This window comes from Hyla sarda, chromosome 3 (assembly GCF_029499605.1).
Source record: "Hyla sarda isolate aHylSar1 chromosome 3, aHylSar1.hap1, whole genome shotgun sequence".
In the NCBI taxonomy this organism is placed as follows: Eukaryota; Metazoa; Chordata; class Amphibia; order Anura; family Hylidae; genus Hyla; species Hyla sarda.
The window spans coordinates 62,904,706-62,976,794 of NC_079191.1; the positions used below are offsets into that span (position 1 = coordinate 62,904,706).

The following is a 72,089-nucleotide window of genomic DNA, read 5'->3' on the forward strand; positions in this document are numbered from 1 at the left end:
CCAGTAGGGCATAAATGCTCACTGCACCCCTTATTACATTCCATGAGGGGTGTAGTTTCCAAAATGGGGTCACATGTTGGAGGGGGTTCCGCTGTTCTGGCACCATAGGGGCTTTGTAAACGCACATGGCCTTCAATTTTAGCCAAATTCTCTCTCCAAAAGTCCAATAGCGCTCCTTCTCTTCTGAGCCCTGTAGTGAGCCAGCAGAGCACTTTATGTCCACACATGGGGTATTTATATATTCAGAAGAAATGGTGATACAAATTATGGGGGGCTTTTTCTCAATTACCCCTTGTGAAAATGAAAAATTTGGGATAACATTAGAAATTAGAAATATTAGCAATAAATTCATCATAAAATATACTTACTGTTAAATACTTTAACTCAATATAAAATAAAAATAAAAACAATAAAAATTAATAAAATTTAAAAATATATATATATAAAAAATATGTATAGAAAAATCTAAAATCACTAACTAAAAAATAAAATACACAAAATACATAAAAAAATACAAATAATAACATAAATTAATATAACAAAAATAAAATATAGCACCAATCACTAATAATAAATAAAGATTATACAAGCAAGTACTTTCTGAATAAGATAGTTTTTTCACTTCCATCTACTGTATATATATATATATATATATATATATATATATATATATATATATATATATATATATAATTCCCTCTGCTTCCCTTCTCCCTTCCTTATTACCCCACCCCTCCCTTGCAACTTACATGCTACTCAAGAAATCCATATCTTAGGACATCATATATCCCAGACTACCATAGCTTATTACATAACAAACAGAATAAATAGCAGTCTATACCGATTCACAGAATATAAATAAATAAAATATTTTTTTCTCCTATAAAATTGCATGAGTTACAAGATCATTTACATGAGAATATAATTACTCATGTTAATAACACACTTTTACATACTCCATGGTCTGCACTATGGATAATTTGGAACATACCCTACACAGTCTAAGTCCCATAACATGTGCAGTAGTACTCTAGAAGTGAAATACAGACAAAGTCCGAAGTCATGCGCACAGGTCCAGCAATATGTAGATATCGCGAAAAGTGAATCATCCATCATGAGGCTTGCGCATTGATTACCAATGCGCGGACATGCGTACCTACTGTGACATCACATGTAAACAAAGGTGGTGATAGGCGCAGACGCTAAACACATGCCAGACCATAACAAGCTGTATGATTAGTTGCGACTTTTCGCAGGATTGGTACACAACTATTGCGGGACACAAGATTGTGATGTGCGGCCATCTGATTGGCGATAGCACGTCACAGGAAATGAACGCAATGTGAGATTATATAAAGCCTACCTAGCGTCCGGGGCACCATTAGCCTCAAAGCCCTTGACCAAGCTGGTTTATTGAGCGAAACGTCGAGGAGGCTAGCCATGTTTTAATACAGCGTGTGTTCACTGTTAGTAATGTTAATGCAGCATGCATACTCACCTACTAGTGCACAGATCATAGTGCACAATATATATTAATTGTTGAGCACTAACAGAAACTTAGTAGCTAGGAGAGGTTTTCCTTTCCCATAAAAAATTCTGTGACACCGCCGATAATTTTAAACCGTGTGTTTCATAAGGGTAGCTTTTTAGTTTGTGAATTGAATAAAGTTTAAAAGTTTTAGGGGGGCTTCTAGTAAGGGTTTTCCCCAGAAGGGGTAGCCCCTTTAAGGTTGATATTGCACTATTACCCTGGAACCTTCAGGGATCCTTTTTTGTTTAATTCACTGACCATAGAAGGAAAGTAAACATTGCTGGTTAGCTCAATGGTGCTGATCGGAACCTCCGCGATAAAATCGTGGCGTCCCGAACAGCTTGCAGGACGCGAGGAGGATCCCTACCTGCCTCCTCGTTGTCCGATCGCCAAATGACTGCTCCATGCCTGAGATCCAGGCAGGAGCAGTTGAGTGGCAATAACACTGATCAATGCCATGCTAAAAGAAACAAAAAATAACACATACCCCAAACATTGCAAACACAAAACCCCCAAAAACCTAACAATAGTGTCTGTCAACATCATCCTGGGAGGGATAATACACTGCACAAAATAGAAATAAAAATCCCTATCATCTATATCTCAATGGGTTCCATCTTTTCTTTTGTTCTTTTTTCTAATGCGGTTTTATAATCCCTGAGACAAGTAAATCTGGCCCTAGAGTGTTATATATATTAGCGTCTGTAGCATGTATAAGGGACATGTTATCATACCTGTGTCTTTTTATAGGTGATTAATGCCCGGTGAGAGGGTGAAAGGGACCTATACCCCCATCAGCTGCAGGAAAGGAACAAAGAGACAGGTAATTAATATTTATATTAATTACTGATAACAATCAGGCTAGATATAACATCTAGACCTGCAGAGATGTCATAGTCTCTACCTTATACATGAAGATATATGTGTTTTTAATAAGTATATCGTCTATAGACAGCTTCTTATATAACACAACTGTGTCTCAGGTACAGAGATTGGGAACATTTATGATTTCTAATATCTGTTTTTTATTTGTAGTAATCCCTTTTTCAATAGACAGACAGCAGATTTAAGACATAACTGTACTGTAAAGAAAAATCTATAAGTTAATGTAATAAATCACATACTATAACTGATTATTGCCATTTAAAACTATGAAAAATACATTCTGTTGATTATAAAACAGAAATACAGAATGGAGACAACCGTCTGTGGCTCAAGCTTGACTGCCCCTTTCTTTGAGTGGCCCCTCAATGTTGTGGAAACGGGTGGAGGACATTGTCTCCATTAGAATGGGTCCCCCTACGATGCTTCGGCTGTTGATCTGAAGTGCATTCTGTGCTTTGGAACCTCGGGGGCAAACTGTATTTCTGTTATTAATTTATAGTTTAGCAATTCCCACTGCAACATGGTTAACCTCTATCCTAAATTTCTGCACAAAATTGATAAAAGACATTCCAAGAAATATTTTGCCAAATAAAAATATAGAAAATATTGATGAAATTGATGAATAAGAATAACAACAAAAATAACAGTTTTTGATTAAAAAAACAAAAAAACTAAAATAATTTATAAAATATTTTGCTCCTGCCCCCTTCCCCCAAAAATAAAAAAACATATATTACCCTTAAAATTTATGAATAAAGAAACAAAAAATAACACATACCCCAAACATTACAAACACAAAACCCCCAAAAACCTAACAATAGTCTCTGTCAACATCATCCTGGGAGGGATAATACACTGCACTGCAATAGAAATAAAAATCCCTATCATCTATATCTCAATGGGTTCCATCTTTTCTTTTGTTCTTTTTTCTAATGCGGTTTTATAATCCCTGAGACAAGTAGTTCTGGCCCTAGAGTGTTATATATATTAGTGTCTGTAGCATGTATAAGGGACATGTTATCATACCTGTGTCTTTTTATAGGTGATTGATGCCCGGTGAGAGGGTGAAAGGGACCTATACCCCCGTCAGCTGCAGGAAAGGAACAAAGAGACAGGTAATTAATATTTATATTAATTACTGATAACAATCAGGCTAGATACAACATCTAAACCTGCAAAGATGTCATAGTCTCTACCTTATACATGAAGATATATGTGTTTTTAATAAGTATATCGTCTATAGACAGCTTCTTATATAACACAACTGTGTCTCAGGTACAGAGATTGGGAACATTTATGATTTCTAATATCTGTTTTTAATTTGTAGTAATCCCTTTTTCAATAGACAGACCGCAGATTTAAGACATAACTGTACTGTAAAGAAAAATCTATAAGTTAATGTAATAAATCACATACTATAACTGATTATTGCCATTTAAAACTATGAAAAATACATTATGTTGATTATAAAACAGAAATACAGAATGGAGACAACCGTCTGTGGCTCAAGCTTGACTGCCCCTTTCTTTGAGTGGTCCCTCAATTTTGTGGAAACGGGTGGAGGACATTGTCTCCATTAGAATGGGTCCCCCTACGATGCTTCGGCTGTTGATCTGAAGTGCATTCTGTGCTTTGGAACCTCGGGGGCAAACTGTATTTCTGTTATTAATTTTTAGTTTAGCAATTCCCACTGCAACATGGTTAACCTCTATCCTAAATTTCTGCACAAAATTGATAAAAGACATTCCAAGAAATATTTTGCCAAATAAAAATATAGAAAATATTGATGAAATTGATGAATAAGAATAACAACAAAAATAACAGTTTTTGATTAAAAAAACAAAAAAACTAAAATAATTTATAAAATATTTTGCTCCTGCCCCCTTCCCCCAAAAATAAAAAAACATATATTACCCTTAAAATTTATGAATAAAGAAACAAAAAATAACACATACCCCAAACATTACAAACACAAAACCCCCAAAAACCTAACAATAGTCTCTGTCAACATCATCCTGGGAGGGATAATACACTGCACTGCAATAGAAATAAAAATCCCTATCATCTATATCTCAATGGGTTCCATCTTTTCTTTTGTTCTTTTTTCTAATGCGGTTTTATAATCCCTGAGACAAGTAGTTCTGGCCCTAGAGTGTTATATATATTAGTGTCTGTAGCATGTATAAGGGACATGTTATCATACCTGTGTCTTTTTATAGGTGATTGATGCCCGGTGAGAGGGTGAAAGGGACCTATACCCCCGTCAGCTGCAGGAAAGGAACAAAGAGACAGGTAATTAATATTTATATTAATTACTGATAACAATCAGGCTAGATACAACATCTAAACCTGCAAAGATGTCATAGTCTCTACCTTATACATGAAGATATATGTGTTTTTAATAAGTATATCGTCTATAGACAGCTTCTTATATAACACAACTGTGTCTCAGGTACAGAGATTGGGAACATTTATGATTTCTAATATCTGTTTTTAATTTGTAGTAATCCCTTTTTCAATAGACAGACCGCAGATTTAAGACATAACTGTACTGTAAAGAAAAATCTATAAGTTAATGTAATAAATCACATACTATAACTGATTATTGCCATTTAAAACTATGAAAAATACATTATGTTGATTATAAAACAGAAATACAGAATGGAGACAACCGTCTGTGGCTCAAGCTTGACTGCCCCTTTCTTTGAGTGGCCCCTCAATTTTGTGGAAACGGGTGGAGGACATTGTCTCCATTAGAATGGGTCCCCCTACGATGCTTCGGCTGTTGATCTGAAGTGCATTCTGTGCTTTGGAACCTCGGGGGCAAACTGTATTTCTGTTATTAATTTTTAGTTTAGCAATTCCCACTGCAACATGGTTAACCTCTATCCTAAATTTCTGCACAAAATTGATAAAAGACATTCCAAGAAATATTTTGCCAAATAAAAATATAGAAAATATTGATGAAATTGATGAATAATAATAACAACAAAAATAACAGTTTTTGATTAAAAAACAAAAAAACTAAAATAATTTATAAAATATTTTGCTCCTGCTCCCTTCCCCAAAAATAAAAAAACATATATTACCCTTAAAATTTATGAATAAAGAAACAAAAAATAACACATACCCCAAACATTGCAAACACAAAACCCTCAAAAACCTAACAATAGTGTCTGTCAACATCATCCTGGGAGGGATAATACACTGCACTACAATAGAAATACAAATCCCTATCATCTATATCTCAATGGGTTCCATCTTTTCTTTTGTTCTTTTTTCTAATGCGGTTTTATAATCCCTGAGACAAGTAAATCTGGCCCTAGAGTGTTATATATATTAGCGTCTGTAGCATGTATAAGGGACATGTTATCATACCTGTGTCTTTTTATAGGTGATTAATGCCCGGTGAGAGGGTGAAAGGGACCTATAACCCCGTCAGCTGCAGGAAAGGAACAAAGAGACAGGTAATTAATATTTATATTAATTACTGATAACAATCAGGCTAGATATAACATCTAGACCTGCAGAGATGTCATAATCTCTACCTTATACATGAAATATATGTGTTTTTAATAAGTATATCGTCTATAGACAGCTTCTTATATAACACAACTGTGTCTCAGGTACAGAGATTGGGAACATTTATGATTTCTAATATCTGTTTTTTATTTGTAGTAATCCCTTTTTCAATAGACAGACAGCAGATTTAAGACATAACTGTACTGTAAAGAAAAATCTCTAAGTTAATGTAATAAATCACATACTATAACTGATTATTGCCATTTAAAACTATGAAAAATACATTATGTTGATCATAAAACAGAAATACAGAATGGAGACAACCGTCTGTGGCTCAAGCTCGACTGCCCCTTTCTTTGAGTGGCCCCTCAATGTTGTGGATACCGGTGGAGGACATTGTCTCCATTAGAATGGGTCCCCCTACGATGCTTCGGCTGTTGATCTGAAGTGCATTCTGTGCTTTGGAACCTCGGGGGCAAACTGTATTTCTGTTATTAATTTTTAGTTTAGCAATTCCCACTGCAACATGGTTAACCTCTATCCTAAATTTCTGCACAAAATTGATAAAAGACATTCCAAGAAATATTTTGCCAAATAAAAATATAGAAAATATTGATAAAATTGATGAATAATAATGACAACAAAAATAACAGTTTTTGATTAAAAAACAAAAAAACTAAAATAATTTATAAAATATTTTGCTCCTGCCCCCTTCCCCAAAAATAAAAAAACATATATTACCCTTAAAATTTATGAATAAAGAAACAAAAAATAACACATACCCCAAACATTACAAACACAAAACCCCCAAAAACCTAACAATAGTCTCTGTCAACATCATCCTGGGAGGGATAATACACTGCACTGCAATAGAAATAAAAATCCCTATCATCTATATCTCAATGGGTTCCATCTTTTCTTTTGTTCTTTTTTCTAATGCGGTTTTATAATCCCTGAGACAAGTAGTTCTGGCCCTAGAGTGTTATATATATTAGCGTCTGTAGCATGTATAAGGGACATGTTATCATACCTGTGTCTTTTTATAGGTGATTAATGCCCGGTGAGAGGGTGAAAGGGACCTATACCCCCGTCAGATGCAGGAAAGGAACAAAGAGACAGGTAATTAATATTTATATTAATTACTGATAACAATCAGGCTAGATATAACATCTAGACCTGCAGAGATGTCATAGTCTCTACCTTATACATGAAGATATATGTGTTTTTAATAAGTATATCGTCTATAGACAGCTTCTTATATAACACAACTGTGTCTCAGGTACAGAGATTGGGAACATTTATGATTTCTAATATCTGTTTTTTTTTGTAGTAATCCCTTTTTCAATAGACAGACCGCAGATTTAAGACATAACTGTACTGTAAAGAAAAATCTCTAAGTTAATGTAATAAATCACATACTATAACTGATTATTGCCATTTAAAACTATGAAAAATACATTATGTTGATTATAAAACAGAAATACGGAATGGAGACAACCGTCTGTGGCTCAAGCTCGACTGCCCCTTTCTTTGAGTGGCCCCTCAATGTTGTGGAAACGGGTGGAGGACATTGTCTCCATTAGAATGGGTCCCCCTACGATGCTTCGGCTGTTGATCTGAAGTGCATTCTGTGCTTTGGAACCTCGGGGGCAAACTGTATTTCTGTTATTAATTTTTAGTTTAGCAATTCCCACTGCAACATGGTTAACCTCTATCCTAAATTTCTGCACAAAATTGATAAAAGACATTCCAAGAAATATTTTGCCAAATAAAAATATAGAAAATATTGATGAAGTTGATGAATAATAATAACAGCAAAAATAACAGTTTTTGATTAAAAAACAAATAAACAAAAATAATTTATAAAATATTTTGCTCCTGCCCCCTTCCCCAAAAATAAAAAAACATATATTACCCTTTAAATTTATGAATAAAGAAACAAAAAATAACACATACCCCAAACATTACAAACACAAAACCCCCAAAAACCTAACAATAGTCTCTGTCAACATCATCCTGGGAGGGATAATACACTGCACTACAATAGAAATAAAAATCCCTATCATCTATATCTCAAAGGGTTCCATCTTTTCTTTTGTTCTTTTTTCTAATGCGGTTTTATAATCCCTGAGACAAGTAGTTCTGGCCCTAGAGTGTTATATATATTAGCGTCTGTAGCATGTATAAGGGACATGTTATCATACCTGTGTCTTTTTATAGGTGATTGATGCCCGGTGAGAGGGTGAAAGGGACCTATACCCCCGTCAGCTGCAGGAAATGAACAAAGAGACAGGTAATTAATATTTATATTAATTACTGATAACAATCAGGCTAGATACAACATCTAAACCTGCAAAGATGTCATAGTCTCTACCTTATACATGAAGATATATGTGTTTTTAATAAGTATATCGTCTATAGACAGCTTCTTATATAACACAACCATGTCTCAGGTACAGAGATTAGGAACATTTATGATTTCTAATATCTGTTTTTTATTTGTAGTAATCCCTTTTTCAATAGACTGACCGCAGATTTAAGACATAACTGTACTGTAAAGAAAAATCTATAAGTTAATGTAATAAATCACATACTATAACTGATTGTTGCCATTTAAAACTATGAAAAATACATTATGTTGATTATAAAACAGAAATACAGAATGGAGACAAGCGTCTGTGGCTCAAGCTCGACTGCCCATTTCTTTGAGTGGCCCCTCAATGTTCTGGAAACGGGTGGAGGACATTGTCTCCATTAGAATGGGTCCCCCTACGATGCTTCGGCTGTTGATCTGAAGTGCATTCTGTGCTTTGGAATCTCGGGGGCAAACTGTATTTCTGTTATAAATTTTTAGTTTAGCAATTCCCACCGCAACATGGTTAACCTCTATCCTAAATTTCTGCACAAAATTGATAAAAGATATTCCAAGAAATATTTTGCCAAACAAAAATATATAAAATATTGATGAAGTTGATGAATAATAATAACAACAAAAATAACAGTTTTTGATTAAAAAACAAATAAACAATAATAATTTATAAAATATTTTGCTCCTGCCCCCTTCCCCAAAAACAAAAAAACATATATTACCCTTAAAATTTATGAATAAAGAAACAAAAAATAACACATACCCCAAACAATGCAAATACAAAACCCCCAAAAACCTAACAATAGTGTCTGTCAACATCATCCTGGGAGGGATAATACACTGCACTACAATAGAAATAAAAATCCCTATCATCTATATCTCAATGGGTTCCATCTTTTCTTTTGCTCTTTTTTCTAATGCGGTTTTATAATCCCTGAGACAAGTAGTTCTGGCCCTAGAGTGTTATATATATTAGCGTCTGTAGCATGTATAAGGGACATGTTATCATACCTGTGTCTTTTTATAGGTGATTAATGCCCGGTGAGAGGGTGAAAGGGACCTATACCCCCGTCAGCTGCAGGAAAGGAACAAAGAGACAGGTAATTAATATTTATATTAATTACTGATAACAATCAGGCTAGATACAACATCTAAACCTGCAAAGATGTCATAGTCTCTACCTTATACATGAAGATATATGTGTTTTTAATAAGTATATAGTCTATAGACAGCTTCTTATATAACACAACCATGTCTCAGGTACAGAGATTAGGAACATTTATGATTTCTAATATCTGTTTTTTATTTGTAGTATTCCCTTTTTCAATAGACTGACCGCAGATTTAAGACATAACTGTACTGTAAAGAAAAATCTATAAGTTAATGTAATAAATCACAAACTATAACTGATTATTGCCATTTAAAACTATGAAAAATACATTATGTTGATTATAAAACAGAAATACAGAATGGAGACAACCGTCTGTGGCTCAAGCTCGACTGCCCCTTTCTTTGAGTGGCCCCTCAATGTTGTGGAAACGGGTGGAGGACATTGTCTCCATTAGAATGGGTCCCCCTACGATGCTTCGGCTGTTGCTCTGAAGTGCATTCTATGCTTTGGAACCTCGGGGGCAAACTGTATTTCTGTTATTAATTTTTAGTTTAGCAATTCCCACTGCAACATGGTTAACCTCTATCCTAAATTTCTGCACAAAATTGATAAAAGACATTCCAAGAAATATTTTGCCAAATAAAAATATAGAAAATATTGATGAAATTGATGAATAATAATAACAACAAAAATAACAGTTTTTGATTAAAAAACAAAAAAAACAAAAATAATTTATAAAATATTTTGCTCCTGCCCCCTTCCCCCAAAAATAAAAAAACATATATTACCCTTTAAATTTATGAATAAAGAAACAAAAAATAACACATACCCCAAACATTACAAACACAAAACCCCCAAAAACCTAACAATAGTGTCTGTCAACATCATCCTGGGAGGGATAATACACTGCACTACAATAGAAATAAAAATCCCTATCATCTATATCTCAATGGGTTCCACCTTTTCTTTTGTTCTTTTTTCTAATGCGGTTTTATAATCCCTGAGACAAGTAGTTCTAGCCCTAGAGTGTTATATATATTAGCGTCTGTAGCATGTATAAGGGACATGTTATCATACCTGTGTCCTTTTATAGGTGATTGATGCCCGGTGAGAGGGTGAAAGGGACCTATACCCCCGTCAGCTGCAGGAAAGGAACAAAGAGACAGGTAATTAATATTTATATTAATTACTGATAACAATCAGGCTAGATACAACATCTAAACCTGCAAAGATGTCATAGTCTCTACCTTATACATGAAGATATATGTGTTTTTAATAAGTATATCGTCTATAGACAGCATCTTATATAACACAACCATGTCTCAGGTACAGAGATTAGGAACATTTATGATTTCTAATATCTGTTTTTTATTTGTAGTAATCCCTTTTTCAATAGACTGACCGCAGATTTAAGACATAACTGTACTGTAAAGAAAAATCTATAAGTTAATGTAATAAATCACATACTATAACTGATTATTGCCATTTAAAACTATGAAAAATACATTATGTTGATTATAAAACAGAAATACAGAATGGAGACAACCGTCTGTGGCTCAAGCTCGACTGCCCATTTCTTTGAGTGGCCCCTCAATGTTCTGGAAACGGGTGGAGGACATTGTCTCCATTAGAATGGGTCCCCCTACGATGCTTCGGCTGTTGATCTGAAGGGCATTCTGTGCTTTGGAATCTCGGGGGCAAACTGTATTTCTGTTATTAATTTTTAGTTTAGTAATTCCCACCGCAACATGGTTAACCTCTATCCTAAATTTCTGCACAAAATTGATAAAAGACATTCCAAGAAATGTTTTGCCAAATAAAAATATATAAAATATTGATGAAGTTGATGAATAATAATAGCAAAAATAACAGTTTTTGATTAAAAAACAAATAAACAATAATAATTTATAAAATATGTTGCTCCTGCCCCCTTCCCCAAAAATAAAAAAACATATATTACCCTTGAAATTTATGAATAAAGAAACAAAAAATAACACATACCCCAAACATTGCAAACACAAAACCCCTCAAAAATCTAACAATTGTGTCTGTCAACATCATCCTGGGAGGGATAATACACTGCACTACAATAGAAATAAAAATCCCTATCATCTATATCTCAATGGGTTCCATCTTTTCTTTGTTCTTTTTTCTAATGCGGTTTTATAATCCCTGAGACAAGTAGTTCTAGCCCTAGAGTGTTATATATATTAGCGTCTGTAGCATGTATAAGGGACATGTTATCATACCTGTGTCCTTTTATAGGTGATTGATGCCCGGTGAGAGGGTGAAAGGGACCTATACCCCCGTCAGCTGCAGGAAAGGAACAAAGAGACAGGTAATTAATATTTATATTAATTACTGATAACAATCAGGCTAGATACAACATCTAAACCTGCAAAGATGTCATAGTCTCTACCTTATACATGAAGATATATGTGTTTTTAATAAGTATATCGTCTATAGACAGCTTCTTATATAACACAACCATGTCTCAGGTACAGAGATTAGGAACATTTATGATTTCTAATATCTGTTTTTTATTTGTAGTAATCCCTTTTTCAATAGACTGACCGCAGATTTAAGACATAACTGTACTGTAAAGAAAAATCTATAAGTTAATGTAATAAATCACATACTATAACTGATTATTGCCATTTAAAACTATGAAAAATACATTATGTTGATTATAAAACAGAAATACAGAATGGAGACAACCGTCTGTGGCTCAAGCTCGACTGCCCATTTCTTTGAGTGGCCCCTCAATGTTCTGGAAACGGGTGGAGGACATTGTCTCCATTAGAATGGGTCCCCCTACGATGCTTCGGCTGTTGATCTGAAGGGCATTCTGTGCTTTGGAATCTCGGGGGCAAACTGTATTTCTGTTATTAATTTTTAGTTTAGTAATTCCCACCGCAACATGGTTAACCTCTATCCTAAATTTCTGCACAAAATTGATAAAAGACATTCCAAGAAATGTTTTGCCAAATAAAAATATATAAAATATTGATGAAGTTGATGAATAATAATAGCAAAAATAACAGTTTTTGATTAAAAAACAAATAAACAATAATAATTTATAAAATATGTTGCTCCTGCCCCCTTCCCCAAAAATAAAAAAACATATATTACCCTTGAAATTTATGAATAAAGAAACAAAAAATAACACATACCCCAAACATTGCAAACACAAAACCCCTCAAAAATCTAACAATTGTGTCTGTCAACATCATCCTGGGAGGGATAATACACTGCACTACAATAGAAATAAAAATCCCTATCATCTATATCTCAATGGGTTCCATCTTTTCTTTTGTTCTTTTTTCTAATGCGGTTTTATAATCCCTGAGACAAGTAGTTCTGGCCCTAGAGTGTTATATATATTAGCGTCTGTAGCATGTATAAGGGACATGTTATCATACCTGTGTCTTTTTATAGGTGATTAATGCCCGGTGAGAGGGTGAAAGGGACCTATACCCCCGTCAGCTGCAGGAAAGGAACAAAGAGACAGGTAATTAATATTTATATTAATTACTGATAACAATCAGGCTAGATATAACATCTAGACCTGCAGAGATGTCATAGTCTCTACCTTATACATGAAGATATATGTGTTTTTAATAAGTATATCGTCTATAGACAGCTTCTTATATAACACAACTGTGTCTCAGGTACAGAGATTGGGAACATTTATGATTTCTAATATCTGTTTTTTATTTGTAGTAATCCCTTTTTCAATAGACAGACCGCAGATTTAAGACATAACTGTACTGTAAAAAAACATATCTATAAGTTAATGTAATAAATCACATACTATAACTGATTATTGCCATTTAAAACTATGAAAAATACATTATGTTGATTATAAAACAGAAATACAGAATGGAGACAACCGTCTGTGGCTGAAGCTCGACTGCCCCTTTCTTTGAGTGGCCCCTCAATGTTGTGGAAACGGGTGGAGGACATTGTCTCCATTAGAATGGGTCCCCCTACGATGCTTCGGCTGTTGATCTGAAGTGCATTCTGTGCTTTGGAACCTCGGGGGCAAACTGTATTTCTGTTATTAATTTTTAGTTTAGCAATTCCCACTGCAATATGGTTAACCTCTATCCTAAATTTCTGCCCAAAATTGATAAAAGACATTCCAAGAAATATTTTGCCAAATAAAAATATATAAAATATTGATGAAATTGATGAATAATCATAACAACAAAAATAACAGTTTTTTATTAAAAAACAAATAAATAATAATAATTTATAAAATATTTTGCTCCTGCCCCCTTCCCCCAAAAATAAAAAAAACATATATTACCCTTAAAATTTATGAATAAAGAAACAAAAAATAACACATACCCCAAACATTACAAACACAAAACCCCCCAAAACCTAACAATAGTGTCTGTCAACATCATCCTGGGAGGGATAATACACTGCACTGCAATAGAAATAAAAATCCCTATCATCTATATCTCAATGGGTTCCATCTTTTCTTTTGTTCTTTTTTCTAATGCGGTTTTATAATCCCTGAGACAAGTAGTTCTGGCCCTAGAGTGTTAAATATATTAGCGTCTGTAGCATGTATAAGGGACATGTTATCATACCTATGTCTTTTTATAGGTGATTAATGCCCGGTGAGAGGGTGAAAGGGACCTATACCCCCGTCAGCTGCAGGAAAGGAACAAAGAGACAGGTAATTAATATTTATATTAATTACTGATAACAATCAGGCTAGATACAACATCTAGACCTGCAGAGATGTCATAGTCTCTACCTTATACATGAAGATATATGTGTTTTTAATAAGTATATCGTCTATAGACAGCTTCTTATATAACACAACTGTGTCTCAGGTACAGAGATTGGGAACATTTATGATTTCTAATATCTGTTTTTAATTTGTAGTAATCCCTTTTTCAATAGACAGACCGCAGATTTAAGACATAACTGTACTGTAAAGAAAAATCTATAAGTTAATGTAATAAATCACATACTATAACTGATTATTGCCATTTAAAACTATGAAAAATACATTATGTTGATTATAAAACAGAAATACAGAATGGAGACAACCGTCTGTGGCTCAAGCTCGACTGCCCATTTCTTTGAGTGGCCCCTCAATGTTCTGGAAACGGGTGGAGGACATTGTCTCCATTAGAATGGGTCCCCCTACGATGCTTCGGCTGTTGATCTGAAGTGCATTCTGTGCTTTGGAATCTCGGGGGCAAACTGTATTTCTGTTATTAATTTTTAGTTTAGCAATTCCCACCGCAACATGGTTAACCTCTATCCTAAATTTCTGCACAAAATTGATAAAAGACATTCCAAGAAATATTTTGCCAAACAAAAATATATAAAATATTGATGAAGTTGATGAATATTAATAACAACAAAAATAACAGTTTTTGATTAAAAAACAAATAAACAATAATAATTTATAAAATATTTTGCTCCTGCCCCCTTCCCCAAAAATAAAAAAACATATATTACCCTTAAAATTTATGAATAAAGAAACAAAAAATAACACATACCCCAAACAATGCAAATACAAAACCCCCAAAAACCTAACAATAGTGTCTGTCAACATCATCCTGGGAGGGATAATACACTGCACTACAATAGAAATAAAAATCCCTATCATCTATATCTCAATGGGTTCCATCTTTTCTTTTGCTCTTTTTTCTAATGCGGTTTTATAATCCCTGAGACAAGTAGTTCTGGCCCTAGAGTGTTATATATATTAGCGTCTGTAGCATGTATAAGGGACATGTTATCATACCTGTGTCTTTTTATAGGTGATTAATGCCCGGTGAGAGGGTGAAAGGGACCTATACCCCCGTCAGCTGCAGGAAAGGAACAAAGAGACAGGTAATTAATATTTATATTAATTACTGATAACAATCAGGCTAGATACAACATCTAAACCTGCAAAGATGTCATAGTCTCTACCTTATACATGAAGATATATGTGTTTTTAATAAGTATATCGTCTATAGACAGCTTCTTATATAACACAACCATGTCTCAGGTACAGAGATTAGGAACATTTATGATTTCTAATATCTGTTTTTTATTTGTAGTATTCCCTTTTTCAATAGACTGACCGCAGATTTAAGACATAACTGTACTGTAAAGAAAAATCTATAAGTTAATGTAATAAATCACAAACTATAACTGATTATTGCCATTTAAAACTATGAAAAATACATTATGTTGATTATAAAACAGAAATACAGAATGGAGACAACCGTCTGTGGCTCAAGCTCGACTGCCCCTTTCTTTGAGTGGCCCCTCAATGTTGTGGAAACGGGTGGAGGACATTGTCTCCATTAGAATGGGTCCCCCTACGATGCTTCGGCTGTTGCTCTGAAGTGCATTCTATGCTTTGGAACCTCGGGGGCAAACTGTATTTCTGTTATTAATTTTTAGTTTAGCAATTCCCACTGCAACATGGTTAACCTCTATCCTAAATTTTTGCACAAAATTGATAAAAGACATTCCAAGAAATATTTTGCCAAATAAAAATATAGAAAATATTGATGAAGTTGATGAATAATAATAACAGCAAAAATAACAGTTTTTGATTAAAAAACAAATAAACAAAAATAATTTATAAAATATTTTGCTCCTGCCCCCTTCCCCAAAAATAAAAAAACATATATTACCCTTTAAATTTATGAATAAAGAAACAAAAAATAACACATACCCCAAACATTACAAACACAAAACCCCCAAAAACCTAACAATAGTCTCTGTCAACATCATCCTGGGAGGGATAATACACTGCACTACAATAGAAATAAAAATCCCTATCATCTATATCTCAAAGGGTTCCATCTTTTCTTTTGTTCTTTTTTCTAATGCGGTTTTATAATCCCTGAGACAAGTAGTTCTGGCCCTAGAGTGTTATATATATTAGCGTCTGTAGCATGTATAAGGGACATGTTATCATACCTGTGTCTTTTTATAGGTGATTGATGCCCGGTGAGAGGGTGAAAGGGACCTATACCCCCGTCAGCTGCAGGAAATGAACAAAGAGACAGGTAATTAATATTTATATTAATTACTGATAACAATCAGGCTAGATACAACATCTAAACCTGCAAAGATGTCATAGTCTCTACCTTATACATGAAGATATATGTGTTTTTAATAAGTATATCGTCTATAGACAGCTTCTTATATAACACAACCATGTATCAGGTACAGAGATTAGGAACATTTATGATTTCTAATATCTGTTTTTTATTTGTAGTAATCCCTTTTTCAATAGACTGACCGCAGATTTAAGACATAACTGTACTGTAAAGAAAAATCTATAAGTTAATGTAATAAATCACATACTATAACTGATTATTGCCATTTAAAACTATGAAAAATACATTATGTTGATTATAAAACAGAAATACAGGATGGAGACAACCGTCTGTGGCTCAAGCTCGACTGCCCATTTCTTTGAGTGGCCCCTCAATGTTCTGGAAACGGGTGGAAGACATTGTCTCCATTAGAATGGGTCCCCCTACAATGCTTCGGCTGTTGATCTGAAGGGCATTCTGTGCTTTGGAATCTCGGGGGCAAACTGTATTTCTGTTATTAATTTTTAGTTTAGCAATTACCACCGCAACATGGTTAACCTCTATCCTAAATTTCTGCACAAAATTGATAAAAGACATTCCAAGAAATATTTTGCCAAATAAAAATATATAAAATATTGATGAAGTTGATGAATAATAACAGCAAAAATAACAGTTTTTGATTAAAAAACAAATAAACAATAATAATTTATAAAATATTTTGCTCCTGACCCCTTCCCCAAAAATAAAAAAACATATATTACCCTTAAAATGTATGAATAAAGAAACAAAAAATAACACATACCCCAAACATTGCAAACACAAAACCCCCAAAAACCTAACAATAGTGTCTGTCAACATCATCCTGGGAGGGATAATACACTGCACTACAATAGAAATAAAAATCCCTATCATCTATATCTCAATGGGTTCCATCTTTTCTTTTGTTCTTTTTTCTAATGCGGTTTTATAATCCCTGAGACAAGTAGTTCTGGCCCTAGAGTGTTATATATATTTGCGTCTGTAGCATGTATAAGGGACATGTTATCATACCTGTGTCTTTTTATAGGTGATTGATGCCCGGTGAGAGGGTGAAAGGGACCTATACCCCCGTCAGCTGCAGGAAAGGAGCAAAGAGACAGGTAATTAATATTTATATTAATTACTGATAACAATCAGGCTAGATACAACATCTAAACCTGCAAAGATGTCATAGTCTCTACCTTATACATGAAGATATATGTGTTTTTAATAAGTATATCGTCTATAGACAGCTTCTTATATAACACAACCATGTCTCAGGTACAGAGATTAGGAACATTTATGATTTCTAATATCTGTTTTTTATTTGTAGTAATCCCTTTTTCAATAGACTGACCGCAGATTTAAGACATAACTGTACTGTAAAGAAAAATCTATAAGTTAATGTAATAAATCACATACTATAACTGATTATTGCCATTTAAAACTATGAAAAATACATTATGTTGATTATAAAACAGAAATACAGGATGGAGACAACCGTCTGTGGCTCAAGCTCGACTGCCCATTTCTTTGAGTGGCCCCTCAATGTTCTGGAAACGGGTGGAAGACATTGTCTCCATTAGAATGGGTCCCCCTACGATGCTTCGGCTGTTGATCTGAAGGGCATTCTGTGCTTTGGAATCTCGGGGGCAAACTGTATTTCTGTTATTAATTTTTAGTTTAGCAATTCCCACCGCAACATGGTTAACCTCTATCCTAAATTTCTGCACAAAATTGATAAAAGACATTCCAAGAAATATTTTGCCAAATAAAAATATATAAAATATTGATGAAGTTGATGAATAATAACAGCAAAAATAACAGTTTTTGATTAAAAAACAAATAAACAATAATAATTTATAAAATATTTTGCTCCTGACCCCTTCCCCAAAAATAAAAAAACATATATTACCCTTAAAATGTATGAATAAAGAAACAAAAAATAACACATACCCCAAACATTGCAAACACAAAACCCCCAAAAACCTAACAATAGTGTCTGTCAACATCATCCTGGGAGGGATAATACACTGCACTACAATAGAAATAAAAATCCCTATCATCTATATCTCAATGGGTTCCATCTTTTCTTTTGTTCTTTTTTCTAATGCGGTTTTATAATCCCTGAGACAAGTAGTTCTGGCCCTAGAGTGTTATATATATTTGCGTCTGTAGCATGTATAAGGGACATGTTATCATACCTGTGTCTTTTTATAGGTGATTGATGCCCGGTGAGAGGGTGAAAGGGACCTATACCCCCGTCAGCTGCAGGAAAGGAGCAAAGAGACAGGTAATTAATATTTATATTAATTACTGATAACAATCAGGCTAGATACAACATCTAAACCTGCAAAGATGTCATAGTCTCTACCTTATACATGAAGATATATGTGTTTTTAATAAGTATATCGTCTATAGACAGCTTCTTATATAACACAACCATGTCTCAGGTACAGAGATTAGGAACATTTATGATTTCTAATATCTGTTTTTTATTTGTAGTAATCCCTTTTTCAATAGACTGACCGCAGATTTAAGACATAACTGTACTGTAAAGAAAAATCTATAAGTTAATGTAATAAATCACATACTATAACTGATTATTGCCATTTAAAACTATGAAAAATACATTATGTTGATTATAAAACAGAAATACAGAATGGAGACAACCGTCTGTGGCTCAAGCTCGACTGCCCATTTCTTTGAGTGGCCCCTCAATGTTCTGGAAACGGGTGGAGGACATTGTCTCCATTAGAATGGGTCCCCCTACGATGCTTCGGCTGTTGATCTGAAGGGCATTCTGTGCTTTGGAATCTCGGGGGCAAACTGTATTTCTGTTATTAATTTTTAGTTTAGTAATTCCCACCGCAACATGGTTAACCTCTATCCTAAATTTCTGCACAAAATTGATAAAAGACATTCCAAGAAATGTTTTGCCAAATAAAAATATATAAAATATTGATGAAGTTGATGAATAATAATAGCAAAAATAACAGTTTTTGATTAAAAAACAAATAAACAATAATAATTTATAAAATATGTTGCTCCTGCCCCCTTCCCCAAAAATAAAAAAACATATATTACCCTTGAAATTTATGAATAAAGAAACAAAAAATAACACATACCCCAAACATTGCAAACACAAAACCCCTCAAAAATCTAACAATTGTGTCTGTCAACATCATCCTGGGAGGGATAATACACTGCACTACAATAGAAATAAAAATCCCTATCATCTATATCTCAATGGGTTCCATCTTTTCTTTTGTTCTTTTTTCTAATGCGGTTTTATAATCCCTGAGACAAGTAGTTCTGGCCCTAGAGTGTTATATATATTAGCGTCTGTAGCATGTATAAGGGACATGTTATCATACCTGTGTCTTTTTATAGGTGATTAATGCCCGGTGAGAGGGTGAAAGGGACCTATACCCCCGTCAGCTGCAGGAAAGGAACAAAGAGACAGGTAATTAATATTTATATTAATTACTGATAACAATCAGGCTAGATATAACATCTAGACCTGCAGAGATGTCATAGTCTCTACCTTATACATGAAGATATATGTGTTTTTAATAAGTATATCGTCTATAGACAGCTTCTTATATAACACAACTGTGTCTCAGGTACAGAGATTGGGAACATTTATGATTTCTAATATCTGTTTTTTATTTGTAGTAATCCCTTTTTCAATAGACAGACCGCAGATTTAAGACATAACTGTACTGTAAAAAAACATATCTATAAGTTAATGTAATAAATCACATACTATAACTGATTATTGCCATTTAAAACTATGAAAAATACATTATGTTGATTATAAAACAGAAATACAGAATGGAGACAACCGTCTGTGGCTGAAGCTCGACTGCCCCTTTCTTTGAGTGGCCCCTCAATGTTGTGGAAACGGGTGGAGGACATTGTCTCCATTAGAATGGGTCCCCCTACGATGCTTCGGCTGTTGATCTGAAGTGCATTCTGTGCTTTGGAACCTCGGGGGCAAACTGTATTTCTGTTATTAATTTTTAGTTTAGCAATTCCCACTGCAATATGGTTAACCTCTATCCTAAATTTCTGCCCAAAATTGATAAAAGACATTCCAAGAAATATTTTGCCAAATAAAAATATATAAAATATTGATGAAATTGATGAATAATCATAACAACAAAAATAACAGTTTTTGATTAAAAAACAAATAAATAATAATAATTTATAAAATATTTTGCTCCTGCCCCCTTCCCCCAAAAATAAAAAAAACATATATTACCCTTAAAATTTATGAATAAAGAAACAAAAAATAACACATACCCAAAACATTACAAACACAAAACCCCCCAAAACCTAACAATAGTCTCTGTCAACATCATCCTGGGAGGGATAATACACTGCACTGCAATAGAAATAAAAATCCCTTTCATCTATATCTCAATGGGTTCCATCTTTTCTTTTGTTCTTTTTTCTAATGCGGTTTTATAATCCCTGAGACAAGTAGTTCTGGCCCTAGAGTGTTAAATATATTAGCGTCTGTAGCATGTATAAGGGACATGTTATCATACCTATGTCTTTTTATAGGTGATTAATGCCCGGTGAGAGGGTGAAAGGGACCTATACCCCCGTCAGCTGCAGGAAAGGAACAAAGAGACAGGTGATTAATATTTATATTAATTACTGATAACAATCAGGCTAGATACAACATCTAGACCTGCAGAGATGTCATAGTCTCTACCTTATACATGAAGATATATGTGTTTTTAATAAGTATATCGTCTATAGACAGCTTCTTATATAACACAACTGTGTCTCAGGTACAGAGATTGGGAACATTTATGATTTCTAATATCTGTTTTTAATTTGTAGTAATCCCTTTTTCAATAGACAGACCGCAGATTTAAGACATAACTGTACTGTAAAGAAAAATCTATAAGTTAATGTAATAAATCACATACTATAACTGATTATTGCCATTTAAAACTATGAAAAATACATTATGTTGATTATAAAACAGAAATACAGAATGGAGACAACCGTCTGTGGCTCAAGCTCGACTGCCCATTTCTTTGAGTGGCCCCTCAATGTTCTGGAAACGGGTGGAGGACATTGTCTCCATTAGAATGGGTCCCCCTACGATGCTTCGGCTGTTGATCTGAAGTGCATTCTGTGCTTTGGAATCTCGGGGGCAAACTGTATTTCTGTTATTAATTTTTAGTTTAGCAATTCCCACCGCAACATGGTTAACCTCTATCCTAAATTTCTGCACAAAATTGATAAAAGACATTCCAAGAAATATTTTGCCAAACAAAAATATATAAAATATTGATGAAGTTGATGAATATTAATAACAACAAAAATAACAGTTTTTGATTAAAAAACAAATAAACAATAATAATTTATAAAATATTTTGCTCCTGCCCCCTTCCCCAAAAATAAAAAAACATATATTACCCTTAAAATTTATGAATAAAGAAACAAAAAATAACACATACCCCAAACAATGCAAATACAAAACCCCCAAAAACCTAACAATAGTGTCTGTCAACATCATCCTGGGAGGGATAATACACTGCACTACAATAGAAATAAAAATCCCTATCATCTATATCTCAATGGGTTCCATCTTTTCTTTTGCTCTTTTTTCTAATGCGGTTTTATAATCCCTGAGACAAGTAGTTCTGGCCCTAGAGTGTTATATATATTAGCGTCTGTAGCATGTATAAGGGACATGTTATCATACCTGTGTCTTTTTATAGGTGATTAATGCCCGGTGAGAGGGTGAAAGGGACCTATACCCCCGTCAGCTGCAGGAAAGGAACAAAGAGACAGGTAATTAATATTTATATTAATTACTGATAACAATCAGGCTAGATACAACATCTAAACCTGCAAAGATGTCATAGTCTCTACCTTATACATGAAGATATATGTGTTTTTAATAAGTATATCGTCTATAGACAGCTTCTTATATAACACAACCATGTCTCAGGTACAGAGATTAGGAACATTTATGATTTCTAATATCTGTTTTTTATTTGTAGTATTCCCTTTTTCAATAGACTGACCGCAGATTTAAGACATAACTGTACTGTAAAGAAAAATCTATAAGTTAATGTAATAAATCACAAACTATAACTGATTATTGCCATTTAAAACTATGAAAAATACATTATGTTGATTATAAAACAGAAATACAGAATGGAGACAACCGTCTGTGGCTCAAGCTCGACTGCCCCTTTCTTTGAGTGGCCCCTCAATGTTGTGGAAACGGGTGGAGGACATTGTCTCCATTAGAATGGGTCCCCCTACGATGCTTCGGCTGTTGCTCTGAAGTGCATTCTATGCTTTGGAACCTCGGGGGCAAACTGTATTTCTGTTATTAATTTTTAGTTTAGCAATTCCCACTGCAACATGGTTAACCTCTATCCTAAATTTTTGCACAAAATTGATAAAAGACATTCCAAGAAATATTTTGCCAAATAAAAATATAGAAAATATTGATGAAGTTGATGAATAATAATAACAGCAAAAATAACAGTTTTTGATTAAAAAACAAATAAACAAAAATAATTTATAAAATATTTTGCTCCTGCCCCCTTCCCCAAAAATAAAAAAACATATATTACCCTTTAAATTTATGAATAAAGAAACAAAAAATAACACATACCCCAAACATTACAAACACAAAACCCCCAAAAACCTAACAATAGTCTCTGTCAACATCATCCTGGGAGGGATAATACACTGCACTACAATAGAAATAAAAATCCCTATCATCTATATCTCAAAGGGTTCCATCTTTTCTTTTGTTCTTTTTTCTAATGCGGTTTTATAATCCCTGAGACAAGTAGTTCTGGCCCTAGAGTGTTATATATATTAGCGTCTGTAGCATGTATAAGGGACATGTTATCATACCTGTGTCTTTTTATAGGTGATTGATGCCCGGTGAGAGGGTGAAAGGGACCTATACCCCCGTCAGCTGCAGGAAATGAACAAAGAGACAGGTAATTAATATTTATATTAATTACTGATAACAATCAGGCTAGATACAACATCTAAACCTGCAAAGATGTCATAGTCTCTACCTTATACATGAAGATATATGTGTTTTTAATAAGTATATCGTCTATAGACAGCTTCTTATATAACACAACCATGTATCAGGTACAGAGATTAGGAACATTTATGATTTCTAATATCTGTTTTTTATTTGTAGTAATCCCTTTTTCAATAGACTGACCGCAGATTTAAGACATAACTGTACTGTAAAGAAAAATCTATAAGTTAATGTAATAAATCACATACTATAACTGATTATTGCCATTTAAAACTATGAAAAATACATTATGTTGATTATAAAACAGAAATACAGGATGGAGACAACCGTCTGTGGCTCAAGCTCGACTGCCCATTTCTTTGAGTGGCCCCTCAATGTTCTGGAAACGGGTGGAAGACATTGTCTCCATTAGAATGGGTCCCCCTACAATGCTTCGGCTGTTGATCTGAAGGGCATTCTGTGCTTTGGAATCTCGGGGGCAAACTGTATTTCTGTTATTAATTTTTAGTTTAGCAATTCCCACCGCAACATGGTTAACCTCTATCCTAAATTTCTGCACAAAATTGATAAAAGACATTCCAAGAAATATTTTGCCAAATAAAAATATATAAAATATTGATGAAGTTGATGAATAATAACAGCAAAAATAACAGTTTTTGATTAAAAAACAAATAAACAATAATAATTTATAAAATATTTTGCTCCTGACCCCTTCCCCAAAAATAAAAAAACATATATTACCCTTAAAATGTATGAATAAAGAAACAAAAAATAACACATACCCCAAACATTGCAAACACAAAACCCCCAAAAACCTAACAATAGTGTCTGTCAACATCATCCTGGGAGGGATAATACACTGCACTACAATAGAAATAAAAATCCCTATCATCTATATCTCAATGGGTTCCATCTTTTCTTTTGTTCTTTTTTCTAATGCGGTTTTATAATCCCTGAGACAAGTAGTTCTGGCCCTAGAGTGTTATATATATTTGCGTCTGTAGCATGTATAAGGGACATGTTATCATACCTGTGTCTTTTTATAGGTGATTGATGCCCGGTGAGAGGGTGAAAGGGACCTATACCCCCGTCAGCTGCAGGAAAGGAGCAAAGAGACAGGTAATTAATATTTATATTAATTACTGATAACAATCAGGCTAGATACAACATCTAAACCTGCAAAGATGTCATAGTCTCTACCTTATACATGAAGATATATGTGTTTTTAATAAGTATATCGTCTATAGACAGCTTCTTATATAACACAACCATGTCTCAGGTACAGAGATTAGGAACATTTATGATTTCTAATATCTGTTTTTTATTTGTAGTAATCCCTTTTTCAATAGACTGACCGCAGATTTAAGACATAACTGTACTGTAAAGAAAAATCTATAAGTTAATGTAATAAATCACATACTATAACTGATTATTGCCATTTAAAACTATGAAAAATACATTATGTTGATTATAAAACAGAAATACAGGATGGAGACAACCGTCTGTGGCTCAAGCTCGACTGCCCATTTCTTTGAGTGGCCCCTCAATGTTCTGGAAACGGGTGGAAGACATTGTCTCCATTAGAATGGGTCCCCCTACGATGCTTCGGCTGTTGATCTGAAGGGCATTCTGTGCTTTGGAATCTCGGGGGCAAACTGTATTTCTGTTATTAATTTTTAGTTTAGCAATTCCCACCGCAACATGGTTAACCTCTATCCTAAATTTCTGCACAAAATTGATAAAAGACATTCCAAGAAATATTTTGCCAAATAAAAATATATAAAATATTGATGAAGTTGATGAATAATAACAGCAAAAATAACAGTTTTTGATTAAAAAACAAATAAACAATAATAATTTATAAAATATTTTGCTCCTGACCCCTTCCCCAAAAATAAAAAAACATATATTACCCTTAAAATGTATGAATAAAGAAACAAAAAATAACACATACCCCAAACATTGCAAACACAAAACCCCCAAAAACCTAACAATAGTGTCTGTCAACATCATCCTGGGAGGGATAATACACTGCACTACAATAGAAATAAAAATCCCTATCATCTATATCTCAATGGGTTCCATCTTTTCTTTTGTTCTTTTTTCTAATGCGGTTTTATAATCCCTGAGACAAGTAGTTCTGGCCCTAGAGTGTTATATATATTTGCGTCTGTAGCATGTATAAGGGACATGTTATCATACCTGTGTCTTTTTATAGGTGATTGATGCCCGGTGAGAGGGTGAAAGGGACCTATACCCCCGTCAGCTGCAGGAAAGGAGCAAAGAGACAGGTAATTAATATTTATATTAATTACTGATAACAATCAGGCTAGATACAACATCTAAACCTGCAAAGATGTCATAGTCTCTACCTTATACATGAAGATATATGTGTTTTTAATAAGTATATCGTCTATAGACAGCTTCTTATATAACACAACCATGTCTCAGGTACAGAGATTAGGAACATTTATGATTTCTAATATCTGTTTTTTATTTGTAGTAATCCCTTTTTCAATAGACTGACCGCAGATTTAAGACATAACTGTACTGTAAAGAAAAATCTATAAGTTAATGTAATAAATCACATACTATAACTGATTATTGCCATTTAAAACTATGAAAAATACATTATGTTGATTATAAAACAGAAATACAGAATGGAGACAACCGTCTGTGGCTCAAGCTCGACTGCCCATTTCTTTGAGTGGCCCCTCAATGTTCTGGAAACGGGTGGAGGACATTGTCTCCATTAGAATGGGTCCCCCTACGATGCTTCGGCTGTTGATCTGAAGGGCATTCTGTGCTTTGGAATCTCGGGGGCAAACTGTATTTCTGTTATTAATTTTTAGTTTAGTAATTCCCACCGCAACATGGTTAACCTCTATCCTAAATTTCTGCACAAAATTGATAAAAGACATTCCAAGAAATGTTTTGCCAAATAAAAATATATAAAATATTGATGAAGTTGATGAATAATAATAGCAAAAATAACAGTTTTTGATTAAAAAACAAATAAACAATAATAATTTATAAAATATGTTGCTCCTGCCCCCTTCCCCAAAAATAAAAAAACATATATTACCCTTGAAATTTATGAATAAAGAAACAAAAAATAACACATACCCCAAACATTGCAAACACAAAACCCCTCAAAAATCTAACAATTGTGTCTGTCAACATCATCCTGGGAGGGATAATACACTGCACTACAATAGAAATAAAAATCCCTATCATCTATATCTCAATGGGTTCCATCTTTTCTTTTGTTCTTTTTTCTAATGCGGTTTTATAATCCCTGAGACAAGTAGTTCTGGCCCTAGAGTGTTATATATATTAGCGTCTGTAGCATGTATAAGGGACATGTTATCATACCTGTGTCTTTTTATAGGTGATTAATGCCCGGTGAGAGGGTGAAAGGGACCTATACCCCCGTCAGCTGCAGGAAAGGAACAAAGAGACAGGTAATTAATATTTATATTAATTACTGATAACAATCAGGCTAGATACAACATCTAAACCTGCAAAGATGTCATAGTCTCTACCTTATACATGAAGATATATGTGTTTTTAATAAGTATATCGTCTATAGACAGCTTCTTATATAACACAACCATGTCTCAGGTACAGAGATTAGGAACATTTATGATTTCTAATATCTGTTTTTTATTTGTAGTATTCCCTTTTTCAATAGACTGACCGCAGATTTAAGACATAACTGTACTGTAAAGAAAAATCTATAAGTTAATGTAATAAATCACAAACTATAACTGATTATTGCCATTTAAAACTATGAAAAATACATTATGTTGATTATAAAACAGAAATACAGAATGGAGACAACCGTCTGTGGCTCAAGCTCGACTGCCCCTTTCTTTGAGTGGCCCCTCAATGTTGTGGAAACGGGTGGAGGACATTGTCTCCATTAGAATGGGTCCCCCTACGATGCTTCGGCTGTTGCTCTGAAGTGCATTCTATGCTTTGGAACCTCGGGGGCAAACTGTATTTCTGTTATTAATTTTTAGTTTAGCAATTCCCACTGCAACATGGTTAACCTCTATCCTAAATTTTTGCACAAAATTGATAAAAGACATTCCAAGAAATATTTTGCCAAATAAAAATATAGAAAATATTGATGAAATTGATGAATAAGAATAACAACAAAAATAACAGTTTTTGATTAAAAAACAAAAAAACTAAAATAATTTATAAAATATTTTGCTCCTGCCCCCTTCCCCCAAAAATAAAAAAAACATATATTACCCTTAAAATTTATGAATAAAGAAACAAAAAATAACACATACCCCAAACATTACAAACACAAAACCCCCAAAAACCTAACAATAGTCTCTGTCAACATCATCCTGGGAGGGATAATACACTGCACTGCAATAGAAATAAAAATCCCTTTCATCTATATCTCAATGGGTTCCATCTTTTCTTTTGTTCTTTTTTCTAATGCGGTTTTATAATCCCTGAGACAAGTAGTTCTGGCCCTAGAGTGTTATATATATTAGCGTCTGTAGCATGTATAAGGGACATGTTATCATACCTGTGTCTTTTTATAGGTGATTGATGCCCGGTGAGAGGGTGAAAGGGACCTATACCCCCGTCAGCTGCAGGAAAGGAACAAAGAGAAAGGTAATTAATATTTATATTAATTACTGATAACAATCAGGCTAGATACAACATCTAAACCTGCAAAGATGTCATAGTCTCTACCTTATACATGAAGATATGTGTGTTTTTAATAAGTATATCGTCTATAGACAGCTTCTTATATAACACAACCATGTCTCAGGTACAGAGATTAGGAACATTTATGATTTTTAATATCTGTTTTTTATTTGTAGTAATCCCTTTTTCAATAGACAGACCGCAGATTTAAGAGATAACTGTACTGTAAAAAACATATCTATAAGTTAATGTAATAAATCACATACTATAACTGATTATTGCCATTTAAAACTATGAAAAATACATTATGTTCATTATAAAACAGAAATACAGAATGGAGACAACCGTCTGTGGCTCAAGCTCGACTGCCCCTTTCTTTGAGTGGCCCCTCAATGTTGTGGAAACGGGTGGAGGACACCCAAACATTGCAAACACAAAACCCCCAAAAACCTAACAATAGTGTCTTTCAACATCATCCTGGGAGGGATTATACACTGCACTACAATAGAAATAAAAATCCCTATCATCTATATCTCAATGGGTTCCATCTTTTCTTTTGTTCTTTTTTCTAATGCGGTTTTATAATCCCTGAGACAAGTAGTTCTGGCCCTAGAGTGTTATATATATTAGCGTCTGTAGCATGTATAAGGGACATGTTATCATACCTGTGTCTTTTTATAGGTGATTGATGCCCGGTGAGAGGGTAAAAGGGACCTATACCCCCGTCAGCTGCAGGAAAGGAACAAAGAGACAGGTAATTAATATTTATATTAATTACTGATAACAATCAGGCTAGATACAACATCTAAACCTGCAAAGATGTCATAGTCTCTACCTTATACATGAAGATATATGTGTTTTTAATAAGTATATCGTCTATAGACAGCTTCTTATATAACACAATCATGTCTCAGGTACAGAGATTAGGAACATTTATGATTTCTAATATCTGTTTTTTATTTGTAGTAATCCCTTTTTCAATAGACTGACCGCAGATTTAAGACATAACTGTACTGTAAAGAAAAATCTATAAGTTAATGTAATAAATCACATACTGTAACTGATTATTGCCATTTAAAACTATGAAAAATACATTATGTTGTTTATAAAATAGAAATACAGAATGGAGACAACCGTCTGTGGCTCATCCTCGACTGCCCATTTCTTTGAATGGCCCCTCAATGTTCTGGAAACGGGTGGAGGACATTGTCTCCATTAGAATGGGTCCCCCTACGATGCTTCGGCTGTTGATCTGAAGTGCATTCTGTGCTTTGGAATCTCGGGGGCAAACTGTATTTCTGTTATTAATTTTTAGTTTAGCAATTCCCACCGCAACATGGTTAACCTCTATCCTAAATTTCTGCACAAAATTGATAAAAGACATTCCAAGAAATATTTTGCCAAACAAAAATATATAAAATATTGATGAAGTTGATGAATAATAATAACAACAAAAATAACAGTTTTTGATTAAAAAACAAATAAACAATAATAATTTATAAAATATTTTGCTCCTGCCCCCCAAAAATAAAAAAACATATATTACCCTTAAAATTTATGAATAAAGAAACAAAAAATAACACATACCCCAAACAATGCAAATACAAAACCCCCAAAAACCTAACAATAGTGTCTGTCAACATCATCCTGGGAGGGATAATACACTGCACTACAATAGAAATAAAAATCCCTATCATCTATATCTCAATGGGTTCCATCTTTTCTTTTGCTCTTTTTTCTAATGCGGTTTTATAATCCCTGAGACAAGTAGTTCTGGCCCTAGAGTGTTATATATATTAGCGTCTGTAGCATGTATAAGGGACATGTTATCATACCTGTGTCTTTTTATAGGTGATTAATGCCCGGTGAGAGGGTGAAAGGGACCTATACCCCCGTCAGCTGCAGGAAAGGAACAAAGAGACAGGTAATTAATATTTATATTAATTACTGATAACAATCAGGCTAGATACAACATCTAAACCTGCAAAGATGTCATAGTCTCTACCTTATACATGAAGATATATGTGTTTTTAATAAGTATATAGTCTATAGACAGCTTCTTATATAACACAACCATGTCTCAGGTACAGAGATTAGGAACATGTATGATTTCTAATATCTGTTTTTTATTTGTAGTAATCCCTTTTTCAATAGACTGACCGCAGATTTAAGACATAACTGTACTGTAAAGAAAAATCTATAAGTTAATGTAATAAATCACATACTGTAACTGATTATTGCCATTTAAAACTATGAAAAATACATTATGTTGTTTATAAAATAGAAATACAGAATGGAGACAACCGTCTGTGGCTCATCCTCAACTGCCCATTTCTTTGAATGGCCCCTCAATGTTCTGGAAACGGGTGGAGGACATTGTCTCCATTAGAATGGGTCCCCCTACGATGCTTCGGCTGTTGATCTGAAGTGCATTCTGTGCTTTGGAATCTCGGGGGCAAACTGTATTTCTGTTATTAATTTTTAGTTTAGCAATTCCCACCGCAACATGGTTAACCTCTATCCTAAATTTCTGCACAAAATTGATAAAAGACATTCCAAGTAATATTTTTCCAAATAAAAATATATAAAATATTGATGAAATTGATGAATAATAATAACAACAAAAATAACAGTTTTTGATTAAAAAACAAATAAACAATAATAATTTATAAAATATTTTGCTCCTGCCCCCTTCCCCAAAAATAAAAAAACAAATATTACCCTTAAAATTTATGAATAAAGAAACAAAAAATAACACATACCCCAAACATTGCAAACACAAAACCCCCAAAAACCTAACAATAGTGTCTGTCAACATCATCCTGGGAGGGATTATACACTGCACTACAATAGAAATAAAAATCCCTATCATCTATTTCTCAATGGGTTCCATCTTTTCTTTTGTTCTTTTTTCTAATGCGGTTTTATAATCCCTGAGACAAGTAGTTCTGGCCCTAGAGTGTTATATATATTAGCGTCTGTAGCATGTATAAGGGACATGTTATCATACCTGTGTCTTTTTATAGGTGATTAATGCCCGGTGAGAGGGTGAAAGGGACCTATACCCCCGTCAGCTGCAGGAAAGGAACAAAGAAACAGGTAATTAATATTTATATTAATTACTGATAACAATCAGGATAGATATAACATCTAGACCTGCAGAGATGTCATAGTCTCTACCTTATACATGAAGATATATGTGTTTTTAATAAGTATATAGTCTATAGACAGCTTCTTATATAACACAACTGTGTCTCAGGTTCAGAGATTGGGAACATTTATGATTTCTAATATCTGTTTTTTATTTGTAGTAATCCCTTTTTCAATAGACAGACCGCAGATTTAAGACATAACTGTACTGTAAAGAAAAATCTATAAGTTAATGTAATAAATCACATACTATAACTGATTATTGCCATTTAAAACTATGAAAAAAACATTATGTTGATTATAAAACAGAAATACAGAATAGAGACAACCATCTGTGGCTCAAGCTCGACTGCCACTTTCTTTGAGTGGCCCCTCAATGTTGTGGAAACGGGTGGAGGACATTGTCTCCATTAGAATGGGTCCCCCTACGATGCTTCGGCTGTTGATCTGAAGTGCATTCTGTGCTTTGGAACCTCGGGGGCAAACTGTATTTCTGTTATTAATTTTTAGTTTAGCAATTCCCACTGCAACATGGTTAACCTCTATCCTAAATTTCTGCACAAAATTGATAAAAGACATTCCAAGAAATATTTTGCCAAATAAAAATATAGAAAATATTGATGAAATTGATGAATAAGAATAACAACAAAAATAACAGTTTTTGATTAAAAAACAAAAAAACAATAATAATTTATAAAATATTTTGCTCCTGCCCCCTTCCCCAAAAATAAAAAAAAAACATATATTACCCTTAAAATTTATGAATAAAGAAACAAAAAAAAACACATACCCCAAACATTGCAAACACAAAACCCCCAAAAACCTAGCAATAGTGTCTGTCAACATCATCCTGGGAGGGATAATACACTGCACTACAATAGAAATAAAAATCCATATCATCTATATCTCAATGGGTTCCATCTTTTCTTTTGTTCTTTTTTCTAATGCGATTTTATAATCCCTGAGACAAGTAGTTCTGGCCCTAGAGGGTTATATATATTAGCGTCTGTAGCATGTATAAGGGACATGTTATCATACCTGTGTCTTTTTATAGGTGATTAATGCCCGGTGAGAGGGTGAAAGGGACCTATACCCCCGTCAGCTGCAGGAAAGGAACAAAGAGACAGGTAATTAATATTTATAGTAATTATTGATAACAATCAGGCTAGATACAACATCTAAACCTGCAAAGATGTCATAGTCTCTACCTTATACATGAAGATATATGTGTTTTTAATAAGTATATCATTTATAGACAGCTTCTTATATAACACAACCATGTCTCAGGTACAGAGATTAGGAACATTTATGATTTCTAATATCTGTTTTTTTATTTGTAGTAATCCCTTTTTCAATAGACAGACCGCAGATTAAAGACATAACTGTACTGTAAAGAAAAATCTATAAGTTAATGTAAGAAATCACATACTATAACTGATTATTGCCATTTAAAACTATGAAAAATACATTATGTTGATTATAAAACAGAAATACAGAATGGAGACAACCGTACGTGGCTCAAGCTCAAGCATATGTTCAATGAATCTAGGGACTCCTTTCCTGGATCTAATAGAGTAAACGTGTTCCCTGAAGCCAGTGTTCATCGCTCGCTTTGTGCTTCCTACATAGAATCTCCCACAGGTACAGTTCATTGCATAAACCACCCACTGAGTTCTGCAAGTTATTAACATTTTAATAGGAATTTCTTCTCCTCTCACAAAGGCTGTTTTGCCTGTCTTAAGGTGTGGGCACCAAATGCAAGAGCAACACCTGTGGTTACCCACAGGGCCGGCTCCAGTCAACGAATCTTTCTTTACAGATTTTGAAGTGAAGTTGCTACTAGTAACGACATCTTTCAAATTTTTGCAACGTCAGAATGTTACCAATGGTTTCTCATTCAAAATTTTACACAAATCATTATCATTCATAATAAGTGGCCAGTTCTTATGCACAGCAGATCTGATGATTTTCTCAAGGGGGCTAAATTTAAATGAAAAAGAAAAGCGAGGTCATAATTTTTGTATTCTACTTTTTTTTTAACGTTTTTTTGAAAAGGAGATTTCTCCTATCCTGAGCGAAAGCTCTCTCAAGGGCTTCATTCAACAATTTCTCAGGATACCCACGAGCCTCCATTCTCCTCTTCAGATCTCCAGTTTGTTTGTCATCAGTATTATTAATTCTCCGTAGGTGCAAAAATTGCCCATACGGCAGTGAAGTTTTTACGTGTTCAGGATGATAGCTGGAGAACTGAAGAAGGGAGTTGGAGGCTGTGGGCTTTCTAAATCCAGAGGTGCAGATATTACCATCCTTTAACTCCACCAATACATCTAGAAATTCCATTTCTTTTTTGTCAGCCTTACTAGTAAATTTGAGATTCATGTCATTGCTTGTGTTAAGATAATCCACAAACTTCCCGAAGTCCGCCAGTGTGCCATCCCAGGCTATGAAGACATCGTCAACGAACCTAAGATAGCACCTGACGGACTTGAGGAAGGGATTCTGATCAGAAAAAACAAATTTGTTTTCGAATGCAGCAACATACAGATTTGCAAAGGTACAGGCGATGGGGGTGCCCATGGCCACACCCCCGATCTGCCTGTACCACACTTCATCAAACTGGAATGTGTTGTTCTCCAAAATAAAGGAAAGGGATTCACATATAAAGTCAATAGTACTTTCTGTTTTATTTGTGTGTGTTAGTATCTCACGTATGCACTCTACACCTCTTTTTTGTGGTATACTAGTGTATAGGCTCTCTATATCGATCGAGGCTAAAATGATATTCTCAGATCAGGGTAGGTCTTGAATGCATACAAGGAACTGATTTGTATCCTTCACCAGCGATGGCACTTCTTGCAGAAGGGGTCGCAGCAGCCACTCCAGGTATTTAGAGAGTGGCTCTGTGACCGACCCCCTCCCCGAGACAATGGGGTGCCCGGGGGGGGTTCTGCAAGGTCTTGTGCACCGTCGGCAAGAAGTACCATCGCGGGTAGGATGGAAAAGATGGTATAAGATTCTCTGCTCTCCTTTTTGAAAGAATCCCTTTCTCTACATTTTTCCGCAACAAAGTTTGTAGATTTGTTTTAATTTTGGGGATGGAATTTGTCTGCAATCTCTGATATGTGAGGGGATCGCTCAGCTGACGCAGAGCTTCTTTTTGATAATATTCACTGGACATTACAACTACATGTCCGCCTTTGTCGGATTTTTTAATCACGACATCATTCATTTTTTTAAGGCGTTCAAGAGCAGTCCTCTCACCATATCTGAGATTGCAAACATCTTTTTTGTAAATAAGTGATTTTACATCATTTAACATTCGGTTATGAAACATATCCAAATTACTACCAGGAGTAACCTGGGGACAGCATGTAGATTTTATCCCTCCCTTAAATTCTTCCACCATTATCACATCCCTATCACCCTCTGGATTGTTCTCAAATCCTTCCTGCAAATCAATTAAGTAGTCTAAACATTCCAATTCTGTAGCAGTAGCATTCTGCAAGACACTAAAACCTAACGGTCCTATGACTGTGGGAATTTTTCCCTCCAGTTGACTTTGAGGGGTGTTTTTACTAGCATATATTTTCTTAAGATTTAACTTTCTAATGGATTTGAAAAGATCAACTTCAAAGTCCACCACGTCAAAGTTCTCCGTCATGCAGAAGTTAAGGCCTCTTGACAAAAATGTAAGGGTGTCACTGTCCAAAATTTTATCTGTTAAATTAATTACTGCACACAGATCACTTGAATGTCACTTTACTTGTGCCATGTCACCTTCTTCTTGTCCTTCTTTACTTTCAACTTCTTTTGTTGGTTTTCCTCTTTTCTTTCTTCTTGGTCCCTGCCGGGGTTTCCTCCTAAAGGGTATCCTGCTTGTTGTTTATCATCATTTTTATTTTTAAATCTTGTTGTAACACCTTGATTATTAAAAAAAATTTCAGATCTCTTTGGCTGCTGTTCATCGTAACTTTTTGTTTAAAATAATTGTTACGATTGCTTCTTGTTCGCTGTCTCCTCTGACTACTCGTTTGAAACTCTCTGTCTGTATTGTAATCAAGTTTGTCACAAATTAATTTATCTTTCTTTTGATCTTTTATTATAGCTTGCAATCCCACAATCTTTTTCTCTAATTTCTTTGTGAAAGACTGATATTGGACTTCGGTCAGACGTGCCCGAAGTTCGGTTTTAGCTCTCATTAAGTCCTCGGTAGTTTTTGAATATTCATGTTCGTTTTTATCAATGATGGCCCTGAGCATTTGTAGGGAGTATTCTTGATGTATATTTTTCCACGTTTGTACAAAATCTGGATCGTCTGCGAACTGCGAGGGTTCCTTATAGTTCCTCAGTCCCCTAGGGACACGTTCACACTCATTGTACAATCTCGGGGAATTCACAGTCCAAAAAAGCCTTGTTTCTTTCTCGGCTAAAGATGTCACTTTAAATTCCAGATTTTTAACACTGATAACTTGTAGCATATCTTTTGTGTTGCATTGACTGAAAAAGCTGATGGCATCTTTCCGTCCGGCTCCCACTGCACTATCCGATCTATCCATTAGACTGCTTGCGGAATCATCTGAATCCATGATCACAATTCAATTTGTATTCTTATTCCTTTTCTTATTTGGGCTAATAGGTGTGCTCTGACCGCATGCAAGACTTCAATTATACAACAGGTGCAAAAAAACAGATTGGCCGCCACAGCTACCTCTAAAAAGCCTCTCAACTGGGTAACTCCTATAGCTGGCACGCATGGAGTTAAATTATGAAGCAGTCTTAGGCAACAATGAATACTGCAATCCTCTGGGTTCCCAGTCCCCCGGAGCAAGACTTTCAATCATCAATGGCAAAGAAATAACGGGGACGTCACTCACCGGGATGCAGTGAAAACGTCTTTATTTCAAAAGTGCAGACATGCGGGCAGCACGGACATCCAGAGCCACAGCTGAACAGTCGTAAGCTGGGTTACAGCTGTATCACGTGTGTTCACATGCTTCTTCAGACCCTACCTGTTCCGGTTACACGTCACCATTATAGCTACTCCTACCTAGTGACGTGTGTGGAACAGGTGTACAATTAAAGACATAAAATTCAAAATGTAAAAACAAATACAAAAAGCATTAGGCTGCAGCAATGCAACATGGATCCTTATGCAAAATGGTACAATACTTGGATGTACGTATGCGGTATGCACTGCTGAGGGCAGTAATATGTGCAACTATACGCAGAAAAAATAAGTATTTTTTAAAAACACCAGCATGTGATTACTTTTGCCAGGAGTCAGGACTTTCCCTCGATCTAGACTTGTTACAGATAAAGAATAGTAGACTGCTTTGATGTAGGCATGTGTTATGCACGTATGAGGGCAGACAAATGCACTACAGTCCGCTGAAAAATAACGTATTTGTGAACAGCAGCAGGACCCAACAGTGCAGCACCACAAAAAAAAAAAATACAGGGATTTAACCCTAAATTGCACTCTGTCACACAATTCTGAACAGCATATGATTTGTGGAGCAAAAAAAAACACTGAATTGCGCTGAAAAGATAAGGAGATAAGATGGTTGATAAAGTTCAGGCAGCCTGTTGATCTGTATGAGGCAGCTAACAGCTATCTGCCCCTCTTTGCTGCAATGCTCAATAACGTGAATAGGAGGTTTAGCTATCAATGATCCTTCTCAGTGAGAACAGCAAAGCACTCTGCACTCTTGTCTTTCCCTAATGCTGATGTGACTAGCAGTTGCAGTGGTACGCTGTGGTATAAGCTAGTCACACACACGCAGTCCCGTTCTCTCTATCTCTGAGTGTATAGACGAAAGAGAGGCAAGATGGCTGCCGATTATATAGGGCTGTGACATCACAGGGGTCAATGAATACTGATAGGCTGCATCTAACATGTGATTCAGGGTCTTCCCGCCTACCTTCATTCCTGCCGCTGTTTCCCGCCCTCCCATAATGCCCTGCCCCATGTACTAACATGTAAATTCACCATTAGGTCTCCAATAGCTTGGAACACTGTAAAATGAAGTTTAATTAAATCAAATATTTTTTGAAATTCGTAACGAATTCGGGTTCGTCAGCTTCGATTCGCTCATCTCTAGTTATAATGTATTATATTATGATCACTATTTCCCAGGTGTCCTTTTACCTGCACATTAGTTACTCTTTCAGCTCTGTTGGTTAATATTAAGTCTAGGAGGGCGCCCCCTCCTGTCGGGCTCTGCACCATTTGGGACAGATAATTGTATTTAGTTATAGTCAGAATCCTGTTTCCTTTATGAGATTCACAGGTCTCAGTCTCTCAGTTTATATCAGTATAGTTAAAGTCCCCCATTCTTATCACATCATTTTGATTTTCTCCCTTGTTTATTTGCCTCAGTGATAATGTGATAATTTTCCTCAGACATCAACCACTCCAGTTCGTCAGTTTTATTGGACAGACTTCTGGCATTAGTCATCATGCAATTAAGTGGTGTATGTTTTTTCTTCCTATGAAGCCTATCCCTATTAACTATTCTAACCCCCCCCCCCCTCTACTCCACCCCAGGTACATTACTAAGTCCGTAGTGGATATCTGGTACAAATACTAATAAAGCCAGTTACGAATCAATGCATTGTTTAATATACAATATTAAAATATTAATCTAAAATATCTCTAAAGTTATGCCTCCGCAGGGCCCTTGCGGCATATAGGCTCACTTAAGAGAATATACTGACACAATTCTTCACAAATTATGTATTCAGTTCTTTGTATGCACCACTGAGGAAGGGGTCAAGATACCATCCAGGATACCCCGAAATGCGTTTGGTATTGCTACAAGATCTCACCCGATGCAGTTCACCTGCGTTTTTATCTTAACTTTTTATTTTTTCACTATTTGCATTTTTTGCATTATTTCTTTATATGTTATAAAGGGACTATATTGGAACGATTGTCGGTTCATTTATATTACTGTCTGGGATAACTAGTAAATAAGGACTATAACCATCACCACCAGAAGGACTATAATCACCAGCAGACCTTTTGTGATCCACCAGCAAACTTCTGTGATTCAGCGTTAGCTACTGGACTCAACAACCACGTCCAGATTTTTCAGCCACTCTAAAACCTCCCGTCCGAAGTCAGGGTAAACTCCAACTTACGGGACATACTGGGATTGAGTGCAACCGAGGTCAGCTGACCTGCAATCAGCTGACCGATTACATCACACGCCACTGCCTGTACACGCCTCTTACATCGGGCGGTATTCATCTCCACGCCAAAGCGAGCATTGCTATCATCTGTCGGCAGCGGTATTAGACTGTGAGAAGGGGCCTGACTCCATTACTGGTTGTCGCCACCTCCAGTCATAAAGTCACAACCCCGGGGAGATATACATCAAGACCTTGAGATCATCTAACCAAAGGGCGGTGAGTGGCACAGTTCGCCAAAACTTCTCTTCTCTTCAACAGAATATTTACAAAGACATATTTACAACTAAAGATACAGTGTCTGCTGGGGAAAAACTATAAACTATATTGTATCAATTATTTAGAGATTCAAAACAGGACACAATATTATTTATTCACAGGATTTGAATCAATAGGAATCATTGAAAAGACCCATATTTCTTTTTCAGGATACATTAATTGGATTCCATATTGTACATTTTGGATTTATTTTGCAACATATTTTTCAGGACTTTACTTCCACAGGATAATCCATTACAGGACTTCATTTTTTTGGCAACATTATTATATTTATTTTTTACAGGTTTTTCTATGTACCGTATATACTCGAGTATAGGCCGAGTTTTTCAGCACGATTTTTCGTGCTGAAAACACCCCCCTCGGCTTATACTCGAGTGAACTCCCCCACCCGCAGTGGTCTTCAACCTGCGGACCTCCAGAGGTTTCAAAACTACAACTCCCAGCAAGCCCGGGCAGCCATCGGCTGTCCGGGCTTGCTGGGAGTTGTAGTTTTGAAACCTCCGGAGGTCCGCAGGTTGAAGACCACTGCGGCCTTCAACATCATCCAGCCCCCTCTCACCCCCTTTAGTTCTGAGTACTCACCTCCGCTCGGCGCTGGTCCGGTCCTGCAGGGCTGTCCGGTGAGGAGGTGGTCCGGTGAGGAGGTGGTCCGGGCTGCTATCTTCACCGGGGAGGCCTCTTCTAAGCGCTTCGGGCCCGGCCTCAGAATAGTCACGTTGCCTTGACAACGACGCAGATACGTCGTTGTTAAGGCAACGGCTCTATTCCGGGCCGGAAGCGCCCCCGGTGAAGATAGCAGCCCGGACCACCTCCTCACCGGACCACCTCCTTACCGGACAGCCCTGCAGGACCGGACCAGCGCCGAGCGGAGGTGAGTACTCAGAACTAAAGGGGGTGAGAGGGGGCTGGATGATGTTGAAGGCCGCAGTGGTCTTCAACCTGCGGACCTCCGGAGGTTTCAAAACTACAACTCCCAGCAAGCCCGGACAGCCGATGGCTGCCCGGGCTTGCTGGGAGTTGTAGTTTTGAAACCTCTGGAGGTCCGCATGTTGAAGGCCGCAGTGGTCTTCAACCTGCGGACCTCCGGAGGTTTCAAAACTACAACTCCCAGCAAGCCCGGACAGCCGATGGCTGCCCGGGCTTGCTGGGAGTTGTAGTTTTGAAACCTCTGGAGGTCCGCATGTTGAAGGCCGCAGTGGTCTTCAACCTGCGGACCTCCGGAGGTTTCAAAACTACAACTCCCAGCAAGCCCGGACAGCCGGGCGGCTGCCCGGGCTTGCTGGGAGTTGTAGTTTTGAAACCTCTGGAGGTCCGCAGGTTGAAGACCACTGAGGGCGAATGATGAGAAGAGGATGATGAAGGGGGGTGGGGATGATGAAGGGGGGGTGTATGGGATGATTACAAGGGGATGATGAAGGGGGGATGTGTGGGATGATAAGGGGATGTGTGGGATGATGACAAGGGGATGATGAAGGGGGGGATGTGTGGGATGATGACAAGGGGTTGATGAAGGGGGGATGTGTGGGATAAGGGGATGTGTGGGATGATGACAAGGGGATGATGAAGGGGGGATGTGTGGGATAAGGGGATGTGTGGGATGATGACAAGGGGATGATGACAAGGGGATGATGAAGGGGGGATGATGACAAGGGGATGATGAAGGGGGGATGTGTGGGATGATGACAAGGGGATGATGAAGGGGGGATGTGTGGGATGATAAGGGGATGTGTGGGATGATGACAAGGGGATGATGACAAGGGGATGATGAAGGGGGGATGTGTGGGATGATGACAAGGGGATGATGAAGGGGGGATGTGTGGGATAAGGGGATGTGTGGGATGATGACAAGGGGATGATGACAAGGGGATGATGAAGGGGGGATGATGACAAGGGGATGATGAAGGGGGGATGTGTGGGATGATGACAAGGGGATGATGAAGGGGGGATGTGTGGGATGATAAGGGGATGTGTGGGATGATGACAAGGGGATGATGAAGGGGGGATGTGTGGGATGATGACAAGGGGATGATGAGGATGTTAATGACGGGTCTGGATGATGACAGGGGGGGATGAGGTATTTCCCACCCTAGGCTTATACTCGAGTCAATAACTTTTCCTGGGATTTTGGGTTGAAATTAGGGGTCTCGGCTTATACTCGGGTCGGCTTATACTCGAGTATATACGGTAGTTTCATTTATTTACATTCCTTGAGTGAAGGAATTCAGTTAACCTCGTGTCCCTTAGTGTGAGCTCCACATACCATTTCTCCTTTCTTTCTACATTACTAAGTCCCCCTCTCTATCTACACTGTCTTCCCCCTCTATGTTATAGGTTCCCTCCCTCCCAGTCCCTAGTTTAAACACTCCTCCACCGTTGTAGCCATCTTCTCCCCGATCACAGCTGCACCCTCCCCATTGAGGTGCAGCCCGTCCCTACGGTAGAGCCGGTAACCAACAGCGAAGTCAGCCCAGTTCTCCATGAACCCGAACCCCTCCTTCCTACACCAGCTTCTGATCAACTTGTTTACCTCCCTGATCTCCCGCTGCCTCTCTGGTGTGGCTCGTGGTACAGGTAATATTTCAGAAAATATTACCTTGGAGGTCCTTGCCTTAAGCTTGCGGCCTAAGTCCTGAAATAATTTTTTAGGACACTCCACCTACCTCTTACTTTGTCATTGGTGCCAATATGTACCATGACTGCTGGGTCTTCTCCAGCCCCACCCAGCAACCTGTCAACCCGATCCGCATTGTGCCGAACTCGAGCGCCCGGAAGACAACACACTGTTTGGCGATCCCGGTCTTTGTGACAGATCGCCCTGTCTGTCCCCCTAATAATTGAGTCCTCCACTACCAGTACTTGTCTAGCCTGCCCTGCACTCCTCCCTCTCTCCTTACTGGAGCAGACACCCCCCTGGTGGTCAGAGGCTGCTGTACTGCTAGCTCTGAAATGGCATCCCCCTCATCCGCCAACAGGGTAAACTTGTTGGGGTGTGCCAGTTCAGGACTAGCCTCCCTGACACTTTTCCCTCTACCCCGTTTTCTAACTGTAACCCAGCTAACTGCCTGACTGTCCTGAACCTCTGACCCACTCAGAGGTGGGTCACTCAGTATGCTTAATTCAGTATGCTTAATTGTTATCTAGATCAAGAGTTCTAGGGGTAAGTGTGTAGAACCGATAGACCCTAGTAGCTAAAGCAGTGGGCAGAAAGCCTCAGGCAACCCAATCTGCAACCAGTGTATAACAAGGTAAATAATATGTGGTATTATATCAAATGTATGTCAAGGATAAAAAAGTAACAGTAAGATTGATTTCAGTATGTAGAAGCCTTACAGTCATTATACATACTTCATGTCAAGATATCAGTCAGAGATTTCATAGTCAAATATCTTTATGTCAGTCAAATGTCAAATGTCAGACATAAATCAAAAATCAAATGTTATGTGTTGATAAAATTTTCATCTATAGACGGATGTTACAGCTAGGATGTATTAATTAAATTTCATGCATAGTCAGTAGATGCATAAACTAAAGAAAAGTGGAGATACCAAAAGTACAATATAACAGGACAATTAGTATTGCTAGTACTATCCTGTTCATCCAGTTCGTTAATAAGTTCCAGCCATCCTGTTCGTGAATAAGCTCCATAGCATGTATGGACATTATTTAAATGCACAGAGACTCTCTATATATTTTTTCATCATTTTTGTTATCTTCAGCCTGAACTTGGACATTTGGATTAATGCTTCAGGACTGAATCTGGCCCTCTGGCCATTTCGACTCTTTTAAAGTAAGGGGGTTTGTAAGGGGGTTTGTGGTGTGCCGGTACAGAACCTTGTCCTGTTCCTCCCTTAGGTCCCCTCAGGAAGAGTCCCTGCAGTCCATAGGGCTCTCCTGCAGAGCTCACCCCTTGCTCACCTCATGTAAATATATTGTAAATGTATGGTGTATATTGTTCAGGGTATATAAAGTTGTACAAGTGTATAGGACCTTCCTGGGTCATGTGATACTGTCATGTGATGTACCCAGAGTTCCCTGGGTACAGGACCTACAGGCTTTGCAACCAATGTGCTGTAATCCAGCCTCCTTAGAATATAAGGGTCTGTAGTCTCTAAATTCACTTAATTCCTGGCACTCAAGCAAGCACAATCAGCATAAACTACTCAATTCATCTCAGCTAGGCCAAAGCCTAAAGAACCTGCAGCCACTTCAAAACGTGAGTTATCAAGCTATATCTACAAATTCCTAGTGACTACTATTCTACTCAAGCATACAATTAGTAGCACATTGGCCGGCAGAAATCTCAATACTACAAGTCCCAGCAAGCCTGCAAGGTATCTTGCATCCCGGTTGCCTCTAGGGAAACTGCATCATTGTAAAGACTGTTCCATGAGAAGTTTAAGTAAAAGTTCCAGTTATCTCATAATTCCTGCTGTGGACATTCCATTATTTCCTGCCGTTTTTGGGCTGATTGTCGGCAGGGCCTTCTACAGAAAACAACCGCACCCTGGTGTCATGACAAAATAGGGGTTAATACCACCTTACCCCACAGGGTTAATACCACCAGACCCTGCAACACCATTGCCTCACCCGCTTACCACACTTTACTTTTTTGAGACTTTATTGGTTTGGGTCTCACTTGCTTCTCTCCGCTCGCTGTAGTCGACCATTTTTCATTTTATTTGGGATGTCCTAGGTGTTTGCCAAGTTTTTGTTACAGTGGGTCGTAAAAATTAAAAATTTAAATTCTATTGTAACTCCTGATTTTTAATTTTTACAAGGGTTTAACGCAGAAAAAGCACCATAAAATTTGTTACCCAATTTCTCTTGATTCTGGAAATACCCCATATGTGGATGTAAGTTGGGGGCCATGTTGCCTTTACACAGCCCCCATGGTGTCAGAACAGCGGTAACCCCCCACAAGTCACCCCAGTTTGGAAACTGCACCACTGCAATTAACATTTATACCCCACTTGCATTTGACAGATTTTTGGAAGATTGCTTTGCGTCCACATATGGGGTATATCTGTACTTGGAAAAAATAGGGTTACAAATTTTGGGGGACTTTTTTCCTTTTGCCCCTTATGAAAAAGAAAAGTTGGGGGTTGCACTAGCATGTTAGTGTAAAAAAAACATTTTTTTACACTAATATGCTGCAGTTGACCCATACTTTTAATTACCACAAGCAGTAAAAGAAGAAAAAGACCCCCAAAATTTGTAACACAATTTCTCTCAAGTACGGATATACCTCATATGTGGACGTAAAGCGATCTGTGGGCACACAACAGGGCTCAGGAGTGAGAGAGCACCATGTTCATTTGAGGCCTAAATTAATGATTTGCACATGCATCCTTGCAGAGGTTCTAAAATAAACGCAATAGTAAAAACAACCACATTTGACCCCATTTCGGAAACCACACCCCTAAAGAAATGCAACAAGGGGTGCAGTGAGTATTTACACCGCACTGGTGTTCAACAGATTTTAAGAACAGTAGGCTGTGCATATGTAAAATTTTATTTTTCATATTACGGACCACCGTTCCAAAAATCTTTCAGACACCTGTGGGGCGTAAATGCTCACTGCACCCCGTGTAATATTCCTTGAGGGGTGTAGTTTCCAAAATGTGGTCACATATGGTATTCCACCCAAATCTCACACAAAATAAACTAAAATTTATTTATGTAAGAAACACTTTAAAGTAGGTAAATTTCCATGACCAATAATACTGGTATACAAGGAGTAAATATATACCACAACACAAAAACTGGATATTTTCTGATCTGCGGCGTCCTCTTTCCTTTTCTTCTTTGTCTGGATCAGACCACCATGTCGATCTCTTACCATCTACAGGGCAAACATGTCAGACTCTACATTTTTTCAGTGTCCTCCCATCTATAGGCCCACAAACTGTAATAATCCCCTTCAGGTAGGTAGGTAGCCAGGTAAATAGGTAACTAGGTAGGTAGATCAGGAAGCCAGATATGTAGGTAAGTGACTAGCCAGGTAGGTAGATAGGTAGGTAGGGGGCTAGCAAGGTAGTTAGGCAGACATGTATGAAGGCCATGCATGTAGTTAGGTAGCCAGGTATGTAGGTAAGTAGTTAGGCATCCAGGTATAAAGTTAGGTAGCCCCCCCTTCCCTGTTGGTATAGACAGCGGAGTTAACCTCCCCTTACCTGTAGATATAGACAGCAGAGTTAACTCCCCTTCCTTGTAGGCATAGGCAGCAGAGTTAACCCCCTTCCCCATAGGTGTAGGCAGCAGATTTAACCCCCATCCCCTGTAGGTATAGGAACAGAGTAGATCCCTCCCCCTTTCCCCATAGGTATAGGCATCAGTTAACTCCCCCTTTCCCCATAGGTATAGGCAGCTGTTAAACCCCCCCCCCTTTCTCCATAGGAATAGACAGCAGTTAGTTCCCCCCCCCTCTCCCCATAGGTACAGACATCAGTTAACACCCCTCCCCTTTCCCCATAGGTATAGGTAGCAGTTAACCCCCCTTTCCCCATAGGTATAGGTAGCAGTTATTTTTTTCCCCTTCAATATTTCTTTATTGAAAAAATGTATCATTTACATTTTAATAAATAACATTTTATACATTGAATTTCAAGATGTTATCTTTTTTCCCACCCCCCTCCCCTACCCTCACCTTTCTCCCCCATGACATATCTCCCCTTACTGGGTGGACGGGAGGCAGAGGGACAACACATTCCCATTCTATTAATATTTCCATTATACTATATCAATTCATTTTCTTTTCTCTTTGCTTTCCCTTCCCTTTCTCTCTCTTTTCTTTTCTTCTTTTTTCCATTTTAGATCTTTTATTTGTATCTTCCCAATTATTTCCACCCGCTTTTATTCTTGTGTCCCCCTGATTCCCATCCCCCTCACATAATAATAATGAAATAATAATAATAAACAAAAACCTCTAATTTCTTTCTTTTAACCAAATAACCTTCCTGTCACCTCCCTCCACTCCCATACCTCTGGTTTAGTTGGGGTCAGCCATCTCCTGATTATTAATAATCTAGCATAAAAGAGCATCATCAGTAGTTCCTTTCTTTCTTTTGTTGTTTTATTTACTTTTCTATCATCACCCAAGATAATCAAAGCTATATCATCTTTTATCGCATATTTAATTTTTCTCTCGATATCATCAATTATTGACACCAAATATTCTTGTATTTTTTTCACATTCCCATATAATATGCAGGAATCCCGCGTTTTTCATTTTACATCTTAGACAGTTGCCATTTTCCCTCCCACCAATCCTGAAGAGGAATTTTGGCGTATAATAAATTCTATATACTATGTTCCATGGTATCACTTGATGGTCTAAACTTGGGGAAATTCTTTTTATATTCCTGAATACAATCATCCAACCGCATTTATTTCTCTCACCTAATTCTTCGTCCCATTGTAGGAAGCATTTATCTTTTAAGTTATTTTTTTTTATTTTTCATTATTTTGGTATAAATTACTGCCATAACTTTCTTTACAATTTTTCCCTCCTCCATTTTTCTTATAGTTTCAGTTACTTCCACTATCCGATTACCACTGTCTCTTAGTGACCCGCATATGGCACTTTTTAAACCCTGAAATTCCAACCACATACCTTTTCCTAATTTAAATTCTTCCTCTCTCCATTTTCTTAACTCCCCTTTTCTCCACACGTCTCTCAAAATGTTACATCCCCTACTTTGCAAGTTGTTAGCTTCCATCTTAGCTACCTCTTTCAAGTTTACATTATGCCAAATTGGCGCTGTCTCTAATATTCCCGTTTTTTTCATTCATTTTTTTAAAGTTTTCCCAGGTTTTACAAATCCCTACTATTATAGCATTTTCCTTCCACCTCCCTTCTTTTAACTGGCCTGACTCAAGAACCTGATAACATTTTCGTATTTACCTTTTGTTTTTTCTTTGATATTTTTAAAGATTCCAAATCTCCTCCACTCCACCACATAGTACATCTGACTTTCTAAAAAATATCCCTGTATATCAGGAAATTTAAGTCCTCCTTTCTCTCTTCCTTTACTTAAGTATTCTATTTTTATCCTCGTTCTTTTCCTTCCCCATATTAGGGTGTTTAGCATAGCTATTATCCTTCTAAAAATTCCTTTCTCGCACCAGATAGGGGCCGCTACGAAGATGTATAATAGTTTTGGTAGAATTACTGTTTTAATTAAGACTATCCTCTCTGCTCTCGTAAGATTCAGTTTATTCCATGTTCTTACCTTGTTTTCCAATTTTTTTTTATCAATGGGTATGTGTTTATTTTGTGATATTCTCCTATTTTCCCAGATATCTGTACACCTAAATAAGAAAAACGTTCTCCTTTATCCAGGATTCTAAGCTCCTTAATGATTCCAAGTTCTACTTTACCTAATGGAAGTAGCACTGATTTCTCCCAGTTTATAACCAAACCTGCATAGTTCCCATATTCCCCAATCACTTCCATAACCTTCTCTATGGAGTTTTCTAGCTTTTTCAAATATAATAATAAGTCGCCTGCGTATATTGATATTTTATCCCCATCCCCCTCCACTCCAAATCCTTTTATTTGCTGATCTTCTCTGACTTTAACCGCTAGGGGTTCGAACACTAGCGCAAAAAGTAGAGGAGATAAGGGGCATCACTGTCTTGTACCCCGGGTCACTAAAAAACTCTCTGATCTTTTCCCTTCTATATTTATTCTAGCTTCCGCTCCATTATATAGCATCTTGATCATTTCTATATAATCCTTCTGACACCCATATTTTTCCAGTACTCCCCATAGGAACTCCCACTGCACCCTGTCAAACGCTTTACTTGCGTCAAGTGACATGATGGAGTGGGTTCCCTCTCTTCTCTCCACCGACTGTACTCCAGTAAGGGTCCTGTAGATATTATACTTGGTCATCCTACCTGGGATAAATCCGCATTGATCTTCATGCACCAGTTCCCCTACCTTTTTTTCCAAACGCAATGCCAGAGCCTTCGCCAGGATCTTTACATCCGTGTTCAATAATGATATTGGACGATGTGATTCCATTTCTTTCTTAACTTTATTCGGTTTCAACAGTAATATTGTTTTTGCTTCTTTCATTGTTTCGGGTAAGGTTCCTGTTTTTAAAGAACTATTTATAGTTCTAAGCAGGGCTGGGATAAGGATTCTCCTAAATTTCCTATATATTTCAAACGGGAACCCCTCCGTGCTGGGACTTGTGTTCCCTTTGATCTCATTTAAAGCTTCTTCTAACTCCCTAAGGGTCATTGGGCCCCCCGTTTCTTTCTCTTGTTGTATTGATGTCACAGCGAGCACTCTGGTCCCCGCCTCCGGACCAGAGCGCCCGCGTTCTCGCCTCCTCTCTCCGGGATCCTGGCGTCTCCCGCTTGGACATACCGACCGGGAGCAGGGGATTCCTTGTGTCGGGGATGCGGCTGCCGTGGCGGCTAGTCCCCACTCACGCGCCGCGTCCCTGTCTAACTCACCCAGCACCTCGCTCCATACGCCGACTCGCTCTGCTTCTCGGCACGTGCGTCCCCGCTCTCTAGGGTGCGCGCACGCCGCCTTCAGTAAATTTAAAGGGCAAGCGCACCATGGATTGGTGCGCTGGCTAATTGTTCCCTGCTCCTTCCCCATAAAAGTTACCTGCCCCTTCCTGCCCTTGCCAGATCTTTGTGCCCTAGTGCCTCTGAGAAAGCTTTCCATATTGTGTGTATTGCCTTGCCTGTTGCCGAACCCGTTGCTACCGCCTACTCGCCTTTGAACCCTTGCCGCCTGCCCTGACCTCTGCTTCGTCCGACTACGCCCCTGCCTGCTCCCTGTGTACCACGCCATATAAGCTGCCAGAGAGGTTGAGTTGCTACTGGAGGATACGACCTGGTGGTTACCGCTGCAGCAAGTCCATCCTGCCTTGCGGCGGGCTCTGGTGAAAACCAGTAACCACTTAAAACCGGTCCTCTGGTACAACCCGCGCCTTCGCCTCTCTGGTCAAGAGGATCCACTACCAGTCCTGCCGGTAAGATCCGGCCATGGATCCCGCTGATGTTCCTCTGCCAAACCTAGCGGACCTCACCTTCATTGTGGCCCAGCAAGGTCAGCAGCTAGCCCAGCTAACCGCCATGCTGCAGCAGCTCCTGCCGTCTCAGCAACAGCCAGCTCCTCCGCTTGCATCTGCTGTATCTCCTCCGCCCGCAGTTGCCACCGGTTCCAGAGTCCGCCTATCCCTGCTGGACAAGTGTGACGGAGATCCCAAGCAGTGCCGAGGGTTCCTGTCACAGTGCTCTCTCCACCTCGAGATACTGTCTGACCAGTTTCCTTCCGAGCGAGCCAAGGTAGCCTTTATCCTCAGTCTGCTCTCCGGGAAGGCCCTGGCCTGGGCTACACCGCTATGGGACCGCGCTGATCCTGCCACCTCCTCCGTCCAGAGCTTCTACCAAGAGTTCCGGAATGTTTTCGAGGAACCTGCCCGGGTTACCTCCACAGAGACTGCCTTACTAAATTTGTCCCAGGGAGGCTCTACTGTGGGTGACTACGCCATTCAGTTTCGCACCCTAGCCTCAGAACTGAACTGGAACAATGATACCCTTTGTGCCACATTTAAGAAGGGACTTAACAGTAAATTAAAGTACGGCCTGGCTGCACGTGAACTACCTTCCACCCTTAGTGACCTCATCTTGTTGGCCACTAGAATCGACAAGCGTTTCGCCGATAGGAACTCCTTCTTGAAAAAGGAAACGCTCAACCTAGACGCTACCCTCGTCTGGCTCCCGTTTTTCAGCGTCTACCTCAACCTCTCTCCGGGCCTCCAGCCGTGGAAGCCATGCAGGTGGATCGTTCACGCCTGACTCCGCAAGAACGAAGCCATCGCAGATACGAGAACCTGTGTATGTACTGCGCCAGTACTGAGCACTTCCTGCGAGACTGTCCTCTTCGTCCACCGCGTTCCAGAAAAGCTTGCACCTAATAAACATGGGAGAGGCGTTGCTAGGTGTGGATTCCTCCTCTCCTCTCCAGTTGTTCCTCTTGGATTCCGGTTCAACTTCATTCACGCCTCCTTGGTTGACAAGTACCGCATTCCGGTTGTCCGCCTAACTAAGCCTCTTTTTATTTCTACGGTTAACGGTGAGAGACTCTCTGTCACTGTGCAGTTCCGTACCCTGCCACTGCAGATGGATATTGGAATTTTTCATACAGAGACTCTAGAGTTCCTAGTCCTTCCCTTCTGCTCCTCCGAACTCCTCCTGGGTCTGCCATGGCTACAACGTCACAGTCTTGTTCTGAACTGGTCATCCGGTGAAATCCTGCATTGGGGCCCCTGATGTTCGGACCGGTGTCTCAAGCCTGCTCCTGTCAAGCGACTTTCGCAAGTTTCTCCGCCTCCAGGACTGCCTAAACCATATCATTGCTTTGCGGATGTCTTCTGCAAAAAACAAGCCGAGGTCCTTCCTCCTCACAGACCCTATGATTGTCATATCGACCTTATGCCTGGTTCTACGCCATCCCGGGGTAGAATTTATCCTCTCTCACCTCCTGAGACTCTTGCCATGTCCGAATATATTCGTGAAAACCTACAGAGAGGATTCATAAGGAAGTCTTCTTCTCCTGCTGGGGCTGGTTTCTTCTTCGTGACCAAGAAGGACGGTTCCCTCCTCCCTTGCATACAGAGGACTCAATAAAATCACCATTAAGAACCGTTACCCTCTGCCCCTAATCTCAGAGTTATTTGATCGCCTACGTGGGGCAAAGATTTTCACCAAATTGGATCTTCGAGGGGCCTATAATTTGGTTCGTATCCGGGAGGGCGACGAGTGGAAGACCGCCTTTAACACAAGAGACGGTCACTTTGAGTACCTGGTGATGCCCTTCGGCCTCTGTAATGCACCAGCCGTCTTCCAGGAATTCGTCAACGATATCTTCAGGGACTTACTCTACTCCTGTGTGGTCGTATACTTGGATGACATCCTTGTCTTCTCCTCCGACCTGGACCAACACCGGGTCCATGTGCGACAAGTGCTTACCCGCCTGAGGAGAAATCGTCTATACGCCAAGATCGAAAAATGTCTTTTTGAGCAGTCCTCCTTGTCTTTTCTTGGGTTACATTATTTCTACTCAAGGACTTCAAATGGACCCCGCCAAGCTCTCGGCGGTTTTGGATTGGCCACGCCCCTCTGGACTCCGAGCCATACAAAGGTTTTTGCGCTTCGCTAATTATTACAGACAATTCATCCCTCACTATTCCACTCTGGTGTCCCCAATTGTGGCCTTGACTAAAAAGGGCGCTAACCCTAAATCCTGGCCTTCCCAAGCTGAAGAAGCCTTCCAGTCCCTGAAGGTCACCTTTGCCTCAGCACCGGTTCTCTCTAGATCTGATTCCACCAAGCCCTTCTCTCCCGAAGTGGATGCCTCCTTGGTGGGAGCCAGAGCCGTGCTCACACAGAAATCTTCCAAGGGCAAAACCTTAACTTGTGGCTTCCTTTCTAAAACATTCTCTCCCGCGGAGAGAAATTATTCCATAGGGGACAGAGAACTGTTGGCTATTAAATTAGCACTGGAGGAATGGAGACATCTTCTTGAGGGAGCCACCCATCCTGTGAATATCTTTACGGACCACAAGAACCTGGCCTATCTCCAGTCTGCTCAAAGACTAAATCCTCGTCAGGCTCGCTGGTCTCTGTTCTTCGCCCGTTTTAATTTTGAGATCCATTTCCGTCCGGCTTCTAAGAACATTAGGGCAGACGCTCTGTCTCGCTCTTCTGATGTGGCGGGCGACGAGTTAACACCTCAACACATTATCCCACCAGAACGCCTGATTGCAGTCGCTCCTGCGGAACTGAGCCATCTTCCTCCTGGCAAATCCTACGTACTTCCACGTCACCGGGTGCAAATTCTCAAGTGGGGCCACGCTTCTCATTTCGCTGGTCATCCCAAAGGTATTGGTGGCCTTCTCTTGAAAAGGATGTCTCGGACTTCGTCCAAGCCTGTATGATTTGTGCCCGAGATAAGTCGCCTGGAATGAGACCTGCAGGCCTCTTCTTACCTCTTCCTGTTACAGAGATTCCCTGGTCTCATATCGCTATGGACTTTGTTACTGATCTTCCCACCTCCCATGGCAACTCCGTTATTTGGGTCGTGGTAGACCGCTTCTCCAAGATTGCTCACTTTGTGCCCTTGCCCGGTCTTCCCTCTGCACCCGTGTTGGCCAAACAGTTCTTTCAACACATCTTCCGCCTCCATGGCCTCCCTAAACATATTGTCTCTGATCATGGCGTGCAGTTTGTCTCCAAGTTCTGGAGAGCCCTATGTGGTCTGCTTGGGATCAAGTTGGACTTTTCCTCTTCATACCATCCACAGTCTAACGACCAAGTGGAACGGGTGAACCAAATTTTGGGGAACTATCTGCGTCACTTTGTATCCTCACGCCATGACGATTGGGCGGATCTACTTCCATGGGCGGAGTTCTCCTACAACTACAAACAATCTTCTGCTTCCAACAAGTCTCCTTTCTTTGTAGTTTTTGGCCATCATGCTCTTCCTCCTCTGCCACGATATCCCACTCCTTCTCCCGTGCCTGCCGTTAACACTCTGGTACAGGATTTTTCCTCCATCTGGCGAGAGACTCATGCTGCCCTCCTCATGTCTTCCTCCCGTATGAAACTTCAAGCAGACAAGAAACGCAGAGCTCCTCCGGATTTCCGCCCAGGCGACAAAGTATGGCTGTCCTCCAAGTACATTCGTTTTAGGGTCCCGAGTTACAAATTGGGTCCACGCCATATCAGCTGCCAGAGAGGTCGAGTTGCTGCTGGAGGATACGACCTGGTGGTTACCGCCACATTAAGTCCATCGCCTCTTTGGTCAAGAGGATCCACTACCAGTCCTGCCGGTACGTGACAACCTCTCATTCTTAACCGCTTTTCCCCAAGGTCACCGCTCCTGCTCCTGTCACTGGGTCCTCTGACGTCTTCTCGGTAAAAGAAATCCTCGCCTCCAAGGTCGTCAGAGATAAAAAAAAAAAATTGTTGACTGGGAGAATTGTGGCTCCGAAGAGAGGTCTTGGGAGCCTGATAACAATATCTTCAACAAGGAGCTCATCCATAGGTTCCTGGGCGCCAAAGAGAGGGAGAGACCTAAGGGGGGGGGGTACTGTAACACCGAGCGCTCCGGGTCCCGCGGCTTCCCCGGAGCGCTCACGGTGTTCGGCTTGTAGCAGCGCTCTGGTCACTGTCCCTGACCGGGAGCACTGTCCCCCTGCCTGCGGCGGGGATGCGATCCGCTTGGTGGGCTGTCCCCGCCCGCAGGTCGCATCCCAAGTGACTTACCAGTCGGGTCCTGCTGTGTCTTCCTCTAATTGTGTCTTCCACTAATTGGTGCCTGGCCCAATTAAGTTAAATGCATAAATACTCACTTCCTTTTCCTCCCCTTGCCGGATCTTGTTACCTTGTGCCAGAGAAAGCGTTTCTTGTGTCCCTTTGCCTGTGTATCCAGACCCTTTGCCGTTGCCCCTGACTACGAAACGTTGCTGCCTGCCTTGACCTTCTGCTACATCTGACCTCGCCTTGCCTTGTCCCTGTGTACCGCGCCTGTCTCAGCTGTCAGTGAGGTTGAGTCGCTATTGGGTGGAATGAACTGGGGGTTACCTGCCGCAGCGAGTCCATCCCGCTTTGCGGCGGGCTCTGGTGAAAACCAGTAACCTCTTAGATTCCGTTCCCCTGGTATGGCCCACGTCATCGCCTCACTGACACAGGGGATCCACTCCTGAGTCCTTCCTGCATACCAGTCCGGATCCTGACACCTGGCTACCCTGTGGGAAGCCCATAAATTTGTAGTCATTGCATTGCTCTGGGATCCCGCCTCAAGAAGGATGCTTTGGCTCTCTCCCGGGATCTTAAGGCAGAGATTCGTAGATTAGAGGCATTGTTACTATCCTCGCCCTCCCTTTCAGTCTTGCAGAGGCTAGTGGCTGCCCAGGCTCATCTGTGGGCCTTAGCCCTCCATAAAGTGGAGCGTCTCATACTGAGCATCTTATACTAAGCAGTGGTTTTATGAATGTGGTAATAAGGTCCACACTATGTTGGCACGGCACCTCCATTACCGTGCTGCTGCCCAGTCTCCCTCGGCTCTCAGGAACTCTTCTGGCACTCTTCGCTATCACCCGGATGATGTCTTCCTTCTCTCTATTACCTCCCCTCTCAACTCCAGTCTGACCTGGTGGAGTGTGATCTCTCCTTTCTGTGGGCCTGTGACCTGCCATTCCTGTCAGCTACTGATGGAGCCTCCTTACATGCTCCAATCACCTTGCAGGAGCTTCAGGAGGTGGTTCAGTCCCTTCCTTCAGGGCGCTCTCCTGGGCCAGACGGGTTCACTTCTCTCTACTATCGGACGTTCGCTTCTCAACTTCTTCCTGGATGGGTGAGAGGTCCTGCAGTCGTTTTTATATTCCCTGATCACTCTCATTCCTAAACTGGACAAGGATCCTCATGATTGTTCAAGCTATCGGACTATCGCTCTCCTTAATGCTGATTTAAAGGTGTTTGCCAAGGTTTTTGCTAACTGTCTGTGCTGTTTTCTTCCCTCCCTTATCCATAAGCACCAGGTGGGTTTCATCCCCAGTCATCAGGGTGCGGACAACACTAGGAGAGTGGTGGGTCTAATAGACTTGGTCAATCGGCGCTCGGAGCAGGCTTTGGTGCGGAAAAGGCCTTAAATAGGCTAGGTTGCGCTGAGGGGCCTCTACTCCTGCCCTACTGCCACTATCAAACTTCCTCATGTCACTTCCTCTAGCTTTCCTCTTTATAATGGCACTCGGCAGGGGTGTCCGCTGTCTCCCCTGATTTTTGCTCTTTGTATTGAGCTTCTGGCTGCTCTAATCCGGGAGACCTGGATATCTCGGATTTGTATCTGCATGATTTCAAAAGCTTTCTTTTTGCGGATGATGCTCTTCTTACTCTGACCCATCCCCTGACATCCCTTCCTAATCTCTACAGGGTCCTGCAGTCCTATGGGGTGGTCTCGGGCTATAAGGTGAACCTATCTAAGACATGGGCGATGCCCTTTAATCTCAAGGTGTTTCTCTCCACTCTTCTTCGGGCTGATTACTTCTTTAAGTGGTCTCCCTTTGCTGTTAAAGGGGTACTCCTGCTCAGTGTTTGGAACAAACTGTTCCAAACGCTGGAGCCGGTGTAGGGAGCTTGTAATGTCATAGCCCCACCCCTCATGACATCACGCTCCACCCCCTCAATCCAAGTCTATGGGAGGGGGCGTGACAGCCGTCTTGCCCCCTCCCATAGACTTGCATTGAGGGGGCGGGTCAAACGCTGAGCAGCGGAGGACCCAGCCAATTTTCACTGTAGGACCCGGCCACTTTATGAACATCTGACCACTTTCAATTTAACCATTAATAACTCTGGGATGCTTGTACCTTTCATTCTGATTCCGAGACAGTTTTTTAGTGACATATTCTACTTTATGTTAGTGGCAAAATTTTGTCGATACTTGCATCGTTTCTTGGTGAAAAATTCCAAAATTTGTTTTTAACTTTGAAGCTATCTGCTTATAAGGAAAATGAATATTACAAATAAATGATATATTGATTCACATATACAACATATCTACTTTATGATTGCATCATAAAGTTGACATGTTTTTACTTTTGGAAGACATCAGAGAGCTTCAAAGTATAGCAGCAATGTTCCAATTTTTCACAAAATTTCGCAAAATCGAAATTTTTCAGGGACCAATTCTGTTTTGAAGTAGATTTGAAGGGCCTTCTTATTAGAAATACCCCACAAATGACCCAAAACTTCACCCCTCAAAGTATTCAAAATGACATTAAAAAGGTTTGTTAACCGTTTAGGTGTTTCACAGGAATAGCAGCAAATTGAAGGAGAAAATTCAAAATCTTCATTTTTTACACTGGCATGTTTTTGTAGACCCAGTTTTAGAATTTTTACAAGGGGTAAAAGGAGAGAAATCTTCCTAAAATGTGTAACCCAATTTCTCGTGAGTAAAGAAATACCTCATTTGTGTATGTTCAGTGTTCGGCGAGTGCACTAGAGGGCTTAGAAGGGAAGGAGCGACAATGGGATTTTGGAGAGTGAGTTTTTCTGAAATGGTTTTTGTGGGGCATGTCGCATTTAGGAAGCCCCTATGGTGCCAGAACAGCAAATAAAACACATGGCATACTATTTTGGAAACTACACCCCTCAAGGCATGTAACAAGGGGTCCAGTGAGCCTTAACACACCACAGGTGTTTCACGGCTTTTTGTTAAAGTTGGACGTGTTAACGATTTTTTTTTTTCACTAAAATGCTAGTTTTCCCCCAAATTTTTAATTTTTACAAGGGATAATAGGACAAAATGACCCCGAAAATGTGTAACCCCATCTCTTCTGAGTATGGAAATACCCCATGTGTGGACGTCAAGTGCTCTGCTGGCGCACTACAATGCTCAGAAGAGAAGGAGTCACATTTGGCTTTTGAAAAGCGAATTTAGCTGAAATGGTTTTTGGAGGGCATGTAGCATTTAGGAAGCCCCTATGGTGCCAGGAGAGCAAAAAAAAAAAAACACATGGCATGCTATTTTGGAAACTACACCCCTCAAGGGCAACAAGGGGTATGGTGAGCCTAAACACTTCACAGGTGTTTAACGACTTTTTGTTAATGTCGGATGTGTCAATGAAAAAAAAAATTTTTTTCACTAAAATGCTGTTTTTTCCCCCAAATTTTACATTTTTACAAGGGGTAATAGGAGAAAATGACCCTCAAAATTTATAACCCCATTTCTTCTGAGTATGGAAATACCCAATGTGTGGATGTCAAGTGCTCTGCTGGTGCACTATAATGCTCAGAAGAGGAGGAGCGCCATAGAGCTTTTAGAGAATTTGGTTGGAATAGAAGCTGGGGGCCATGTGCGTTTACAAAGCCCCCCATGGGGCCAGAACAGTTGAGCCCCCCCACATGTGACCCCATTTTGCAAACTACACCCCTCACAGAATTTAATAAGGGGTGCAGTGAGTATTTACACCCCACTGGTGTTTGACAGATCTGTGGAACAGTGGGATGTGCAAATGAAAAATTAAATTTTTCATTTTCACGGACCACTGTTCCAAAAATCTGTCAGACACCTGTGGGGCGTAAATGCTCACTGTACCCCTTATTACATTATGTGAGGGATTTAATTTCCAAAATGGGGTCACATGTGAGAGCCAGAACAATGGACCAGAGCCAGAACAATGGACCCCCCCCCCCCCCCCTTCCATTGTTCTGGCTCTATGGGGGCTTTGTAAACACACGTGTCCTTCAATTCCGGACAAATCCTAATGGCGCTCCTTCTCTTCTGAGCATTGTAGTGCACTAGCAGAGCACTTTACATCCACATATGTGGTATGTTCTTACTCAGAAGAGATGGGGTTACAAATTTTGGTGGGCTTTTTATCCTATTTTTCCTTGTGAAAATGAAAAATTTAGGGTAACACCAGCATTTTAGTGAAACAAATTTTTTTTTTCATTTTTCCATCCAACTTTGAAGAATTTTCATTAAACACCTGTGGGGTGTTTAGGCTCACTATACCCCTTGTTACGTTCCGTGAAGGGTGTAGTTTCCAAAATGGGGTCACATGTGGGTATTTCTTTTTTTGCGTTTATGGCAGAACCACTCTAAAATCAGCCACCCCTGTGCAAATCACCAATTTAGGCTTCAAATGTACATAGTGTGCTCTCACTCCTGAGCCTTGTTGTGCACCCGCAGAGCATTTTACGCCCACATCTGGGGTATTTCCATACTCAGGAAAAATTGTGTTACAATTTTTTTTTCTTCCTTTTAACACTTGTGATAATAAAAAGTATGGGGCAACACCAGCATGTCAGTGGAATTTTTATTTATTTTTTTACACTAACAGGCTGGCGCATTACAATGCTCAGGAGCACTACACCGATGGGTAAGTGGATATTCGGCGCCCGGTCCCCTTTGGTTCCCTGTTCTGCCCAGCCTATTGTGGGTAGCCCAACTTTTCCTTTTCATAAGGGGTTAAAGGAGAAAAAGCCCCCCAAAATTTGTAGTGCAATTTCTCCCGAGTACGGAAATACCCCATATGTGGCCCTAAACTGTTTCCTTGAAATACGGCAGGGCTCCGAAGTGAGAGAGCGCCATGCGCATTTGAGGACTAAATTAGGGATTGCATAGGGGTGGACATAGGGGTATTCTACACCAGTGATTCCCAAACAGGGTGCCTCCAGCTGTTGCTAAACTCCCAGCATGCCTGGACAGTCAGTGGCTGTCCAGAAATGCTGGGAGTTGTTGTTTTGCAATAGCTGGAGGCTCCGTTTTGGAAACACTGATGTACAATAAGTTTTTCATTTTTATTGGGGGGGGGGCAGTGTAAGGGGGTGTATATGTAGTGTTTTCCCTTTTTTATGTGTTAGTGTATTGTAGTGTTTTTAGGGTACGTTCGCACTGGCAAAGGTTTACATTGAGCTTCCCGGGGACCGAAATTCCCATGGGCGTACAGGTACGCCCTGGGTCCTTAAGACCCAGGTACAGAAGGCGTATCCGTACACCCTGGGTCCTGTACGGGTTAAGTATCTAAGTGTCCTCCTTACCCCTTGATAGTCTTCCTTTTATTCCACTAACTTCCCTCCTTTGTTCAGTGCCCTTAGGATGTTAATTATTTCGTTAATTAGGACGTTATATTTCATTTTTTGTCCGTATTGCAGCAGTTAAAATGATGGTCCTTCCCATGCTACTTTACATTTTTGAGACTTTATCGGTCTGGGTCCCGCTTGCTGCTCTCCGCTCGCTGTACTCAACCATTTTTAATTTTATTTGGGATGTCAAGCGGGACCGTTTGCTTATGTCCTAGTTGTTTGCCAAGTTTTTGTTACAGTGGGTCGTAAAAATAAAAAAATTTAATTCTGTTGTAACCCCTGATTTTTTATTTTTACAAGGAGTTAATGTAGAAAAAGCTCCATAAAATTTGTTACCTAATTTCTCTTGATTCTGGAAATACCCATATCTGGATGTAAGTCAGGGGCCATGTCGCCTTTACACAGCCCCCATGGTGCCAGAACAGTGGAAACTCCCCACAAGTCACCCCAGTTTGGAAACTGCACCCCTGCAGTGAGCAGTTACACCCCACTTGCATTTGACAGATTTTTGGAAGATTGCTTTGCGTCCACATATGGGGTATATCTGTACTTGGAAAAAATAGTGTTACAAATTTTGGGGGACTTTTTTCATTTTGCCTTTTATGAAAAAGAAAAGTTGGGGGCTGCACTAGTTGGGGGCAACACCAGCATGTTAGTGTAAAATTATTATTTTTTTTTACACTAACATGCTCGTGTTGCCCCATACTTTTAATTTTCATAAGCAGTAAAAGAAGAAAAGACTCCCAAAATTTGTAACACAATTTCTCTCAAGTACTGATATACCCCATATGTGGACGCAAAGCGTTCTGCGGGCACACAACAGGGCTCAGGAGTGAGAGAGCACCATGTTCATTTGAGGCCTAAATCAGTGATTTCCACATGGATCCTTGCAGAGGTTCTAAAATAAACGCAATAGAATAAACAACCACATGTAACCCCATTTTGGAAACCACACCCCTCAAGAAATGTAACAAGGGGTGCAGTGAGCATTTACTCCCCACTGGTGTTCAACAGATTTTTTGGAACAGTAGGCTGTGCATATGTAAATTACATTTTTGATACTACAGACCACTGTTCCAAAAATCTTTCAGACATCTGTGGGGTGTAAATGCTCACTTCACTCCTTGTAACATTCCATGAAGGGTTTAGTTTCCAAAATGGGGTCACATATGCTTTTTTTTTTATTGTTTTTTGTTTTTTTTTCCGCTTATGTCAGAAGCCACCCCTGAGCAAATCACCAATTTAGGCCTCAAATGTACATTTGCTGTCTCCTGAGCCATGTTGTGCACCCACACAGGGACGTGCACAGACATTTTGAAGGGCAGGGGCTCAAGTAAAAAAAAGAGGGCACTTTTCATAAATTAAAAAACGTCTGCCAGACTTAATGGGCAGATGTGCTGCGGCCCAGGGACACAGTGGACTCCCGCCGGGCCTCCTCGACATTCCTATGCCCATAAAAGTTGGTGTTTTTGTAAAATCGAGTCAAGAACAGTTTCTATGAAGGTCTGCCATGCGTATATACACTTTGGCTGTGCTGTCAGTCTTATTTACAGAAAACATGTGACAGCTGCCCTATAATATACTCTATTATAGATTAGATTTATACAAAACCTGTGCAGAGAAAGAGCGGTGCAGTCGCCCATAGCAACCAATCAGATCGTTTTGCAGAGGGCTTTTCCTCTGCAAAGGTTTTAATAAATCTCCCCCTATATGCCCCCACCTGAGCTCTATATGACAGAACCCATCACCAATCACCCAGCACCCATCACCAATCACCCAGCACCAATCACCCAGCACCCATCAACAATCACCCAGCACCCATCACCAATCACCCACCACCCATCACCCAGCACCAATCACCCAGCACCAATCACCCAGCACCCATCACCAATCACCCAGCACCCATCACCAATCACCCATCACCAATCACCCATCACCAATCACCCAGCACCCATCACCAATCACCCAGCACCCATCACCAATCACCCAGCACCAATCACCCAGCACCCATCACCAATCATCCAGCACCAATCACCCAGCACCCATCACCAATCACCCAGCACGCAGCACCAATCACCCAGCACCAATCACCCAGCACCCAGCACCAATCACCCAGCACCAATCACCCAGCACCCATCACCCAGCACCAATCACCCAGCACCAATCACCCAGCACCCATAACCCAGCACCCATCCCCAATCACCCAGCACCCATCTTATGCAGGAATCTTCTCACAGCCCTGGTTCTTACACTGAAGAGATGGACACCACACTAATATATACTTACAGTCTACAATATACTAGAGTTGGCAAAAAAAGAATAATAAATATACAAAGACGTCCATGCATAGCACAGCATACAGGATGGAGGCAGGGAAGCTCCGCCTCCATTGCGCACAAGACTGACTTCGCATACTAGCAATGTGGGGCAATACCTAGAAAATGGAAAGACCAATTTTTGTATACTGCACTGTAACCTAGTGCATTGGGTTTAGTGCGAGTAAACAGCCTGTCAGTTTCCCTTTAATTATATACCTTACCCCCCTTAATGATCTATATACTGTGCCACCATTCATCTATTGATTCCCTATATACTGTGCCACCATTAATGAACTATATACTGTGCCACCATTAATGAACTATATACTGTGCCACCATTAATGAACTATATACTGTGCCACCATTCATCTATTAATTCCCTATATACTGTGCCACCATTAATGAACTATATACTGTGCCACCATTAATGAACTATATACTGTGCCAGCATTAATGAACTATATACTGTGCCACCATTAATGAACTATATACTGTGCCACCATTAATGAACTATATAATGTGCCACCATTAATGAACTATATACTGTGCCACCATTAATGAACTATATACTGTGCCACCATTAATGAACTATATACTGTGCCACTATTATTTAACTATACTGGGCCACCACTAAGGGTGCGTTCACACGTGCATATTTTCTGCTGCAGATCTGCTGCAGATTTGCTTTAGCAGATTTCTCTACCCATTGTCAATGGGAAGCAAAATCTGCAGCAGATCTGCAGCAAAAATAGGCACGTTTGAACGCACCCTAAGGATCTATACACAGTGCCAGCATACACAAAAAATATAATGTTCCAATATAATGAAATATATACTGGGCTTCCATAAATTACCTATATACTGTGCTTACATTCCTCCAATAATTCCTTAATAATGTGCTTCATACAATAAATACAAGCACATAACATAAAGGCACATACATTACATAGGTCATATACACACATACAGTACATAGGTAATATACACACATACAAAGAGACACTGACACATACATACAGGTACAAATATACATTAAGAAACATAAATACACAGACACACATATAACATGGAATATATACTAAAAGATACAGCCGATAAGCACATCATACATACAGGTACACACATACAATCACTCACAGATATATACACACATACATACATACACACACACACACATATATACACACATACAGATTCACTTGCTCATATACATACACACATACATAGATTCACTTGCTCATATATATACACACACACACACATATACATACATACACACATACATAGATTCACTTGCTCATATATATATACACACACACATACATAGATGGATTCACTTGCTCACATTATATACACACACATATACATACCAGTGGCGTTGCGACCCGGGTGTGGGGGGTGCGGCCCTAACCTAATGGGGTGACATCAAGATGCTCCGCAGCACCCCCCTCCCCAACTACACTGACACCCCCCTACTGTGCCCGACCGGCCTCCCATCCGTCAGCACCCCCCCCCCCCGCCTTCACCTGCGCTGTGTGTGTGCGGTGCGCCCGTCCATCAGCAACCCCCCCCCCTTTCAGTGCGTCCGTCCGTCATCACACCACCCCCCTCACCTTCACCAGCACTGTGCCCGGCCTCCGCTCCCACGTCTGCGCCGGCCTGACGTCACACCGCATGGCCGCGCAGGGGGACGTCAGTTACGTCACTCGCAGGGCGCCCAGTGAGAAGGATCGCTGCGCTGGATGGGTGAGTGTGTGTGTCTGTCTCTCTGTCTGTCTCTATCTATGTTTGTGTGTGTGACTCTGTGTGTGTGTGTGTGACTCTGAGTGTGTGTGTGTGACTGTGTGTGTGTGTGTTTGTGCGACTCTGTGTGTTTGTGTGACTGTGTGTGTTTGTGTGACTGTGTGTGTGACTGTGTGTTTGTGTGACTCTCTGAGTGTGTGTGTGACTCTGTGTGTGTGTGACTGTGTTTGTGTGACTGTGTGTGTGACTCTGTGTGTGTGTCTGTCTGTGAGTGTGTGTGTCTCTGACTGTGTGTGTGTTTGTGTGTGTCTCTCTCTGTGTTGTATGTGGTTTTTTTTTTGTGTGTGCGTGTGTGTGTATGTGGGGGGGGGGGGGGGTTGAACCAGCGATCCAATGTGGGGAGACTTTGCCCCATTGTGGGGAACCTGCAAGGGAACATGCGGCCTAATGTGGGGAAACTACTACCTAATGTGGGGAGTCTATTCTACCTAATGTGGGGAGTCTATTCTACCTAATGTGTGGAATCTGTGCTACCGAATGTGGGGAATCTATGCTACCTAATGTGGGGAAACTGCTACCTAATGTGGGGAATCTGTGCTACCTAATGTGTGGAAATTGCTACCTAATGTGGGGTAACTGGCACCTACCTAATGTGGGGGAACTGGTACCAAATGTGGGGAATCTATGCTGCCTAATGTGGGGAAAAGATGCTACCTAATGTGGGGAAACTGCTACCTACCTAATGTGGGGGAACTGCTGCCTACCTAATGCTCCCCCCCCTGGCAGTAGCACCCTCATCATCCACCAGCAACCCCCCCCCCCCCCCCCAGCAACACCTCCATCAGCAGATCCTGTCAGGAGGATGATCCTGCCGATGGATGATGGGGGTAATACTGCCAGGGGGGATGGCCAGTAGCACCCTCATCATCCTCCAGCAACACCCCCCCCCCAGTAGTAGCACCCCCATCATCCACTAGCAACACCACCAATACCTCCCTCCCGTGGTAATAGCATCAGCTAACGGATGTTGAGGGGTGTTACTGCGGTTGTGGTATTATATTCAGAGGGTGCACTGTATGGCAACGTTATATTCAGAGGGCGCAGTTTGTGGTAGTATTATATTCAGAGGGCGCAGTGGGTGGTAGTATTATATTCAGAGGGCACAGTTTGTGGTAGTATTATATTCAGAGGGCGCAGTTTGTGGTAGTATTATTAGAGATGAGCGAACTTACAGTAAATTCGATTCGTCACAAACTTTTCGGCTCGGCAGTTGATAACTTATCCTGCGTAAATTAGTTCAGCCTTCAGGTGCTCCGGTGGGCTGGAAAAGGTGGATACAGTCCTAGGAAAGAGTCTCCTAGGACTGTATCCACCTTTTCCAGCCCACCGGAGTACCTGAAAGCTGAACTAATTTATGCAGGAACTGCATCAACTGCCGAGCCGAGAAGTTTGTGACGAGTTGAATTTACTGTAGTTCGCTCATCTCTAAGTATTATATTCAGAGGGCGCAGGGGGTGGTAGTATTATATTCAGAGTGTACAGTATGTGTTGGTATTATATTCAGAGGGTACAGTATGTGGTAGTATTATATTCAGTGGGTACAGTGTGTGGCTGTATTATATTCAGGGGTACAGTATGTGGCAGATTTATATTCAGAGTGTACAGTGTCTGTTGGCATTATATTCAGAATGTACAGTGTGTGGTAGTATTATATTCAGTGGGTATGGTGTATGGAAGGTTTATAATCAAAGAGTATAGTGTATAGTAGTATTATATTTAGAGAATACAATGTCTGGCAGGTTTATAATAATAATTGTTTTCATATAGAGGATGAAAATGCGCTGATATAGTGAGGAGACGTCTGGGCGTCACATTCTACAGACAGAAGTTTTAGCTGGACCAGGCGGTATGTACCATCTGAATTAGATAAGGGAAGACTATAGAGAAGACGTCACCTGTAGTCACTGATATCATTGTTCATTCTCCTCTCTATGTCCTATCAGACCTGTAGTCCCTTGTCAGTTCTGCAGTTAGGTCAGTGAAACTACAACTCCCAGCATAACCTCATCACTGCTCAAAGGGGTACTCTACTGGAAAACATTTTTTTAATCAACTGGTGCTACAAAGTTAAACAGATTTGTAAATTACTTCTATTTAAAAATCTTAATCCTTCCAGTACTTATTAGCTGCTGTATAAGCGATTCACAGGAAGTTATTTTCTTTTTTAATTTATTTTCTGTCTGACCACAGTGCTTTGTGCTGACACCTCTGTCCATGTCAAGAACTGTCCATAGTAGGAGCAAATCCCCATAGCAAACCTCTCCTGCTCTGGACAGTTCCTGACATGGACAGAGGTGTCAGCAAATAGCACTGTGGTCAAACTGGAAATAACTACACAACTTCCTGTGGAGCATACACCAGCTTATAAGTACTGTAAGTATTAAGATTTTAAATAGAAGTAATTTAAAAATCTGTTTAACTTTCTGGCACCAGTTGATATAAAAGTAAATGTTTTCCAGTGGAGTACCCCTTTAAGTAATTCTGGGAGCAGTATTTTAAATGATGAAAACTTCTTTAACTCTTTCCCATTCTGTGGCAACTGGTATATCTGATTATTATACTGGAATTTCTCACAATGCGCTACAACAGTGGTGTCTGTCACAACAGGCTAAAAACTTACTGGGGGGAGGAGGGAGGTATGGGAGTGACACCATTTTCTACCGCACCGGGTGACACCAACCCTAGCAACGCCACTGTATACATACATACATATACATAGATTCACTTGCTCATATATATATACACATATACATAGATTCACTTGCTCACATATATATATATATATATATATATATATATATACACACACACACACACACACACATACACATACATACATACATACACATATACATAGATTCACTTGCTCACATATATAGGCACATACATAGAGATAGACACACACACAAACACACATATATATGCACCTCACACTGACATACAGTCACTCACATATATACACAGTCACTTACACTAAGGCCCCAGCCATCCCTCTCTGCACAGGCACATACATAGAGATACACACAAACACATACACACAAATATATATACATACACACACACACTGACATACAATCACTCACATATACAAACACACACTTAGACACAATCACTCACATATATTTACAGTCACTTACAGTAAGGGCTGCATAGACTGAATTTTTTGTCTGGACATGCAGTGGGCGGGGCTTCTCTCTGCCTCCGCTGCTCCTGTCTCCTTCGTGTGGAGAGAAGCAGAGAAATGGCAGATAATGACAGGGTGAGTGGTGCCCCTTGCTGCAGGGAGGGCACAGCACCCTCCATTAAACCACATACAAATCTCCCCAGCAATGGATCCTTTTTACTTCACCTGTCACCCTGCAGCTCTAGAGGGGCAGGTGAGGAAAAGGGCAGGGGCTCCAGCCCCCCTTTCACTCCTATGTGTGCACGTCCCTGCACCCACACATTGCTTTGTGTCCACATATGGAGTCAGGGGTGGACTGACAACACTTGGGGCCCCCGGACCAAAAAAAGGAAGGGCCCACTGCCTCCTCAGTCTTCTACCACGTCCCTTTTCCACCCAAATCTCCCACATAATAAACTAAAATGTATTTATATAAGAAACACTTTAACGTAGGCAAATTTCCATGACCAATAATACTGGTATACAAGGAGTAAATATATACCACTGATCTGCAGCGTCCTCTTTCCTTTTCTTCTCTGTCTGGATCAGACCACCATGTCAATCTCTTACCATCTGCAGGGCAAACATGTCAGACTCTACATTTTTTCAGTGTACACCCATCTATAGGCCCACAAACTGTAATAATCCCCTTCAGGTAGATAGGTAGCCACGTAAATAAGTAACTAGGTAGGCGGATCAGGAATCCAGATATGTAGGTAGGTGACTAGCCAGGTAGGTAGTTAGGGGGCTAGCAAGGTAGTTAGGCAGCCATGTATGAAGGCCAGACATGTACATAGTTAGGTAGCAAGGTATGTAGGTAGTTAGATAGCCCGGTATGTAGGTAAGTATTTAGGCATACATATAAAGTTAGGTAGCCCCCCACCCTTCCCTGTTGGTATAGACAGCAGAATTACCCCCCCCCTCTTCCTTGTAGGTATAGGCAGCAGAGTTAACCCCCCTTCCCTGTAGGCATAGGCGGTAGAGTTAACCCCCCTTCCCCATAGGTTTAGGCAGCAGAGTTAACCCTCCCCCCCTGTAGGTATAGGAACAGAGTAGACCCCTCCCCCTTTCCCCATAGGTATAGGCAGCAGTTAACCCCCCCCCCCCCCTTTCCTCATAGGTATAGGCAGCAGTTAACCTCCCTTTCCCCATAGGAATAGACAGCAGTTAGCCCCCCCCTTTCCCATAGGTATAGGCATCAGTCAACACCCCCCCTTTCCCCATAGATATAGGCAGCAGTCAACCCCCCCTTTCCCCATAGGTATAGGTAGCAGTTGACACCTCCCCCGCTTTCGCCATAGGTATAGGCAGCATTTACCCCCCCCCCCCCGCTTTCCACATAGGTATAAGTAGCAATTAACCCCTCTTTCCCCATAGGTATTGGCAGAAGTTAATTCGCCCCCCCCCCCCTTTCCCCATAAGTATAAGCAGCAGTTAACACCCCCCATTTCCCCATGGGTATAGACAGCAGTTAAACTCCCCACCCCTTTCCCCATATCGTTAAGCCCCCTAACCCTTTGCCCATATAGGCAGCAATTAAACCCCCACCCTTTCCGCTACGATGGTTAAGAAAAAATGATGCTCACCAGATATCCCACGTAGCGATCTCCTCAGCAGCAGGGTCCATGTCTTCTCTCCTTCACAGTGCAGGCACCGATGAGTGACGTCATCGGCGCCTGCACTGCATGTTGCATGGGGGGGCGGAGGTCACGTCTCCTCCGTGTGTAGGCCGCAGATACGGCTCGCACAGAGGAGATGCGTTCTGTTGTATGTGCGTGCACCGCACATACAGGTGTGGTGGCCCAGTACGGGAGGTGTTTCTCCAGGTGTCCCCAGGTCCCCCTGCATTAGTTTCTCAATGGTAAATATGTTGTATTGTATAAAATGTGTTATCACCTTAAGAGTTATACCATGTGATATGCCATGTGCTTGTTACCCAGGAGGTACCAGTTACCAGGTCATCCCAGGGGTGACCTATGGGCTCCCTGCTAGTCTCCCCCATATAAGCCCTGGGTGGAGCTAGCCTCTCTCTCTTTAAGCTCTGCTCTTCTGCTAAGCTGAGGTCCACTGCAGTCGTGCCTAGTGTGTGTGTCCAGAGGGTTGGTAACCTCAAAGTCAAGTCCTGCAGCCACCATTGTTACGCCTAGCGCTCCGGGTCCCCGCTCCTCCCCGGAGCGCTCACGGCGTCTTTCTCCCTGCAGCTCCCCGGTCAGTCACGCTGACCGGGAGCGCTGCACTGTCATGGCCGTCGGGGATGCGATTCGCACAGCGGGACGCGCCCGCTCGCGAATCGCATCCCAGGTCACTTACCCGTCCCGGTCCCCTGCTGTCATGTGCTGGCGCGCGCGGCTCCGCTCTCTAGGGCGCGCGCGCGCCAGCTCTCTGAGACTTAAAGGGCCAGTGCACCAATGATTGGTGCCTGGCCCAATTAGCTTAATTGGCTTCCTCCTGCTCCCTGGCTATATCTGATCTCCTCCCATGCACTCCCTTGCCGGATCTTGTTGCCTTGTGCCAGTGAAAGCGTTTAGTGTGTCCAAAGCCTGTGTACCTGAACTTCTGCTATCCATCCTGACTACGAATCTTGCCGCCTGCCCCCGACCTTCTGCTACGTCTGACCTTGCCTCTGCCTAGTCCTTCTGTCCCACGCCTTCTCAGCAGTCAGCGAGGTAGAGCCGTTGCTAGTGGATACGACCTGGTTGCTACTGCCGCAGCAAGACCATCCCGCTTTGCGGCGGGCTCTGGTGAACACCAGTAGCCTCTTAGAACCGGTCCACTAGCACGGTCCACGCCAATCCCTCGCTGACACAGAGGATCCACTACCTGGAAGCCGAATCGTGACAGTAGATCCGGCCATGGATCCCGCTGAGGTGCCGCTGCCAAGTCTCGCTGACCTTACCACGGTGGTCGCTCAGCAATCGCAGCAAATTGCCCAACAAGGACAGCAGCTGTCGCAGTTGACCGCCACGTTACAGCAACTTCTGCCTCTGCTACAGCAGCAACCATCTCCTCCGCCAGCTCCTGCACCTCCTCCGCAGCGAGTGGCCGCTCCTAGCCTCCGCTTGTCCCTGCCGGACAAATTTGATGGGGACTCTAAACTCTGCCGTGGATTTTTGTCTCAGTGTTCACTGCATATGGAGATGTTGTCGGACTTGTTTCCTTCAGAACGGTCTAAGGTGGCGTTCGTAGTAAGCCTTCTCTCAGGAAAGGCCTTGTCTTGGGCCACACCGCTCTGGGACCGCAATGATCCTGCCACAGCCACAGTCCAGGCCTTCTTCGCTGAACTCCGGAGTGTCTTCGAGGAGCCAGCCCGAGCTTCTTCTGCCGAGACTGCCCTGTTGAACCTGGTCCAGGGTGATTCTTCAGTGGGCGAGTACGCCATCCAATTTCGTACTCTTGCTTCCGAGTTATCATGGAATAACGAGGCTCTCTGCGCGACCTTTAAAAAAGGCCTATCCAGTCGCATCAAGGATGTGCTGGCCGCACGAGAGATTCCTGCCAACCTGCAAGAACTCATCCATTTGGCTACCCGCATTGACATGCGTTTTTCTGAGCGACACCAAGAGCTCCGCCAGGAAAAAGACTTAGATCTCTGGGCACCTCTCCCACAGTATCCGTTGCAATCTACGCCTGGGCCTCCCGCCGAGGAGGCCATGCAAGTGGATAGGTCTCGCCTGACCCAGGAAGAGAGGAATCGCCGTAGGGAAGAAAATCTCTGTCTTTACTGTGCCAGTGCCGAGCATTTCTTGGTGGATTGCCCTATCCGTCCTCCACGCACGCACCCAGCTCACGTCGGTGTGGCGTCTCTTGGTTCCAAGTCTGCTCCTCCACGTCTCACGGTGCCCGTGCGGATTTCTTCTTCAGCCAACTCCTCCTTCTCAGCCGTGGCCTGCTTGGACTCTGGTGCCTCTGGGAATTTTATTTTGGAGTCCTTTGTTAATAAATTCCGCATCCCGGTGACCCGTCTCGTCAAGCCGCTCTACATTTCCGCGGTCAACGGAGCCAGATTGGATTGCACCGTGCATTACCGCACAGAACCCCTCCTGATGTCTATCGGACCCCACCACGAAAGGATTGAGTTCTTCATTCTCCCCAACTGTACCTCTGAGGTCCTCCTCGGTCTGCCATGGTTCCGGCTTCATTCCCCCACCCTTGATTGGACCACCGGGGAGATCAAGAACTGGGACTCTGCCTGCCACAGGAAGTGCCTCTCCCCCCCTCCCAGTCCCATCAGGCAAGCCTCTGTGTCCCCTCATGGCTCCCGTCCTTGTGTCTCCCTGCCCCGTGCCAAGCTTCACCCTCTGCCCTCCCTCCCCATTCCTACTCCTGCTGTACTGCCTGCTATTGAGGAAACCATCCATTCCTTCCCGGTGTCCTCATCCCAGGGGAGGCAGTCACCGGACAAAAAAAAGGGGAGACCTAAGGGGGGGGGTACTGTTACGCCTAGCGCTCCGGGTCCCCGCTCCTCCCCGGAGCGCTCACGGCGTCTTTCTCCCTGCAGCTCCCCGGTCAGTCACGCTGACCGGGAGCGCTGCACTGTCATGGCCGTCGGGGATGCGATTCGCACAGCGGGACGCGCCCGCTCGCGAATCGCATCCCAGGTCACTTACCCGTCCCGGTCCCCTGCTGTCATGTGCTGGCGCGCGCGGCTCCGCTCTCTAGGGCGCGCGCGCGCCAGCTCTCTGAGACTTAAAGGGCCAGTGCACCAATGATTGGTGCCTGGCCCAATTAGCTTAATTGGCTTCCTCCTGCTCCCTGGCTATATCTGATCTCCTCCCATGCACTCCCTTGCCGGATCTTGTTGCCTTGTGCCAGTGAAAGCGTTTAGTGTGTCCAAAGCCTGTGTACCTGAACTTCTGCTATCCATCCTGACTACGAATCTTGCCGCCTGCCCCCGACCTTCTGCTACGTCTGACCTTGCCTCTGCCTAGTCCTTCTGTCCCACGCCTTCTCAGCAGTCAGCGAGGTAGAGCCGTTGCTAGTGGATACGACCTGGTTGCTACTGCCGCAGCAAGACCATCCCGCTTTGCGGCGGGCTCTGGTGAACACCAGTAGCCTCTTAGAACCGGTCCACTAGCACGGTCCACGCCAATCCCTCGCTGACACAGAGGATCCACTACCTGGAAGCCGAATCGTGACAACCATCAAGTCAAGTAAGCTAAAGTTACAGCTTTATGAGTCAAGTCAAGTCAGTCCCTGTCATTTGTCAATTCAGCGTGGTTTGCATTTAATTGTCCTGTCCTACTACGAGTCCTAGCAAGCCCTTAAGGTCTCTGCGTCACTGGTCAACTCCTTGTGCCGTGGCTGAACTGTATAGACTTTACCAACTGTCTACCCTCAGTAAAGCTACCGTTGTCAGTAACTTGGCATCGGAGTCTTTATTGCCCCCGTGCCTAGCCCAGGATCCAGCAGTATACCTTTGGTTGGTTTTAGGCTAAACCACGCACTGGCATCATGAATACAAGGGGTTAATGCCATCTGCCCCTAGGGTAACAATATCTGCCCTTATCACACCCCGCTACCACACAGGAGAAAGCAGCGCTGTCTGCCGGGATGAGTGTCCCGGATCCTTAGTAGCGGCGGGCCCTTTACCCGGCCGGGCCCTCAGACAACGTCTGATCCGACCATCCGGTCAGTCCTCCCCTGTATGGAGTATTTCCGTATTCAGGGGAAATTGTGTTATAAATTTTGGGGGTCTTTTTCTCCTTTTACCTCCTTGTGAAAATGAAAGGTATTGGGGAACACCAGCATGTGAGTGTAAAAAGTGAATTTCTCTTACACTAACATGCTGGTGTAGCCCCCAACTTTTCTTTTTCATAAGGAGTAAAAGTAGCAAAACTCCTCCAAAATTTGTAACACAAATTTTCCTGAGTATGTAAATACCCCATTTGTGGCCCTAAACTGATGCTTTGAAATACGACAGGGCTCCGGAGAGAGCTCCATGCGCATTTTAGGCATAAATTAGGGATTTGCATAGGAGTGGACTCCTATGCAACCATTGTGCTTGCCTCTTCCACTAAAAGTACCCTACAGCAGTGTTTCCCAAACAGGATGCCTCCAGCTGTTGCAACACTACAACTCCCAGCATGTTTGGACAGTCAATGGCAGTTCGGCCACGCTGTGGAGTTGTTGATTTGCAATAGCTGGAGGCTGCATTTAGTAAACAGTGCCGTATGAGTTGTTATTAATTTTTATTGGGGGGTTGGGTCGGGAGGTAATGATGCAAAGGTGTGTGTCTATGTAGTGTTTTACTCTTTATTTTTGTGTTAGTGAAGTGTAGGTGATTTTTCTGTACGAACACACAGTCGGGTTTACAACAAGTTTTCCGCTACAAG

General features: G+C 40.6%; 1 long non-coding RNA gene across 2 annotated transcripts; it reads left to right on the top strand.

Annotated features, from left to right (window-relative positions):
* Positions 1–5,513: 5,513 nt before the first annotated feature.
* On the top strand, positions 5,514–31,341 carry LOC130361363 (uncharacterized). Of its 2 annotated transcripts, none has more exons than XR_008890981.1 (3): positions 5,514–5,883; positions 21,081–21,153; positions 31,260–31,341. It is a non-coding gene; the product is annotated as an uncharacterized LOC130361363 (long non-coding RNA). The 2 variants fall into 2 exon arrangements; XR_008890982.1 differs by lacking the exon at positions 31,260–31,341 and adding an exon at positions 28,915–28,981.
* The last annotated feature ends 40,748 nt before the right edge of the window (positions 31,342–72,089 follow it).